The sequence below is a fragment of the Oncorhynchus nerka genome, linkage group LG12 (genome assembly GCF_034236695.1).
Source record: "Oncorhynchus nerka isolate Pitt River linkage group LG12, Oner_Uvic_2.0, whole genome shotgun sequence".
Lineage (NCBI taxonomy): Eukaryota > Metazoa > Chordata > Actinopteri > Salmoniformes > Salmonidae > Oncorhynchus > Oncorhynchus nerka.
Genome location: NC_088407.1, coordinates 13420501 through 13492307, shown reverse-complemented (window position 1 = coordinate 13492307; position 71807 = coordinate 13420501). Strand labels below are relative to the sequence as shown.

The following is a 71807-nucleotide window of genomic DNA, read 5'->3' as shown; positions in this document are numbered from 1 at the left end:
ACTTCTACTGATTGTTAGCTAGTGATGGCTAAAACAAGCCCCATCCACTTCTACTGATTGTTAGCTAGTGGTGGCTAAAATAAGCCCCATCCACTTCTACTGATTGTTAGCTAGTGGTGGCTAAAATAAGCCCCATTCACTTCTGATTGTTAGCTAGTGATGGCTAAAACAAGCCCCATCCACTTCTACTGATTGTTAGCTAGTGGTGGCTAAAATAAGCCCCATCCACTTCTACTGATTGTTAGCTAGTGGTGGCTAAAATAAGCCCCATTCACTTCTACTGATTGTTAGCTAGTGATGGCTAAAACAAGCCCCATCCACTTCTACTGATTGTTAGCTAGTGGTGGCTAAAATAAGCCCCATCCACTTCTACTGATTGTTAGCTAGTGGTCCACTTCTACTGATTGTTAGCTAAAAAATAAGCCCCATTCACTTCTACTGATTGTTAGCTTGTGGTGGCTAAAATAAGCCCCATTCACTTCTACTGATTGTTAGCTTGTGGTGGCTAAAATAAGCCCCATTCACTTCTACTGATTGTTAGCTAGTGGTGGCTAAAATAAGCCCCATCCACTTCTACTGATTGTTAGCTAGTGGTGGCTAAAATAAGCCCCATTCACTTCTACTGATTGTTAGCTAGTGATGGCTAAAACAAGCCCCATCCACTTCTACTCATTGTTAGCTTGTGGTGGCTAAAATAAGCCCCATTCACTTCTACTGATTGTTAGCTAGTGGTGGCTAAAATAAGCCCCATTCACTTCTACTGATTGTTAGCTAGTGGTGGCTAAAATAAGCCCCATCCACTTCTACTGATTGTTAGCTAGTGGTGGCTAAATAAGCCCCGATGGACACAGCAGGTCTGATGAAACATTAGAAATAAGTTAGCATACCTCCTAAACTCACTTCTAAACATTGCCTGGGCCTAAGGCTCACGGATGTTTTATTTTTTTATTGATATCTCAATCAAGAAACAGGATTGTCTAATCACATCTTACATAATCATACACTCTCCAAAAACAAGAAAGAAAAATGTTTAAAAAATGATCAGATAAAATGTATTAACAATTGACCGTTAATACTATACAGCTAAAACCAGATTCACACACACTTATACTCACACACATACACACACTCACGCTCACACTTACACACAGCTATTATACAGTAAGACAAATCTCCCGTAAACAAAATGAATATGTACGACATTAAAACATTGTATTCATAGCAGGCGATTAGTGAGCAGTTTACATTTTATATTGAAAATATCTTCATTCAACAGACATTAGTTTAAACATAAAATATATGGGATGAAAAATTCCTCATTTAAATAGGACGCTTTTAGAAATCAAACCACTATATTCACGGTAGGTCATCAGGTGATCAGTAAATGGGATGAAAAATTCCTCATTTAAATAGGACCCTTTTAGAAATCAAACCACTATATTCACGGTAGGTCATCAGGTGATCAGTAAATGGGATGAAAAATTCCTCATTTAAATAGGACCCTTTTAGAAATCAAACCACTATATTCACGGTAGGTCATCAGGTGATCAGTAAATGGGATGAAAAATTCCTCATTTAAATAGGACCCTTTTAGAAATCAAACCACTATATTCACGGTAGGTCATCAGGTGATCAGTAAATGTATATGGAAATAATATCAAAATACATCAGAAAATACATCAAAATATGCTATGGCCATACTCATTTAATTAAATGTTTAATAGATGCCCCTTTTCACGTTTATCTAAATAATTATGCTCAAGAATTGCAAGGTTGCTACAGTATCTTAAAGAGCAACTGCTCCTTCAAACCAATTTCTCATTTAGAAAAAGCCTATGTGGCATCCGATATGAATCAGAAACATTTTAATTCAATACAAAGTGTAAGTAGGAATATTTTTGGTCATAAAGTCAGTCTTGTCCAAAACCGTGTTTTGTGAGACTTGTGGTGGTGACTGCATCACAACTGTCGAGGTGACTAGTTTCGGGCCACCTCCCAGATGGACCTATTCATTTCACTCCCTCGGGGGCAGTCTTTGCTCGTGGATCTTCTCTCGACCTCACAGGCTGGGTCAACTCCCATCACGTGTTGTAGGCCTGGATTATCCCGTGGTATGAGCCTCTTTGCAGGTGTGGGGGCCTCCCTGTCTTCCTACCCTAAGCTGTTTTTATCAGTGGAGCCCTGAGCTCCAATTTATCAACCAATTTATCCAATCATCACTCCTCTTACTCTATCCCTGCTTGCCACAGAGGTTAGCTCACTCCTTCCTACTGTTGGGTTCTGAGAATATGAAATATACTTGTTCATGTCACTGAGGGAGAGAGGGTAATGTATAACGTTTACATTATGTCAGGATATGTCACTGAGGGAGAGAGGGTAATGTATAACGTTTACATTATGTCAGGATATGTCACTGAGGGAGAGAGGGTAATGTATAACGTTTACATTATGTCAGGATATGTCACTGAGGGAGAGATGGTAATGTATAACGTTTAGTTTATGTCAGGATATGTCACTGAGGGAGAGAGGGTAATGTATTACGTTTACATTATATCAGGATATGTCACTGAGGGAGAGAGGGTAATGTATAATTTACATTATGTCAGGATATGTCACTGAGGAGAGAGGGTAATGTATAATGTTTACATTATGTCAGGATATCTCTGTCTAGCAACAGAGATGCATTGGCTGTTCAGGTGTGTAGGAGGAGACTCAGCATCTTTAAATAGCAGTGTTTGTGTGAACATGTCGTTGTCTAATGCAGCTGTATTGGTCCTCTGGGAAGAAGTACACTTGGTTTAAGCTTTCATAGTGTCTGTAGATTTTGTATACTCTGATGCTACTGATTATGGGTAGTTTGTGTCCTGGTTACTCGCTTAAGGCCTGGGTATAGGATTTCAGCTGAATTCATTCTTAACTGAAAACAGGTTCAGCACTTTGTCTGGGTGGAGGTTGAAAACCTTACAGGCTAAACTCCTAGTGACATTTAGTGTTCTGTTTACAGTTACCCTGTAGCTCCCCTGTGGCTTCCTGCTCAAGCCCACAATAAGGTCTGGCCACGGGGCCAACTAAGGTGAATCCCCTGAGTCTGTAGTTGTTTTATTGTTACTTTACTTCTCAGCACTTTATTCAACAGATGAATGAACTAGTTCATGAAAACCAGTAACACTTCTCTTTTTGTTCCACAGCCTCACAACTGATGTGGATTTTATAGATTTTGAAAAACAAAGCAGTAGCTTCTAACAATAGTAATTAAGTTCTGTTCTTACCTTGCCCCAAAATCTTCAAGCTTCTAATGCATTAATCACTTATCTTTTACATTGCTGTTTATAAATGGTTTCTGCCCAAGCCTCCTTAACTACAGCCACACAACACATTCTCTCCATTACATGTGACATCGTCTCCTTTACATGTGATGTTTACACAATGTTAGGTAACACATTGTTTCCTTTGTACGTGATGACAATCATTGGCTTCATGGCCCACCTGCCATCAGACATGTCTAATGGCTCTAACCCAGGGCTTGAGTGCGATGGGGGTGTCGCCATATAAGGTGAACCTCCGGCAGAGGAATATATACAGTGGGGCAAAAAAGTATTTAGTCAGCCACCAATTGTGCAAGTTCTCCCACTTAAAAAGATGAGAGAGGCCTGTAATTTTCATCATAGGTACACTTCAACTATGACAGACAAAATGAGAAACAAAATCCAGAAAATCCCATTGTAGGATTTTTAATGAATTTATTTGCAAATTATGGTGGAAAATAAGTATTTGGTCACCTCCAAACACGCAAGATTTCTGGCTCTCACAGACCTGTAACTTCTTCTTTAAGAGGCTCCTCTGTCCTCCACTCGTTACCTGTATTAATGGCACCTGTTTGAACTTGTTATCAGTATAAAAGACACCTGTCCACAACCTCAAACAGTCACACTCCAAACTCCACTATGGCCAAGACCAAAGAGCTGTCAAAGGACACCAGAAACAAAATTGTAGACCTGCACCAGGCTGGGAAGGCTGAATCTGCAATAGGTAAGCAGCTTGGTTTGAAGAAATCAACTGTGGGAGCAATTATTACGAAATGGAAGACATACAAGACCACTGATAATCTCCCTCGATCTGGGGCTCCACGCAAGATCTCACCCCGTGGGGTCAAAATTATCTCAAGAACGGTGAGCAAAAATCCCAGAACCACACGGGGGGACCTAGTGAATGACCTGCAGAGAGCTGGGACCAAAGTAACAAAGCCTACCATCAGTAACAACACCATAGTACCCTCCAAGCTCGTCATCAAGCTCGAGACCCTGGGTCTCGACCCCGCCCTGTGCAACTGGGTACTGGACTTCCTGACGGGCCGCCCCCAGGTGGTGAGGGTAGGCAACAACATCTCCTCCCCTGCTGATCCTCAACACTGGGGCCCCACAAGGGTGCGTTCTGAGCCCTCTCCTGTACTCCCTGTTCACCCACGACTGCGTGGCCACGCACGCCTCCAACTCAATCATCAAGTTTGCGGACGACACAACAGTGGTAGGCTTGATTACCAACAACGACGAGACGGCCTACAGGGAGGAGGTGAGGGCCCTCGGAGTGTGGTGTCAGGAAAATAACCTCACACTCAACGTCAACAAAACTAAGGAGATGATTGTGGACTTCAGGAAACAGCAGAGGGAACACCCCCCTATCCACATCGATGGAACAGTAGTGGAGAGGGTAGCAAGTTTTAAGTTCCTCGGCATACACATCACAGACAAACTGAATTGGTCCACTCACACAGACAGCATCGTGAAGAAGGCGCAGCAGCGCCTCTTCAACCTCAGGAGGCTGAAGAAATTCGGCTTGTCACCAAAAGCACTCACAAACTTCTACAGATGCACAATCGAGAGCATCCTGGCGGGCTGTATCACCGCCTGGTACGGCAACTGCTCCGCCCTCAACCGTAAGGCTCTCCAGAGGGTAGTGAGGTCTGCACAACGCATCACCGGGGGCAAACTACCTGCCCTCCAGGACACCTACACCACCCGATGTTACAGGAAGGCCATAAAGATCATCAAGGACATCAACCACCCGAGCCACTGCCTGTTCACCCCGCTATCATCCAGAAGGCGAGGTCAGTACAGGTGCATCAAAGCTGGGACCGAGAGACTGAAAAACAGCTTCTATCTCAAGGCCATCAGACTGTTAAACAGCCACCACTAACATTGAGTGGCTGCTGCCAACACACTGACACTGACTCAACTCTAGCCACTTTAATAATGGGAATTGATGGGAAATGATGTAAATATATCACTAGCCACTTTAAACAATGCTACCTTATATAATGTTACTTACCCTACATTATTCATCTCATATGCATACGTATATACTGTACTCTATTTCATCGACTGCATCCTTATGTAATACATGTATTACTAGCCACTTTAACTATGCCACTTTGTTTACATACTCATCTCATATGTATATACTGTACTCGATACCATCTACTGTATCTTGCCTATGCTGCTCTGTACCATCACTCATTCATATATCTTTGTGTACATATTCTTTATCCCCTTACACTGTGTATAAGACAGTAGTTTTGGAATTGTTAGTTAGATTACTTGTTGGTTATTACTGCATTGTCGGAATTAGAAGCACAAGCATTTCGCTACACTCGCATTAACATCTGCTAACCATGTGTATGTGACAAATACAATTAGATTTGACTTGATTTAACACACTATGCCGCCAGGGACTGAAATCCTGCAGTGCCAGACGTGTCCCCCTGCTTAAGCCAGTACATGTCCAGGCCCGTCTGAAGTTTGCTAGAGAGCATTTGGATGATCCAGAAGAAGATTGGGAGAATGTCATATGGTCAGATGAAACCAAAATATAACTTTTTGGTAAAAACTCAACTCGTCGTGTTTGGAGGACAAAGAATGCTGAGCATCCAAAGAACACCATACCTACTGTGAAGCATGGGGGTGGAAACATCATGCTTTGGGGCTGTTTTTCTGCAAAGGGACCAGGACGACTGATCCGTGTAAAGGAAAGAATGAATGGGGCCATGTATCGTGAGATTGAGTGAAAACCTCCTTCCATCAGCAAGAGCATTGAAGATTAAACGTGGCTGGGTCTTTCAGCATGACAATGATCCCAAACACACCGCCCGGGCAACGAAGGAGTGGCTTCGTAAGAAGCATTTCAAGGTCCTGGAGTCGCCTAGCCAGTCTCCAGATCTCAACCCCATAGAAATTCTTTGGAGGGAGTTGAAAGTCCGTGTTGCCCAGCAACAGCCCCAAAACATCACTGCTCTAGAGGAGATCTGCATGGAGAAATGGGCCAAAATACCAGCAACAGTGTGTGAAAACCTTGTGAAGACTTACAGAAAACGTTTGACCTCTGTCATTGCCAACAAAGAGTATATAACAAAGTATTGAGATAAACTTTTGTTATTGACCAAATACTTATTTTCCACCATAATTTGCAAATAAATACATTTAAAATCCTACAATGTGATTTTCTGGATTTGTTTTTCTCATTTTGTCTGTCATAGTTGAAGTGTACCTATGATGAAAACTACAGGCCTCTCTCATCTTTTTAAGTGGGAGAACTTGCACAATTGGTGGCTGACTAAATACTTTTTTTCCCCACTGTACATTCTACCTGCAACCTTCACTTCCTCCCTTTGGCTGGGTTGTGCTCCTCTCTAGCTGTGGTTGGGGCCTCTTCCTGTCCTCCTTTTGCTTCTTCCATGTTTTCAGTGTTACCAGAGTCCTGTTGGGAGGCTGGAGGAGTCCTCAGGTCATATTGACCAGGCTTATTCACAACACAATGTAAATGAACGTTGGGTTTGTTTCAAATCCTGCCCACAGCTGGTAGCACACAAGTAATCATCAATTCGAAATGGTAAATTTGCGTTGACTTTGGATATCCATATGGGACTAGGTAGGGACCATCGGTAAACAACACAATGTACATATGTTTCAATGACTTAACCTCAAACCAACTATGCATTGTAGAAATTCATATACAAATATTGAAAGCATTTAATGACAAAAACTAAAAGGTGTGCAACATGAATTAAAATATTGTCTCATTTACATTGTGTCATTTATTGACCGTCCCTAACTAGTTGCAGATATAGGCTATCCAATATCAAACCAACTTTGCCACAGTCGCACACCAGCCGGCAGATGCTAATTGGTGAAATCATTTGGCTAACTCTTCCCACCTGAACAAACACACGAGAAACCACACTGCAAAACCAACTCTCATTTGAATTCAGCCATGGCCACTAGCATTTCTTAATAACCAAATCTAGAACGAGACCAGGAAGTGCAGTTGCCCTTTCAACAAGGTCTTTTTTCATGTTTTTACTTGACTCACGATATGATGTAGATGCTGAAAGTAAACAGTATGGTGGGTCTATTTCCACAACAACTAAGAGAGTTGAAGCGAGAGGCTCAACTTTTCTGTTGTTTTGGTTGTTAACAGTGTGAAGCTAACCTATGCACATGTGCAGATACTGTCTGAGCGAAGTCTTTCATCTCTCTCATCATCAGACCACAGCAGTGAATCTCTCCTTCAGATTTAGAATAGACTATAAAATGATTAAATGTCTAAAATATTTATTTTGTCAATGGGACCAACTGCACTGTTAAGGGCTTGTAAAGTAAGCATTTCACGGTAAGGTCTACATCTGTTGTAATTCAGTGGATGTGACAAATGAAATCCGATTTGATTTATTAGGAACTGCTAAATAGAATCTGAAAAATTATTTTTGGGCCTGTGTCATTAATCAGCAGCCGCTATTGATGTGTTGGGATGGAGACTATCGGAAACTGCGAGGTCAGAGTTCACGAGTCATAAATAACCACTAGATCTAACAGCCCTCCTAGTCTGTATTCCAAGTGACTCCAGACCAGGAGGATGATTCCAGAGTTGACCAGTTGTGACATCCCACCCCTGCCTTTCACCATTCCGGTCCAAAGATGGTAAAACAGCCATGTACACAACCGTAATAATGTGAATAATTAAGTAGTTTGACCCATACCTGTCTGTAGTTTGACACATTATCAACGCAAGCTAACTAACGTATTATTACCAACGTTAGCTAGCTTAGCCATCTGGCTAAAATCTAGCTGAACTCTCATTGGTTGAAGAGTTGTTTTGACTTCAAATGCATTAATATCCTATTTATGACTCACTAACTGAGAGCTAACGAGTTATATTATTATATATTATCAATTATTATATTGTTTATTATTATTATTATTATATATTGTTATATTACTGATGAGTTTCTATCCCAACGTTCCCAACGGACCATAAAACTCAGCCTGTTAGATTGACAGGTGTGATGACCAAGGTGGGGGTGTGTGATGACCCCCCCCCCCACCTTGATCTGTCCACAGGACATGCTACCTTGTCGTGCTGCTGCTCCAGATTCAACTGTTCTCTCTGCGGCTGTGGAACCCTGACCTGTTCACCAGACGTACTACCTGCTCGTAAACCTGCTGTTTTCATCTCTCTCTATCTCACACCTGCTGTCTCGACCTCTGAATGCTCGGCTATGAAAAGCCAACTGACATTTACTCCTGAGGTGCTGACCTGTTGCACCCTCTACAAGCACTGTGATTATTATTTGATGCTGCTGGTTATCTATGAATATTTTAACATCTTGAAGAACGATCTGGCTGGTTATCTATGAGCATTTGAGCATCTTGAAGAACAATCTGAACAATCTACTCTTATAATCTCCACCCAGCACAGCCAGAAGAGGACTGGCCACCCCTCAGAGGCTGGTTCCTCTCTACCCGGCACAGCCAGAAGTCTGGTCACCCCTCAGAGGCTGGTTCCTCTCTACCCGGCACAGCCAGAAGACTGGCCACCCCTCAGAGGCTGGTTCCTCTCCACCCAGCACAGCCAGAAGAGGACTGGCCACCCCTCAGAGGCTGGTTCCTCTCTACCCAGCACAGCCAGAAGACTGGCCACCCCTCAGAGGCTGGTTCCTCTCTACCCAGCACAGCCAGAAGACTGGCCACCCCTCAGAAGCTGGTTCCTCTCTAGGTTTCTGCCTTTCTAGGGAGTTTTCCCCTGGCCACTGTGCTTCTACATCTGCATTGACTGGTCTCTGGGGTTTTAGGCTGGGTTTCTATATCACCACTTTGTGACAACTGCTGATTAAAAATGGCTTTATAAATACATTTGATTGATTGATTGATTCAGAGAAAATAATCATGTTCCTTGAGTTTTGTTGGAGTGACAAAAAGTGGCTAATAGCTAACTGATCTCTCATGTCTCTTCATTGAGCAGAACAGCCCAAGCGGAGCCGTTGCTATGGAAACTCACAGACTCAGAACACCATGTGTGCATAGGGAGCGAGAGACAGACAGAGGAGCAGCTAATTTGGCAGAAGTCACAAATACGATGACTTGCAACTCGACTTTGACTTTAACACCAATGACTCGTGACTTAACTTGGACTTGACGCCTTATGACTCGACCTGACTTGATACCCTCCCCCGGCCCGCCACAGGAGTCGCTGGTGCTCGATGAGACAAGGACACCCCTACCGGCCAAGCCCTCCCTAACCCGGACGACGCAAGGCCAATTGTGCGTCGCCCCAGGGACCTCCCGGTAGCGGCCGGTTATGACAGAGCCTGGGCGCGAACCCAGAGTCTCTGGTGGCACAGCTGGAGCTGCAATACAGCGCCCTTAACCACCGGGGGCCTCCCGGGTGGCGCAATGTTTTGGTCACTTTCTGTCAGTGGTTGACAGTAAGTACAGCCCAGTGTGTCGCAGAACATTGACATCAAAAGTAGAGAACCTCTACAGAGAGACGTTCAAACTGAAAACTCAGTTGAGCAGCACGGACCATGTTTCAGTCACAGTGGATATTTGGCCCTACAGAAAGATGAGGGGGTTCCTTGGTGTCACTGTGCACTGTATGGAGAAAGATGAGGGGGTTCCTTGGTGTCACTGTGCACTGTATGGAGAAAGATGGAGAGAGGATACAGCTCAAGTCAGCTCTTGGCGAAGGCTCACACACAGCCGAAAGAATCTGTGAGCAAATTGAGGCCATATGTGATGAGTACAGTATTGAAGATAAATTGGACTATATCATTAGTGACAATGCTGCCAACATGAGAAAAGCATTCACGGTGTGCTTCTCCATTGAACAAGAAGATGAAGTACATGACGAAGATCACCTTGATGACCCAGAGCTCTGGAATGACCTAACCCTGGAAGACCAGCAAACAGTGGATGTTGCTATTGCAAAACAAAACAGCGCTTGCAGTGTTCTGCCCACACTCTCCAGCTGCTGGTGGGAGAAGGCTTGAATAGAAACAAAAGGGATGACTCCTTCTCTTTCAAAGTTATCAAAAATCAGCTCAAGGCTGCATACAAGCACAACATTCAAAGAGGTGTTTGAGGCTGAATTCGGGGAAAGAGGCATCCCTGCTGGTGTCAACACAACATTCAAAGAGGTGTTTGAGGCTGAATTTGGGGAAAGAGGCATCCCTGCTGCTGTCAACACAAGATGGATCTCAGCACTGAGACAAGTGAAGGCAGTTATCCAATGTGGCCATCTAAAGCTCAGTCATGTTCCAGAAAAGGCTGGGCACAAGGAGTTGTTGTTCACAGTACGGGAGTGGAATAAGTTGAAGGAGTTGGAGGACATCCTGAAGCCATTTGGAGAAGCAACAGATATGACACACGGGGAGAAGTTAGTCACTATCAGTTCTGTTGTTCCCTCGGTCCTGTCCCCGAATCACCACCTGCAGCAGGGAAGCCTCACGTCCACTTCCTGAGCGGCCTGGTCAGAAGTCTCCAGGCATCCCTGAACAAAAGATTTATTGGAATATTTATCAATGTGAAAATGGCCAGGAATCAGTGCCCCATTTTCAGATCCAGTCTACCTCAAAGCAGCTGCCTTGGATCCGGCTTTTTCTCTGATGTGGGCGGAGCACCATGTGCTGGTCAAGGAGGAGGTGGCACAGAGAGTGAAAGGTAAATATTATCGAGTTTAATATAACTTTTTCTCATAATTTAATCCAATTGACTGCAACAATAATACTTGTTCAGTTTATCCCACTGCATCACCAAAATACTCTAATACCGGCCATTTTGTTTCTGCTATGCTTTTACATGTTTTGCCAGAACTGATTCTGCAAGATGCTGCAGGGACTGAGCAAGCTGTGCCTCTTGTTGATGAGAAACAGCGAGAGGACCATAGTCCTGGACAAGAAGAAGGGCTGTTTGCAGCATACTGTAAGAGGCAGAAGAAAGCTGTGGGGACCTCTCCAGCACTACAGCTAAGTCACTACCTTGCGAAGGACAGAATGACCTCTTGTTCTGGGCAATGAACAGCAAGGCCCTTCCTTCACTGAGCCGAGTGGCCATCAGGGTCTTGGCAGTGCCTGCCTCCAATGCCCCGGTAAAGCGTGTCTTTAGCCATGGTGGCATCATACCGCGGCCTCATCGTGCACAAATGACTGACAGACTTTTATCGCATTTGGTCTTTTGCAAATGCAATGCATCACGGGGCCCTGAGATAAGAGAAAAAATGAAACCATATTAGAGAGACATATTTCCCTCAGATTACACAGATCCACAAATAATTCAAAAACAAATTCAATTTTGAAATTCCAGTGTGCCATCACAGCAGCAAGATTTGTGACCTGTTGCCACAAGAAAAGGGCAACCAGTGAAGAACAAACACCATTGTAAATACAACCCATATTTATGCTTATTTATTTTCCCTTGTGTACTTTCACCATTTGTACATTGTTACAACACTGTATATATATATATATATATATATATATATATATATATATAATATGACATTTGTAATGTCTTTATTGTTTTGAAACTTCTGTATGTGTAATGTTTACTGTTAATTTTTATTGTTTATTTCACTCTCTCTTTCTCACTCTCCTTCTCTCTCTCTCTCTCTCTCAATTCACTTCAATTCAAGGGGTTTTATTGGCATGTGAAACACATGTTAACGTTGCCAAAGCAAGTGAGGGAGATAATGTACAAAAGTGAAATAAACAATAAAAATGAACAGTAAACATTACACATACAGAACTTCTCTCCCCCAATCCCCAGCCTATAGGGAGGTCAGAGACCTGACCGTGTGGTGCCAGGACAACAACCTCTCCCTTTTTTCCCCTCATCAATCTACGCACAATACCCCACGATGACAAAACAAAAAACGTTTTTTAGAAATGTTAGCAAATGTATAAAAAATAAATAATGAAATATCACATTTATAGTATTCAGACCCTTATCTCAGTATTTAGTTAAAGCACCTTTGGTAGCGATTACAGCTTCAAGTCTTAGGTATGACTCTGGAAGCTTGGCACACCTGTATTAGGTGAGTTTCTCCCATTTCATTTAAACCTGGTTCCTTTAAACCTGGTTCATTTAAACCTGGTTCATTTAAACCTGGTTCATTTAAACCTAGTTCATTTAAACCTGGTTCATTTACACCTGGTTCATTTAAACCTGGTTCCTTTACACCTGGTTATTTTACACCTGGTTCATTTAAACCTGGTTCATTTAAACCTGCAAGGTTCTTTATACCTATAGGGTTAATTTAAACCTCAATGTACAGCCTGTCCTTCTCTTTACAGACAGGCAGTTGCGTTATTTGTGAAGGACCTTATGTATCAACTTTTTTTTTAAATTGTGTTTTTAACATTGGATAAAAGTGAAGATTCAGAGCTATAAAATGGTACACCATACACTAAAGTTGAGGAACAATGGGAAAGTAATTCTGTTTTGGAATTTGATAAACTTGTGACCTCACTTCTGAGAGAATGGAGAGAACAGCTAATTAATCTATTTTATGAAATTACAGTCTTGAAAAGCTCGCATTGTTGAATTCAACCCGGGTTGGATCCCAGGCTGTGTCGCAGCCGGCCACAACCGGGAGACCCATGAGGTGGCTCTCAATTGGCCCAGCGTCATCCGGGTTAAGGGACGGTTTGGCCAGCCAGTATTTCCTTGTCCCATCGCGCTCTAGTGACTCCTTGTGGCAGGGCGGGCGCCTGCAAGCTGACTTCAGGCGCCAGCTGGACGGTGTTTCCTCCGACACATTGGTGCTTCTGGGTTAAGCGAGCAGTGTGTTAAGAAGTAGTGTGGCTTGGCAGGGTCTTATTTCGGAGGACGCATGGCTCTCAACCTTCGCCTCTCCCGAGTCCGTAGGGGAGTTGCAGCGATGGGACAAGACTAACTACCAATTGGATATCACCACGAAACTGTGGAGAAAGAGGTAAAAAGTACAAACAAAAATAATTTGACGTCAATTGCGCTACTTTCATGTATCCCATTTACAGCACACAGTGGAGGGAAAGTGTACAGACACATGCTACTAAAATGTTGCAGTTTGGCTTCGGCTTAAAGCTTGACAATGAATAACCAATAAACAAAACTTGCCTGAGAACACCATGCAAAGGAGAAACATGTAGGTCTGTTAGAGCAGTAGTCTGGGCTGGCTACTCATCTACAAGACACGTAGGTCTGTTAGAGCAGTAGTCTAGGCTGGCTACTCATCTACAAGACATGTAGGTCTGTTAGAGCAGTAGTCTCGGCTGGCTACTCATCTACAAGACATGTAGGTCTGTTAGAGCAGTAGTCTAGGCTGGCTACTCATCTACAAGACATGTAGGTCTGTTAGAGCAGTAGTCTAGGCTGGCTACTCATCTACAAGACACGTAGGTCTGTTAGAGCAGTAGTCTGGGCTGGCTACTCATCTACAAGACACGTAGGTCTGTTAGAGCAGTAGTCTAGGCTGGCTACTCATCTACAAGACACGTAGGTCTGTTAGAGCAGTAGTCTGGGCTGGCTACTCATCTACAAGACACGTAGGTCTGTTAGAGCAGTAGTCTAGGCTGGCTACTCATCTACAAGACATGTAGGTCTGTTAGAGCAGTAGTCTAGGCTGACTACTCATCTACAAGACATGTAGGTCTGTTAGAGCAGTAGTCTCAGCTGGCTACTCATCTACAAGACATGTAGGTCTGTTAGAGCAGTAGTCTAGGCTGGCTACTCATCTACAAGACATGTAGGTCTGTTAGAGCAGTAGTCTCAGCTGGCTACTCATCTACAAGACATGTAGGTCTGTTAGAGCAGTAGTCTCGGCTGGCTACTCATCTACAAGACATTTTGAGTGCAACATACAACAATGCTACATTCAACCGTACAGGATTCAACCGTACAGGATTCAACCGTACAGGATTCAACCATACCGGATTGTTGGTGTGATGGTTTGGGGATGCTTTGATGTCTCAGGACCTGGACGACTTGTCTTAATAAAAGGAACCATGGATTCTGCTCTGTATCAGAGAATTCTACAGGAGAATGTCAGGAAATCAATCTGTGAACTGAAGTGCAGCTGGGTCAGGCAGCAAGGTAATGATTCTGTGGATCACTAAATGTGTCCCAAATGACACCCTATTCCCTATTTTAGTGCACTACTTTTGACCACAAGCCCATCGTTCTTTGGCCTTTCTAGGGAGTTTTTCCACCGTGCTTTTCCACCTGCATTGCTTGCTGTTTGCGGTTTTAGGCTGGGTTTCTGTACAGCACTTTGAGATATCAGCTGATGTACGAAGGGCTATATAAATACATTTGATTTGAATTGGGAATAGGGTGCCATTGGAGAATGATCCAAAACACAAGTCTACATGAAAATGGCTAAAAAAAGTAACACATTTGAAGTTTTGAAATGGCCTAGTCAAAGCCCAGACCTAATCCAGACCTAATCCCAATTGAGATGTTGTGGCAGGACTTGAAACGAGCAGTTCATGCTTGGAACACCCCAGAAATGTCGCTGAGTTAAAGCCCTTCTCCATGGAAGGCCAAAATTCCTCCACAGCGATGTGAGACATCAACAAATACAGGAAGTGTTGGAGTCATAGCAGCTTAAAAGGTGGCACAACCAGTTATTGAGAGACAATTACTTTTTCCACACGGGAGCATTGGGTGTTGCATAACTTTGTTTATGAAATATGTAATTGTTGTGTTACTTGTAACAGTCAGTATGCAAAAGTAGAAAAAGGGGGCAGATACTTTATGTAAATAAGATACTTATGTAAATAAATGTTCATGCACTACTCAAAGCAAATCTACTTTTATTATTCATCAAATACAGTCAAATGCGAAACATATTGTGATATGATACTACTCTTCTACGTAGGTTTTTCTATTTTTCTTTTCTATCGTGTTACTGACTAACTCTTTGTCGCACTGCTTTGCTTTATCTTGGCCAGGTCGCAGTTGTAAATAAGAACTTGTTGTCAACTGGCCTACCTGGTTGAATAAAGGTGTTGTCAACTGGCCTACCTGGTTAAATAAAGGTGTTCTCAACTGGCCTACCTGGTTAAATAAAGGTGTTCTCAACTGGCCTACCTGGTTGAATAAAGGTGTTGTCAACTGGCCTACCTGGTTAAATAAAGGTGTTCTCAACTAGCCTACCTGGTTAAATAAAGGTGTTCTCAACTGGCCTACCTGGTTAAATAAAGGTGTTCTCAACTGGCCTACCTGGTTAAATAAAGGTGTTCTCAACTAGCCTACCTGGTTAAATAAAGGTGTTCTCAACTGGCCTACCTGGTTAAATAAAGGTGTTCTCAACTGGCCTACCTGGTTAAATAAAGGTGTTCTCAACTAGCCTACCTGGTTAAATAAAGGTGTTCTCAACTGGCCTACCTGGTTAAATAAAGGTGTTCTCAACTGGCCTACCTGGTTAAATAAAGGTGTTCTGAACTGGCCTACCTGGTTAAATAAAGGTGTTCTGAACTGGCCTACCTGGTTAAATAAAGGTGTTCTGAACTGGCCTACCTGGTTAAATAAAGGTGTTCTGAACTGGCCTACCTGGTTAAATAAAGGTGTTCTCAACTAGCCTACCTGGTTAAATAAAGGTGTTCTGAACTGGCCTACCTGGTTAAATAAAGGTGTTCTCAACTAGCCTACCTGGTTAAATAAAGGTGTTCTCAACTAGCCTACCTGGTTAAATAAAGGTGTTCTCAACTAGCCCAGCTGGTTAAATAAAGGTGTTCTCAACTAGCCCACCTGGTTAAATAAAGGTGGTCTCAACTGGCCTACCTGGTTAAATAAAGGTGTTCTCAACTGGCCCACCTGGTTAAATAAAGGTGTTCTCAACTGGCCTACCTGGTTAAATAAAGGTGTTCTCAACTGGCCTACCTGGTTAAATAAAGGTGTTCTGAACTGGCCTACCTGGTTAAATAAAGGTGTTCTCAACTAGCCTACCTGGTTAAATAAAGGTGTTCTCAACTGGCCTACCTGGTTAAATAAAGGTGTTCTCAACTGGCCTACCTGGTTAAATAAAGGTGTTCTGAACTGGCCTACCTGGTTAAATAAAGGTGTTCTCAACTGGCCTACCTGGTTAAATAAAGGTGTTCTCAACTGGCCTACCTGGTTAAATAAAGGTGTTCTCAACTGGCCTACCTGGTTAAATAAAGGTGTTCTCAACTAGCCTACCTGGTTAAATAAAGGTGTTCTCAACTAGCCTACCTGGTTAAATAAAGGTGTTCTCAACTAGCCTACCTGGTTAAATAAAGGTGTTCTCAACTAGCCTACCTGGTTAAATAAAGGTGTTCTCAACTGGCCTAGCCTACCTGGTTAAATAAAGGTGTTCTCAACTGGCCTACCTGGTTAAATAAAGGTGTTCTCAACTGGCCTACCTGGTTAAATAAAGGTGTTCTCAACTGGCCTACCTGGTTAAATAAAGGTGTTCTCAACTGGCCTACCTGGTTAAATAAAGGTGTTCTGAACTGGCCTACCTGGTTAAATAAAGGTGTTCTCAACTGTTCTACCTGGTTAAATAAAGGTGTTCTGAACTGGCCTACCTGGTTAAATAAAGGTGTTCTAGCCTACCTGGTTAAATAAAGGTGTTCTCAACCTGCCTAAAATAAAGGTGTTCTCAACTGGCCTACCTGGTTAAATAAAGGTGTTCTCAACTAGCCTACCTGGTTAAATAAAGGTGTTCTCAACTGGCCTACCTGGTTAAATAAAGGTGTTCTCAACTAGCCTACCTGGTTAAATAAAGGTGTTCTCAACTAGCCTACCTGGTTAAATAAAGGTGTTCTCAACTGGCCTACCTGGTTAAATAAAGGTGTTCTCAACTAGCCTACCTGGTTAAATAAAAAATATATAAAATGATATCTTGGTCATATCGTCCAGCCCTACATTACATCATGAGGTTCTCTTGGAGATTTTTGTATTTATTTATTACAAACATTACTCAGATTTCTAGATCACATATACACTGAATCAGAATTTCATTCAGTGTCATTTGAAAAACAACACTTTTTAATTCACAAGACCTGTCACATAGAACATGAGGTAAAACATCAGTAAACTGTGGAGCAACACACACGGTATAAAACACAGGTATACAAAAGCCATGCTTAGACAGGCAGTCTGATGTGACTCAGATCTGATTTTTTTTTTGCATATCTGATACACATCTGATCTCTGCAAAACTGACTAAACAATTTCATAGCTTGATTCATAGTAATTGAACCTCAACTCACACATGCCCATGCACGCACACTCACACGCACACTCACACTAAAAATCTAAAAAAAACAATCCACAGTGAAAGATCCCTGAGGTTATTCATGACGCTGCTCAGTGCATTAAATGATACTGTCTGTTAATCCCGTCGGACCAAACATCTAAGATCTCACTCCAGGTTTCCCTGGGTCAGGGGTTAAACATGATAATGAACCTACATTTATAGTCTCTTCAGTCTGTCCAGCAGCTTGCTGGACCTGACGTTCTAGCTCAGGGGTGGGCAACTCCAGTCCTCAAGGGCCTGATTGGCGTTCACACTTTTTCTCCATCCTTAGCAAACGCTAATGAATCAAATTGCATTCTAAACTGATGAGCATGATTAGGGCGGCAGGTAGCCTAGTGGTTAGAGCGTTGGACTAGCAACCGGAAGGTTCCAAGATCAAATCCCCGAGCTGACAAGGTAAAAATCTGTCGTTCTGTCCATGAACAAGGCAGTTAACCCACTGTTCCTAGGCCATCATTGTAAATAAGAATTTGTTCTTAACCGACTTGCCAGGTTAAATAAAAATACATTTGGTGATTATTGGAGTCAAGTGTGTTAGCTGGGGCAAAACTGACACCCATCAGGCCCTGGAGGGCGAGGTGCCCACCCCTGAGCTAGAACGTCAGGTAACATTGAACATTCCAAAAACAGACGACCTATTTTGGGCAAATTCTCAATGCAAACCTCAGTGAAGACCAACTGTGTCCCACAGAACAAAATAATTTGATACCCCCCCTGCCCTAGGTACAGATCTAGGATCAGCTTTCCCTCCAATCCTAACCAGGGGAGTTCGCTCTGGCCAAGGTGAGCCCATCCTGGGCAGAGTCCCTACAGGAGTGCACCTGGGTCTGGAGGAAGCTCCAGAGATGAAGCAGGTCTGTGGGTAGCAATTTGTGGAGGACCATGACACTGTGGTAGTGACAAGATAATGGTCTTAGACACGTAAGGGTTTCAAAATTTCAAAAAAATACTGGTTGTAGGATTCTTGGAATTTATTCTTCTTCTCTCATAATGCCAGGAATCTTCTAACCAGGATTCCTTATAAAATACAGGGAATTATGGAACTCTAAAAGTAGTGCTGTATGCAAAATAGACAATGTACATTACACACTGGACAGAATACATAGATTGCACGTGACCTATGTCATACACAGTACCAGTTAAAGGTTTGGTTACGACATGATTCCATATGTTATTCCATAGTTTGTCTTCACTATTATTCTACAATGCATAAAATAGTACAAAATAAAGAAAAACCCTTGAATGAGAAGGTGTCCAAACTTTTGACTGGTACTGTATATTGTACACATCTCGTACAGCCAAGAACGTAACACACTGGTCCTTACACATCCTGGCGCACCTGACAGAGCTCGGCTACTTGTTGCCGTTTAGGTGTTTGTTAGACATGGAAACAAAAGAGTACCATTACCTGTTGAGGTAGTGACAGGGGTGGTGGGAGGGAGAGTACTCCACAGGCATGAAGCCAGGATGGTTTCTGGCTGATAGGTTAGCTGCCTGGAGAGAGACGGAGCAGATAGAGGGGGAAGAGAAATGAGGGAGAGAGAAAAGTAAACCCAGGCCCTGCATGTCCCCAGGCACCCTCATTTGTTGACTTCTGTGATCGAAAAAGCCTTGGTTTCATGCATGTCAACATCAGAAGCCTCCTCTCTAAGTTTGTTTTACTCACTGCTTTAGCACACTCTGCTAACCCTGATGTCCTTGCTGTGTCTGAATCCTGGCTCAGGAAGGCCACCAAAAATTCAGAGATTTCCATACCCAACTATAACATCTTCCGTCAAGATAGAATTGCCAAAGGGGGAGGAGTTGCAGTCTACTGCAGAGATAGCCTGCAAAGTAATGTCATACTTTCCAGGTCCATACCCAAACAGTTCGAACTACTAATTTTGAAAATTACTCTCTCCAGAAATAAGTCTCTCACTGTTGCCGCCTGCTACCGACCCCCCTCAGCTCCCAGCTGTGCCCTGGACACCATTTGTGAATTGATCGCTCCCCATCTAGCTTCAGAGTTTGTTCTGTTAGGTGACCTGAACTGGGATATGCTGAACACCCCGGCAGTCCTACAATCTAAGCTAGATGCCCTCAATCTCACACAAATCATCAACGAACCCATCAGGTACGACCCTAACTCTGTAAACAAGGGCACCCTCATAGACGTCATCCTGACCAACTGGCCCTCCAAATACACCTCCGCTGTCTTCAACCAGGATCTCAGCGATCACTGCCTCATTGCCTGTATCCGCTACGGAGCCGCAGTCAAACGACCACCCCTCATCACTGTCAAACGCTCCCTAAAACACTTCTGTGAGCAGGCCTTCCTAATCGACCTGGCCCGGGTATCCTGGAAGGACATTGACCTCATCCCGTCAGTTGAGGATGCCTGGTCATTCTTTCAACCTCTCTTTCATATCGTCCGAGATCCCCAAGGATTGGAAAGCTGCCGCAGTCATCCCCCTCTTCAAAGGGGGAGACACCCTGGACCCAAACTGTTACAGACCTATATCCATCCTGCCCTGCCTATCTAAGGTCTTCGAAAGCCAAGACAACAAACAGGTCACTGACCATCTCGAATCCCACCGTACCTTCTCCGCTGTGCAATCTGGTTTCCGAGCCGGTCACGGGTGCACCTCAGCCACACTCAAGGTACTAAACGATATCATAACCGCCATCGATAAAAGACAGTACTGTGCAGCCGTCTTCATCGACCTTGCCAAGGCATTTGACTCTGTCAATCACCATATTCTTATCGGCAGACTCAGTAGCCTCGGTTTTTCGGATGACTGCCTTTCCTGGTTCACCAATTACTTTGCAGACAGAGTTCAGTGTGTCAAATCGGAGGGCATGCTGTCCGGTCCTCTGGCAGTCTCTATGGGGGTGCCACAGGGTTCAATTCTCGGGCCGACTCTTTTCTCTGTATATATCAATGATGTTGCTCTTGCTGCGGGTGATTCCCTGATCCACCTCTACGCAGACGACACCATTCTATATACTTTCGGCCCGTCATTGGACACTGTGCTATCTAACCTCCAAACGAGCTTCAATGCCATACAACACTCCTTCCGTGGCCTCCATCTGCTCTTAAACGCTAGTAAAACCAAATGCATGCTTTTCAACCGATCGCTGCCTGCACCCGCATGCCCGACTAGCATCACCACCCTGGATGGTTCCGACCTTGAATATGTGGACATCTATAAGTACCTAGGTGTCTGGCTAGACTGTAAACTCTCCTTCCAGACTCATATCAAACGTCAAATCAGGAGTTGGCTTTCTATTCCGCAACAAAGCCTCCTTCACTCACGCCGCCAAGCTTACCCTAGTAAAACTGACTATCCTACCGATCCTCGACTTCGGCGATGTCATCTACAAAATGGCTTCCAACACTCTACTCAGCAAACTGGATGCAGTCTATCACAGTGCCATCCGTTTTGTCACTAAAGCACCTTATACCACCCACCACTGCGACTTGTATGCTCTAGTCGGCTGGCCCTCGCTACATATTCGTCGCCAGACCCACTGGCTCCAGGTCATCTACAAGTCCATGCTAGGTAAAGCTCCGCCTTATCTCAGTTCACTGGTCACGATGGCAACACCCATCCGTAGCACGCACTCCAGCAGGTGTATCTCATTGATCATCCCTAAAGCCAACACCTCATTCGGCCGCCTTTCGTTCCAGTACTCTGCTGCCTGTGACTGGAACGAATTGCAAAAATCGCTGAAGTTGGAGACTTTTATCTCCCTCACCAACTTCAAACATCAGCTATCTGAGCAGCTAACCGATCGCTGCAGCTGTACATAGTCTATTGGTAAATAGCCCACCCATTTTCACCTACCTCATCCCCATACTGTTTTTATTTATTTACTTTTCTGCTCTTTTGCACACCAATATCTCTACCTGTACATGACCATCTGATCATTTATCACTCCAGTGTTAATCTGCAAAATTGTAATTATTCGCCTACCTCATGCCTTTTGCACACATTGTATATAGACTCCCCCCCTTTTTTTCTACTGTGTTATTGACTTGTTAATTGTTTATTCCATGTGTAACTCTGTGTTGTCTGTTCACACTGCTATGCTTTATCTTGGCCAGGTCGCAGTTGCAAATGAGAACTTGTTCTCAACTAGCCTACCTGGTTAAATAAAGGTGAAATAAAAAAATAAAAATAAAAAAAGAAGGGGGGGGTATCATTTTGTTACATTTGCTTATGTGAGTTTGTCCATTGTGGAGAGTATCCCAAATGACACCGTATTCCCTAGATAGTGCACTACTTAATACCAGGGCCCATAGGGTAGTGCACTACTTAATACCAGGGCCTATAGGGTAGTGCACTACTTAATACCAGGGCCCATAGGGTAGTGCACTACTTAATACCAGGGCCCATAGGGTAGTGCACTACTTAATACCAGGGCCCATAGGGTAGTGCACTACTTAATACCAGGGCCCATAGGGTAGTGCACTACTTAATACCAGGGCCCATAGGGTAGTGCACTACTTAATACCAGGGTCCATAGGCTAGTGCACTACTTTGACCAGGGCCCATAGGCTAGTGCACTACTTTGACGAGGGCCCATAGGGTAGTGCACTACTTTAGACCAGGGCCCATAGGGTAGTGCACCACTTTAGACCAGGACTCTACGGAGGTGTAGGGTCCTGGGGCGGCAGGTAGCCTAGTGGTTTAGAGCACTGGATTTTATTCTTATTCGGTTACTGGTTTGGACTAGTAACCGAAAGGTTGCAAGATCAAATCCCAGAGCTGACAAGGTAAAAATCTGTTGTTCTGCCCCTGAACAAGGCAGTTAACCCACTGTTCCTAGGCCACCATTGTGAAATAAGAATTTGTTCTTAACCGACTTGCCAGGTTAAAGAAAAGGTCCAAATAAAATGTTGTGGCTCAAGGAATGACTGCGTCTACCTGTATATTTCTAAATGACCAAATATTATTGAAATTACATTTTTTGCACGTGATGGTGATAATCAGTATAAAACTCATCCAATCAACCAAAGAACTCACCTGTGCGACCATGCCGACGTAGGCATCGTCGATGGGGAAGAGAGGCACCCTGGTGGAGGCGTGGAGGAGAAGAGAGAGGGCATCTCTGGAGAGGAGGTAGCCCCCGCCCCCAGCATAGGGAGGGTAGGGGCCAAGGTACAAGGAGTAGGGGACGTAGTACTTATTCCACCATATACGCACAGGATAGGTTTCCACAAAGACACGTCCCATGTAGAGAGGCTGGGGAGACCCTGTTCCTCCCTCTGTTCCTCGCTCTCTCCCTGCCCCTCCCTCTGTTCCTCGCTCTCTCCCTGCCCCTCCCCCTCTCCCTGCCCCTCCCCCTGCCCCTCCCCCCCCTGTCCCTCGCTCTCTCCCTGCCCCTCGCTCTCTCCCTGCCCCTCCCCCTCCCTCCGTTCCTCGCTCTCTCCCTGCCCCTCCCTCTGTTCCTCGCCCTCTCGTTGCCCCTGGTCCTATCACTCTCTTCATCTCAGTCTCCCTCCTCATCCCTCTCTCTCCCCCTATCTCCGTCTCTCCCTTTTGTCCTCTCCTCATCCCTCTCCCTCCCCTTATCAATGTCTCTCCCCCCCTCTCTGTCTCTCCCTCTTCTTCTCTCCTCATCCCTGTCTCCCTGTTCTGTAGGAACCCCACCACTCTCTCCACATCCACGTAAACGTCATCGTCCCCCTTTAGAATATAGAGAACTGTTGTAGAACACTCCCGGTGAAACCAGCTCCAGAACAGAACCTCTTTCAGAGTCACATTGAAAAATGATTCTCGGAACTCCCACTGGAGAATGTCCCCGTATCTCTCACTCTCCTCCCCCACATCTGGGTCTCCCCCCTCCTCCCCCCTGTCTCTTCCCAGGCCCAGTAGAAACACCCTCCTCACGCCCTGGCCTCTCCACTCCCTCTCCCTGCCCCAGGTGGCTCGTATGGCAGCCCGGCGGTCAGAGTTGGCAGGGTGGGACTTGATTGCTAGGAGCAGAAGGATGGGGCTGGCTTCAATGTCGTGGTTGGAGTCAGGGTAGAGGGACCAGGGGTTGGGTCTGGGGTGACTGGGTCCAGGGTTAAATTTGGAGTTGGGGGGAGGGAGGAGGCAGCAGCGAGGCCGTCTGAGGAGGGGGTAGGAGCGGACATGTCTGAAATGTAGGAAGACCTGGTGCAGCGCAGAGGGGCTCTGAGGACCATTCAAAGAGCTGAAGAAGAAGCAGAAGAAGTAGAAATGATCATGAAGTCATGATTTATTTTATTATCTGTCTGTCGTATCACCCACCTGTAGAGTAGCAGCAGAGCCAGGGAGGAGGAAAGAGACAGGACAACCAGCCTGGAGACACCAGGCCTGGGGAGCAGTATCCTAATACAGCCTAGAGGGAGGGAGGGAGGGAGGGTAAGGGGAATGGATTGTGGGAGAGAGGGATGGATTGAGGAGGTACTAATATATACATATATACACACACAAAAGTATGTGGACACCCCTTTCAAATGAATGGATTTGGCTATTTCGGCCACACACGTTGCTGACAAGTGTATAAAATTGAGCACACAACCATGCAATCTCCACAGACAAACATTGGCAGTAGAATGGTCTTACTGAACTGCTCAGTGACTTTCCAAGTGGCAGCGTCATAGGACGCCACCTTTCCAACAAGTCAGTTCCTCAAATTTCTGCCCTGCTGCCCCGGTCAACTGTAAGTGCTGTTACTGTGAAGTGGAAACGTCTTGGAGCAACAATGACTCAGCCGCATAGTGGTAGACCTTACAAGCTCACAGAACAGGACCACTGAGTGTTGAAACATGTAAAAATCGTCTGTCCTCGGTTGCAACACTCACTACCGAGTTCCAAACTGCCTCTGGAAGCAACGCCACGAGCTTCATGAAATGGAATGTCAGTTTAGTTCCTGACATGGATTTGACCCCAAACCCTAGGCGAGTCCAGTGAGATATCATACATTTTTGACCAGTTTCTGGAAACTAGGTGTATGTCGCAAGTCATGACTTCACAGGAGTGCCATTTGAATGTAATTAATTTTTTATCAATGCTTTTTTTAGGCTGAAATGCCTTCTGGAACATGTGAACTTTCATGTGCCTTAATAACAAACTTGTTTGCCATCTGTAAATACAAATACAATTGTTAAATTACGAGCCTATAGTTGGTTTAGCCACAGAAAAAGTCAGGAACCTTCCCACTAGCCATGATTGGATGAGATAATCAGTGGGCTGGACATGCCCGAGAGATGAGTTTCAGATTGGTTTGCGGTGTTTCGAAAGATAAAACGTTAGCCATGGAGGACTGCAAATATGTTGCTACTGCTCTCAACAACATCGCTGCCTTTCATTTATCAGGCGCTATCGACAAAAGTCAGTGGGAAAAATTGCGATGACTACTTTCTGGAGGACGATCGTGCCATGCCGACTCTCTCGGAATATGTAAATGAATCAGACGATGAGGAAATACCTGATTTAGGTTCAAAATAAAAATAAATCTTTAAAGAAGACACTAGTCCTGACAGTGACGGTAGAAGCCGAGTACGATAAGGAGATGAATAGAATTCTGACGTTTGATTGCAAAATGCATAGGGAGTCAAAGAGAACACAGAAGGCTGTTGTATAAAACACCTGGCTCCGGATTACATCTTCAAACTAAGGGCAACCACGGCATCTGTGACAGAGGGGGAGAAAGATCGTATTATTATTATGCCATTGCACATGGTCATTGTGAACCAGAGTGACTGGACACAACGGGCCACGCAAGCTGTACAAACAAAGTGGAAAATACCCAGGACGTCTTATTTAATGAAAGGGGTTTCAGTCTGCTTCGAAGCGTTCATCCACGTATACAGGTAAGAGTCTAGCTACAGTTTCAGATATTATACGTTTCTAAATTTGTCAGGAAGTTGTTTTCATTGCAAGTTAAAGCTTACTGTTAGCTAGCTAGCTGACGGTAGATGGCTGGCTTGCTACATAACATTAGGTGTATTTTCTGTGTGTATTGATATCTCAGAATGCCATTTTGCATTGCTAGTCATAGCTTAATGCTAGCTAGCTAACTAGTAAACCAAATAGGTTCAATGTTAACTTTAGCTAGCTATGACAATCGGTATGTATTTGCTAGTACTCTATGAATTGGGATTATGGTTCATTGTTTAGCTAGCTAGCTGACCCATCAAGTTAGCCAGGTGTCTGGCGCTGATTACGGCCATCCAGGTCCCATCTACTATCCTTCTGACCCTATGTAGCCAGGTCCCATCTACTATCCTCCTGACCCTATGTAGCCAGGTCCCATCTACTATCCTCCTGACCCTATGTAGCCAGGTCCCATCTACTATCCTCCTGACCCAGGTCCCATCTACTATCCTCCTGACCCTATGTAGCCAGGTCCCATCTACTATCCTCCTGACCCTATGTAGCCAGGTCCCATCTACTATCCATCTGACCCTATGTAGCCAGGTCCCATCTACTATCCATCTGACCCTATGTAGCCAGGTCCCATCTACTATCCATCTGACCCTATGTAGCCAGGTCTCATCTACTTTTTAACTACTCGCAAGCCTGTCTTGTTTGGTGTCCACTGTGAAGGAATACCACAACAAGTCAACTACTTGGTTGATGAAGGCATGTCATCCAGCAAAGGCAGCAGCGCAGTCATCAACTAGGGAGTTGGGAAACACGTGTGGACCTGAATAGTGATAACTGCAGTGGCCAAAACAAGAACAAGTTTGTGCTCTGGTATTGCGCTTGGCGGACCATACACAAGCTCCACCACAGTCTGGACCTTCACTTCCTGATCACAGGCCACACCAAGTTTCCCCCCCTTTGGCCTCATCAAGCAGTGCTTCAGAAAGACCAGAGTGAACACTGTCTGAAACTGACAGCACTGACAGGGGTCAACGTCCCACAGCTGGTTGGACTGGAGGATGATACGGTGCTGGTGGAAAGCGGTGGCTGGCAACAACACCGGACTCTGTACTTCAGGCCGCTGCCACAGATCAAGCAGTACCCGCACTTCAGGTGAAAATAATCTTCATTGCATTGTATGAGGTTATTATTCTTATCTAAACTTAGGGGGTGAATTGATGTTGTGCGAGGTTGTAATGTCTTCTATTTTTTGTTTGGTTATTTCCTGTTTTACAGCTTCGATGCTTTGGAGCCTGGTCGCTTTGGAGCCTGGTCGCTTTGGAGCCTGGTCGCTTTGGAGCCTGGTCGCTTTGGAGCCTGGTCGCTTTGGAGCCTGGTCGCTTTGGAGCCTTGTCGCTTTGGAGCCTTGTCGCTTTGGAGCCTTGTCGCTTTGGAGCCTTGTCACCAAGGAGCGTTCAGACTCAGTCGGGACCAGGTTTTAGCCGCTGCGCAACGCTGACATCCTTCCTCCGGTAGATGGCCTGCTATGTACAAGCTCCACCTGGACTGGACACAGCTCAACAAAACATATGTTTTTCAGAAGATCAGAGTTTTGCGACGAAGAGGCTATGGACATCACATGCCCCGCACCAAAGTCCAGGGCAGGATGGAAACCGGCTCTCTGAATATAGATTATTGTTCATTAATGTTTTGGACGGACCAGTCATCAGCACTACCTGCAGTGCTTTTATTCAAATGACTCTCCTAACACACACACCATATGTTGCTGCTACAATTGTTTTTTAAATCCTGCTGCTTAGGCATTTTACCCCTGGTTGTATAACTACCTAATCTATCATCAATATTGTTCTTGCACATAATGTATATTATTTTATTTATACGAAAAAATATCCAGGTAAATATAAAGTATTGTAGGCTATGACTTTTAGTCTTAATCTTTACTACACTACTCACTGTTTAGCACATTACCTCACATGTGAATACTTAAAGAGATAAGTAGGACTGGTTTAAGAGGGTGTGAACAATGCTGAATGGGTGTAGACAAAGGAGAGCCTTCCAGTAGGTACCAGAACATTCCAAGGCCATTTACTCAAAAGTTGCCTTACAAGTTTATCCATTTTCGAAGCAGAATTACTTTCCCATCGTTCCTAAAAACAAATGCAGTGTATGATATACCATTTTGTAGCTCTGTGTCTCTGCTTTTATCCAATGTAAAAATGTACAATTAAAATAATTAAATGCACATGTTGCTACATAATACCGAATCAAGGTGTTCGGTCACATTTAGCCTACATGATGATGTAAAGTGGTTGTTTGGAAACAACAGTAGTTGCAACATAATGATGGCATCGAAAACGCTATTAGCGCGCGACTTTTCGTTTTCTTTTAGTGGAAACGATATAGCTCAACAACGCAGCATTTGGCGACTTCAAACGGAATGAAGAGAGAAGAGTCCTTACTTTCGCGGAAGTGCAACGCTTCTTCAGCAATCGGTCGTCACAGCATACTAGTTATAAACCGCACTTATTTCTACATGTCTCTTGTTTAAAATGTGATTTTTAAACCCAACCTTAACCACACTGCTTACCTCATGCCTAACGTTAAACTAAAAGCAAAAACAAAGTTCATTCATTTGTAGGATATAGCATACTTTGACTGTGCTATCTAGTGGAAGCATCATTCATACATTCTCTTATAGCAACATTAAAAGCAGGATGAAACAAGTAATGTAATATGGTTGTATCATGATGCTAAACAGAAATGTTGAAATAAGCTAATTGAATCGCACTTACCATTGGTTATCATCGTACGTCTATTTGGCTTGTCAAATGTCAACACTATTCCACAGCGACGTCGTTTTAACTCTACCAAAGAAGTTAATGATTGGCCAACTTCCTCTAAAATCACTTACCGCATAAGCTTTACACCGCGGTTTATACTGGCCTTATTTGTGGAAACGAAAGTCGGGGAGGTGCATCTCTGACAGCCAAAGCCGGAGACTGGTGTGGTTTTCCAACAGCAAGGCTCAGTGCAACATGGCAGTGGTGCCATTGTTTATAAAACTCTTTGTAATGTCGAAATAAACAGACCTCTGTCTCCCATATCACACACTCACAAACTCAGCAAAAAAAAAGAAAGGTCCCTTTTTCAGGACCCTGTCTTTCAAAGATAATTCGTAAAAATCCAAATAACTTCACAGATCTTCATTGTAAAAGGGTTTAAACACTGTTTCCCTGCTTGTTCAATGAACCATAAACAATTAATGAACATGAACCTGTGGAACGGTCGTTAAGACACTAACAGCTTACAGAAGGTAGGCAATTAAGGTCACAGTTATGAAAACTTAGGACACTAAAAGAGGCCTTTCTACTGACTCTAAAAACACCAAAAGAAAGATGCCCAGGGTCCATGCTCATATGCGTGAACGTGCCTTAGGCATGCTGCAAGGAGGCATGAGGACTGCAGATGTGGCCAGGGCAAGAAATTGCAATGTCCATACTGTGAGACGCCTACGACAGCACTACAGGGCGGACAGCTGATTGTCCTCGCGTGGCAGACCACGTGTAACAACACCTGCACAGGATCGGTACATCCGAACATCACACCTGCGGGACAGGTACAGGATGGCAACAACAACTGCCCGAGTTACACCAGGAACGCACAATCCCTCCATCAGTGCTGAGTCTGTCCGCAATAGGTTGAGAGAGGCTGGACTTAGGGCTTGTAGGCCTGTTGTAAGGCAGGTCCTCACCAGACATCACCAGCAACAATATCGCCTCTGGGCACAAACCCACCGTCGCTGGACCAGACAGGACTGGTAAAAGGTTATCTTCTCTGACTAGTTGCGGTTTTGTCTCACCAGGGGTGATGGTCGGATTCTCGTTTATCGTTGAAGGAATGAGCCTTACACCGAGGCCTGTACTCTGGAGCGGGAGCGATTTGGTGTGTGGTGTCAGGAAAATAACCTCACACTCAACGTCAACAAAATTAAGGAGATGATTGTGGACTTCAGGAAACAGCAGAGGGAACACCCCCCTATCCCCACGATGGAACAGTAGTGGAGAGGGTAGTAAGTTTTAAGTTCCTCGGCGTACACATCACAGACAAACTGAATTGGTCCACCCACACAGACAGCATCGTGAAGAAGGCAAGCAGCAGCACCTCTTCAACCTCAGGAGGCTGAAGAAATTTGGCTTGTCACCAAAAGCACTCACAAACTTCTACAGATGCACAATCGAGAGCATCCTGTCGGGCTGTATCACCGCCTGGTACGGCAACTGCTCCGCCCTCAACCGTAAGGCTCTCCAGAGGGTAGTGAGGTCTGCACAACGCATCACCGGGGGCAGACTACCTGCCCTCCAGGACACGTACAACACCCGATGTCACAGGAAGGCCATAAAGATCATCAAGGACAGCAACCACCCGAGCCACTGCCTGTTCACCCCGCTATCATCCAGAAGGCGAGGTCAGTACAGGTGCATCAAAGCTGGGACCGAGAGACTGAAAAACAGCTTCTATCTCAAGGCCATCAGACTGTTAAACAGCCACCACTAACATTGAGTGGCTGCTGCCAACACACTGACTCAACTCCAGCCACTTTAATAATGGGAATTGATGGGAAATTATGTCAAATATATCACTAGCCACTTTAAACAATGCTACCTAATATAATGTTTACATACCCTACATTATTCATCTCATATGTATACGTATATACTGTACTCTATATCATCTACTGCATCCTTATGTAATACATGTATCACTAGCCACTTTAACTATGCCACTTTGTTTACATACTCATCTCATATGTATATACTGCACTCAATACCATCTACTGTATCTTGCCTATGCCACTCTGTACCATCACTCTTTCATATATCTTTATGTACATATTCTTTATCCCCTTACACTTGTGTCTATAAGGTAGTAGTTTTGGAATTGTTAGCTAGATTACTTGTTGGTTATTACTGCATTGTCAGAACTAGAAGCACAAGCATTTCACTACACTTGCACTAACATCTGCTAACCATGTGTATGTGACAAATAAAATGTGATTTGATTTGATTTGGAGGTGGAGGGTCCGTCATAAAGGTGAAAATAGTCTGGGGCGGTGTGTCACAGCATCATCGGACTGAGCTTGTTGTCATTGCAGGCAATCTCAATGCTGTGCGTTACAGGGAAGACATCCTCCTCCCTCATGTGGTACCCTTCCTGCAGACTCATCCTGACATGACCCTCCAGCATGACAATGCCACCAGCCATACTGCTTGTTCTGTGCGTGATTCCTGCAAGACAGGGATGTCAGTGTTCTGCCATGGCTAGCGAAGAGCCCGGATCTCAATCCAGTTGAGCACGTCTGGGACCTGTTGGATCGGAGGGTGGGGGCTAGGGCCAATCCCCCCAGAAATGTCCGGGAACTTGCAGGTGCCTTGGTGGAAGAGTGGGGGTAACATCTCGCAGCAAGAACTGGCAAATCTGGTGCAATCCATTATGAGGAGATGCACTGCAGTACTTAATGCAGCTGGTGGCCACACCAGATACTGACTGTTACTTTTGACCCCCCCCCCCCCCTTTGTTCAGGGACACATTATTCCATTTCTGTTACTCACATGTCTGTGGAACTTGTTCAGTTTATGTCTCAGTTGTTGAATCTTATGTTCATACAACTATTTACACATGTTAAGTTTGCTAAAAATAAATGCAGTTGAAAGTGAGATATGTGTACACTGCAAGGGCGAAATTGTGGTGGGGGGGAGACAAACAGTAGATGGGCGTATTCCCCCCTGTTTTTTTAAAACATTATTATTTTTTTATATTTTTTTTTACAGTTTGACCAGATTTATTATGGTATATGGAGGGATATTTTGAGAATACAGTATACGTGGAAGGCCCCCCAACCCCCCTAAAACAAAAAAACAGTTTTATAATTCTATTTGACTCATTTTGTCTGAGAGAACATTTTGCAGTTTTAAAGCTTATTTCCTGAAATTTAAAAAAAATGTCCATGGAGCATAGCGGTAAAAATAGCTTGTTTAATAGCTCACCTCATGTTGTTCCTCACATTTTGCCATGAGAATGATAGAACATGGTGCAGTTTTAAAGTTGAACTGTCTCCTAGAACCAACTTATACACTTATAAAGGGCCTATGTGGCATTGATATGAGTCAGAAACATTGATTCTAGTATCAAAATGAACCACGAAGTGTAAATAGGATCATTTTGGTCATTGTTGATGAATCGATACAGGAGACAAGTTGAAACACTGGACAAGGTGGATCAGATATAGTAAAGACAGTTTATTTTATAGTGTAGAGATATCTGGCATAGCGTGCACGGACTCTCGTTCGTCCAGTCCTTAGGGAACCTTCAGACAAGAGCCCCGAATACATTGTGTGCAGTCATTTTATTCATGGGTATGACGTAGGTAGATTCTGGTAGATCTGGCCTCTGGTAGGTTGCTGGTAGTTGATTGGCAGTTCCCTCCAGACTGGTGTCGACGTCCCATTGGCAGTTTGGAAGAGTTCTTTGTCTTTGGAGTCCATCCCCAGGAGAGGGAATGAGTGTGTGTATGTGTCTTGGCAAATTTGTGTGTCCTCGCAATGCGTGTGTGTATGTGTGTGCGTTCTTGTCTCGGCAAGTCAAGGCTGTGTCTCCTCGCAATGTGTGGGTGTATGTCTTATCTGTGTGTCCTCGGCAGTGTGTGTATGTGTGTGTGCTGTGTGTGTGGGTGTGGGAGCTATCCTGTATGGGACCTAACATGTTTTACTGTGAAAATACGTTGTCTCAGTTATAGCAATGTAATAGCAGTAAGCTGGTCATTTGCATAAGAAATAGCACTTCCTTACATCATAAAGCCAGTATCTTCCAAAACAACATTTGGAAGTGACTGCATCGTAACAGGTAGGGATGGGATAGTTATGAATGACTTACAAGCCCACTTTTACCAATGATGTCCAAATTGCCCAGAGACAACAAGGTGGTGTCCGCCCCCAGCTGCCTCCTGTTGTGGGCTGTGAGGTCTGCAATGCATGCACACTTTCTCGGCATAGGAGTGAAAATCGACGTCCATATAGTTGGTGCAGATTTCTAATGCATTCAACAATATTGTGCTGGAAGATGGCAAGGAAGGGATTATTTACAACAAACACACAACGTGATGGCTGTGACTGGTGTGTGGCTATGATAACCTAGCCAAATACATAGCCTCTCCCTAATGTGGAACGTCACAGAGAGGAAGAGTTGCATGCCTAACGTTACACCTGGCGACCCGTTTTGACAGGACCCAACGTCAGCCAGCTTGTCGTCGATATTGTAAGCATTGCATTCACATCGTGTGAAGGTGAAGGAGAGTCGTTTGGGGACCCATTATGAAATAAAAAGTTTAGCTAGTTAGCCAAGTAATTTAAATTCGGACAAAGATAATGATAACCAACCCAGATTTGCAATTTAGGTAGCTAGCTACTTTTATGAAAACAGGTATATTGTTTGGGTTAGCAGTCGGTAAGTCAGGACCTGTCGGTAGTCTGCCTTTAATGGAAGTGGGAGTCATGATCAAGGGTTAGGTTAAAACTAGCTAACATTCAGGGTCTTCGTCTCCGACTAGTGCTACAAACAACATGCCCGTTCTCAAAAAAGTATATTGTGTATTTTCTAGGGCATAAATGAATGAAGGATGGTACATGTCTAGCCATGAGTACCAGTCTTACATAATACAAGCATTCAGTAACGTTACACGGCTGGTTGTACAGTAATACCACCTTCAGCATCACTGGTCTGACTCTATTCTGTACTTACAGTCCCTCTATTAGTATCATCACTAAACATATATATATATATAATATAATATCCGCTATATGTTTATTGAGTGATTATATTTGATTTAATTCACAGGCTACTTACATGACCTGGTGGATCTGTTGTTAGTGTGGTGGGAACCCCCTCCCATATCAGGAGCAGAAGGCTGAGGCAGAATGTGGCCAGGCACCAGTCCCACTTCAGGTTGGTCAGGTTTGATCTGGTCAAGGGTCAAAATACTGTCTGTCCTGGAATTCCCCTATCAGCCATTGATGTAATCAGCGCTGTGCTGTCAACTCTACTTTGTTTTTCTACAGCTGGAGGAGTCCTCTGACCAAAAGACCGGGGGGAGATGTGTATTCTTCAAACCTGTCAGAGAACCGTTTTATATGGGACGACTCACATGTACCACCAGACAAAACGCCGATAGGTACAGTATCTGTATCGGCTGTGAATGATGACTCACATGTACCACCAGACAAAACGCCGATAGGTACAGTATCTGTATCGGCTGTGAATGATGACTCACATGTACCACCAGACAAAACGCCGATAGGTACAGTATCTGTATCGGCTGTGAATGATGACTCACATGTACCACCAGACAAAACGCCGATAGGTACAGTATCCGTATCGGCTGTGAATGATGACTCACATGTACCACCAGACAAAACGCCGATAGGGACAGTATCTGTATCGGCTGTGAATGACGACTCACATGTACCACCAGACAAAACGCCGATAGGTAAGGTATCTGTATCGGCTGTGAATGACGACTCACATGTACCACCAGACAAAACGCCGATAGGTACAGTATCTGTATCGGCTGTGAATGACGACTGTTGGAAATCAGCACCACGTTCAGCAGGACACAATGTTGGCCAACGTTCAGATAGAAATGCATGATGTATTCAATTCGAATTGACTACATCCCATATTTATTTTTATATATATATAAAAAATAAAAAAAGTAAACTTTGGAAATAAATAGCTACTCTGCTTTGTTTTGATGTCATTGAAATTAAATATATATATATTTTCAATTATAGAATTGGAATTTCATTTTACTTCCTGGACCGATGGTAGCCTAGAGGTTACAGTTTTCTACCATCTCTTACACACTAAAAGTGGTACTTGAGGAACTCTCAGTGAAACCATTAACTCATGTGCCTCATCTTCACACCAAGTCTGCAAAACTACAAGCACATTTATCTGCTTTGCACTCAGTTTGCAAATTGTAAAACACACTTCTTCCTAAACACTGTTCTCTACATTAGATGCATCATTCAAAAGTAACAGATCTTGTGTTTCGTTTTGGGGAAAAAACTGCCATTCAAAATGTACCTATGACCTACACACAGTGCTGACAGTGTGAAAACACTTATAGCTGATTTCTTCGCTTAGAAATCAGAGCTTTGGCACTATAAATAGGCTTCAGGTTGGCTTTCTTGGTTTGGACAACAATGGAGGCCAATTAAAGGAGAGAGAGTTAGAGGAAGAGGAGTGAGAGTCAGAGGGGGACGAAGATGAGGAGGAGGCCTGTGGTGACATAGGCAAGGGGACGTGCCAGGGCTGAATACGCCACTCCAGACGCCCCCTGTTTAGCCAGAGAGAACATCGCCTGTGATGTTGTTGAGGCGCTGTGGCCAGATCCAAATAGGAGACAGGATGCACCTTTTTTCTTCATAGTAACAAGCCTATTTGTCTTCTACTGGATGTGTTATGTCTGCTACTATTTATTCTGAAATCTGGATAAAAATACAATGTTTTGAGAATATTTTTTCCCCTCCTTCTATTTCTGTGTAGATATATACTGAATATGTGTACATACTGTATATGTGTACATACTGAATATGTGTACATACTGTATATGTGTACATACTGTATATGTGTACATAGTGAATATGTGTACATAGTGAATATGTGTACATACTGAATATGTGTACATACTGTATATGTGTACATACTGAATATGTGTACATACTGAATATGTGTACATACTGAATATGTGTACATACTGTATATGTGTACATTCTGAATATGTGTACATACTGTATATGTGTTCATACTGTATATGTGTACATACTGAATATGTTTGTGCGCATATATGTGCGTGTGAGTGCTATGACAAGCTGCCGTGGACTCCACTGCACACTGAACATGCAAAAGACACAAGATAGGAGGAGTGTTTTACGTGTCACGTCCGTGTGGAGTTGGCGTGTATAAGAGCTAAACATTTGATGGTTCGTGTGTAGAGTTTTAATGCAAAAAAAAACAAACACAATTTTGAGAAGAGTTCAAATAGTTTTGAATTAAGTGTTTGGTTTTGCAAGAGATGTGTGACGTTTGGCGTGTTGTGTGTTTTGGCGTGTTGTGTGTTTTGGGGGTGTAGAGTCTCGAGAAAAGGAGCCCTAGTCTCAGAAATCATGTGGACGCAACTGTCAAAACCTGTAAGAGTAACCGAAAGGTTGTTGGTTAGAATCCCTGAGCTGACAAAGGTGGAAAAATGTGCTTCTTCTGCCCTTGAGAAAGGCAGTTAACCCCTAATAACAACTACTCCTCGACCACCGATGTAGTCGATTACACTTGAAACCAGGCCCTGACCTTTGCCCTCACCTGGAGAAGTGTTTTCCTCAGGTATGCGCGCCAGGCGTCCGTGTTTCAAGGTTCACATTTTTTGGGGGGACGAAAAACAAGCAGTGAAAGTGGAAAAATGGTTTATTTGACAAGCTTAGTAGTAGGCCTTCACAGGCTACAATGACAGACGGAGACACAGAAAGTGATTTTTAATCAGCATGTAGCCTATTGTAGCCTACAACACTGAGTCAAAGACATTGACTTCAATCGGTCCCTTTATAGGCCCAGTGAAGCCAGAAAGGCTATGTACATCTCCTCCTTTCTGTATGTGCTTGTCCCTGTGGTTCAGTGTAGGGTGAAGTTGCTCCTAGATGCTGATCCTAGGTCAGTTTTGCATATGGTTTCATTCTAAGGGTTAAGGTTAGGATCAGGGGAGGGGAAACTGATCTGAAGGCTACCGAGCGGAAACTCACTTACACCTGCCAGACTCAGAGCGCCCTCATGTGGACAATATCGATATGGACATTTTATGGGTTCAGGCAGTTGTGTGTATGTGTCTATACGTCAGTGCTGTCTGTGGTCTCTCTGGCAGCCCATTGGCTATGACAGCGGATGTTCTGTTCCGGAGCCATGACTCGACCAGTAGGGATGCGGTATGCAGACAGGCTCCGCCCTGTCAGCAGCAGCATCAGAGTGGCGGTCAGAGTTGCCGCCCAACTGCATGCTGGGAGGCCCACCTGGAGGGGGAGGGGGGAGTAGGAGATAGAGGAAAAGGTGGGGTGGGGAAGTGGAGAGAGAGATGGATGGTGTAGGGAGAGGGGGGAAGGAAAGAAAGAGAGAGGAGGAGGGGGTGAGAGAGAAAGAGGGAGAGAGAGGAAGAAGGGGTGAGGAAAGAGGGAGAGAGAGGAAGAAGGGGTGAGGAAAGAGGGTGAGAGAGGAAGAAGGGGTGAGGAAAGAGGGTGAGAGAGGAAGAAGGGGAAAGAGATAGAGAGAGAGAGACAGAGTGTGAAGAAAACTTGAGGAAGTAGGAATCATATACTCTTAAGAGGAAAACAGTGCTGTAGGAGTTAGTGTGAATGTCTGAGGCCTCACCGTTCCCAGTAGATTACTCAGGGCGATATCAGCATACGCAGAAAGAAATGCTGTAGGGCAGAGAAGATAGTTCATCTACCATCCTACACACACACACACACACACACTCTGACATGATGGCTACGTTCCAAATGCAACCTTATTCACTACATAGTGTTGAATACCTTATTCACTACATAGTGTTGTATACCTTATTCACTACATAGTGTTGTATACCTTATTCACTACATAGTGTTGAATACCTTATTCACTACATAGTGTTGTATACCTTATTCACTACATAGTGTTGTATACCTTATTCACTACATAGTGTTGAATACCTTATTCACTACATAGTGTTGTAGACCTTATTCACTACATAGTGTTGTATACCTTATTCACTACATAGTGTTGTAGACCTTATTCACTACATAGTGTTGTATACCTTATTCACTACATAGTGTTGTAGACCTTATTCACTACATAGTGTTGTAGACCTTATTCACTACATAGTGTTGTAGACCTTATTCACTACATAGTGTCGTAGACCTTATTCACTACATAGTGTTGAATACCTTATTCACTACATAGTGTTGTATACCTTATTCACTACATAGTGTTGTAGACCTTATTCACTACATAGTGTTGTAGACCTTATTCACTACATAGTGTTGTAGACCTTATTCACTACATAGTGTTGTATACCTTATTCACTACATAGTGTTGTAGACCTTATTCACTACATAGTGTTGTAGACCTTATTCACTACATAGTGTTGTAGACCTTATTCACTACATAGTGTTGTAGACCTTATTCACTACATAGTGTTGTAGACCTTATTCACTACATAGTGTTGTAGACCTTATTCACTACATAGTGTTGTATACCTTATTCACTACATAGTGTTGAATACCTTATTCACTACATAGTGTTGTAGACCTTATTCACTACATAGTATTGAATACCTTATTCACTACATAGTGTTGTATACCTTATTCACTACATAGTGCTCTGTTCAAGGAATAGTGTGCCATTGAGGACCCAGCTTCTGGATGAGGCTGTGAGTAGATTATCTCTTTACTAATGAGCCACAACCCCTATCAGGAACAATCTTCTCACCGCCACATTCTGTGTGTGTGTGTGTGTGTGTGTGTGTGTGTGTGGACCTCTGCAAAAACTATGAAATTCAATCAAGGTACACAATGACTTCCTGATTACCCATTTATAGGATCAGATGTATTCACTGGAGAGGGATGGAGAGAGGGGGATGGAGAGGAGAGAGGGGGTGGAGAGAGGAGAGGGGGATGGAGAGAGGAGAGGAGAGAGGGGGTGGAGAGAGGAGAGGAGAGGAGAGAGGGGGTGGAGAGGAGAGAGGGGGATGGAGAGAGGAGAGAGGGGGATGGAGAGGAGAGGAGAAAGGGAAGGAGAGGATAGGGATGGATGAGGAGAGGCGAGGGGGATGAGGAAATGAGGGACGGAGAGAAGAGAGGGATGAGGAAAGGAGAGGGGGATGGAGAGGAGAGAGGGGGATGGAGAGGAAAGAGGGATGGAGAGGAGAGAGGGGGATGGAGAGGAGAGAGGGATGGTGTGGGGGAAAGAAGAGGAGAAGAATGTCTCACCGCTGGCGATAGAGAAGAGGTGTGTCCTCCAGTTGAAGGTAAAGAACAGTCCTCCCACGGCCATACAACCCAGAGCTCCATTAAATCCTGACAGCCCGGAGTAGAGGGCCCCGTGACGCACTGACACCGACAGACCTGTAGACACACACAGTGTTATTCTGTCAGATATGAGTCACACAGGCACTGAGAGATAGTTAAAATGTGTGAATGTGCAGTACCAGATGTGTCCAGGAGGGGGAGATAGATACTCATGTTTGCTGGAAGATTATCTCTCCCTCTCTTTCTTCCTCTCACTCCCTTTCCCCCTCCCCCCTTTCCCAGCTAACTCTCCCTCTCTCCTTTGTTCCCCCTCCCTCCCTCTCTTTCTTCCCTCCATTTTCTTGTCTTCCCTTTGTACTGTCTCTCGCTCACTCCCTATCCCCCTCCCCCGGTTTCATATCTATCTGTCTCTCCCTCTCTCTTTCATTCCCCCTCCCTCCCTCCATCGTTCTTTCTCCATGTTAGCTATTTCCTTAGTAACAGTATATTTGAATGGATGTCAATAACGAACCCACCACACTGTAATTGGTCAAAGAGTTACATGTTTGTAACTCAGGTGCCTTTTTGTCAAGTCCAGGCGTGCAGTCATGTCTTTTCTCAGGAGAGGCTTCCATCTGGCCACTCTCCCATAAAGCCCAGATTGGTGAAGTCCTGTAGAGACTGTTGTCCTTCTGGCAAGTTTTCCCATCTCAGTAAATCAAATTAAATCATATTGAATGGTATTTGTCACATGCGCCGAATAGGGGGTAGACCTTACAGTGAAATGCTTACTTTACAAGCCCTTAACCAACAATGCAGTTGTTGTCCTGTTGCTACATTGCCAGGTCTCTGACCTCCTCCCGATAGGTTGTCTCATTGTTGTCGGTGATCAGGCCTACCACTGTTGTGTCGTCAGCAAACTTAATGATGGTGCTGGAGTGGGTGAGGAGGGGACTGAGCACGTACCCCTGAGGGGCCCCTGTGTTGAGGATCAGCGTGGCAGATGTGTTGTTACCTACCCTTACCACCTGGGGGTGGCCCATCAGGAAGTCCAGGATCCAGTTACAGAGGGAGGTGTTCAGTCCCAGAGTCCTTAGCTTAGTGATGAGCTTTGTGGGCACTATGGTGTTGAACGCCGAGCTGTAGTCAATAAACCGTATTCTCGCATAGCTGTTCCTTTTGTCTAGGTGGAAAAGGGCAGTGTGGAGTGCGATTGAGATTGCGTCATCTGTGGATCTGTTGGGGCGGTATGTGAATTGGAGTGGGTCTAAGGTTTCTGGGATGATGGTGTTGATGTGAGCCATGACCAGCCTTTCAAAGCACTTCATAGCTACCTTTTAGGCAGGTAACCTTCACTTTCTTGGGCACATAGACTATGGTGATCTGCTTGAAACATGTAGGTATTACAGACTCTTGTCCTGAACCCACTCTTGTGTTGTCTTAGCTGTGTGCTTATGGTCGTTGTCTGATTGGAAGGTGAACCTTCGCCCAGTCTGAGATCCTGAGGACTCTGAAGCAGGTTTTCATCAAGGATTTCTTTGTAATTTGCTCCATTCATCGTTGCCTTGATCCTGACGAGTCTCCCAGTCCCTGCCGCTGAAAAACATCTCCACAGCATGATGCTTCCACCACCATGCTTCACGGTAGAGATGGTGCCAGGTTTCTTCCAGACGTGACGCTTGGCATTCAGGCCAAAGAGTTCAATCTTGGTTTCATCAGACCAGAGAATCTTGTTTCTCATGGTCTGAGAGTCTTTACGTGCCTTTTGGCAAACTCCAAGCGGGCTGTCATGTGCCTGTTACTGAGGAGTGGCTTCCATCTGGCCACTCTACCATAAAGGCCTGATTGGTGGAGTGCTGCAGAGATGGTTGTCCTTCTGGAAGGTTCTCTAATCTCCACAGAGGAACTCTAGAGTTCTGTCAGAGTGACCATTGGGTTGATGGTCACCTCCTTGACCAAGGCCCTTCTCCCCCCGATTGCTCAGTTTGGCCGGGTGTTCAGCTCTAGGAAGAGTCTTGGTGGTCCCACACTTCTTCCATATAAGAATGATGGAGGCCACTATGTTCTTGTGAACCTTCAATGCTGCAGACATGTTTTGGTACCCTTCCCCACATCTGTGCCTCGACACAATCCTGTCTCTGAGCTTTACAGACAATTCATTCGAACTCATGGCTTGGTTTTTGCTCTGACATGCACTGTCAACTTTGGGACCTCATATAGACAGGTGTGTGCCTTTCCAAATCATGTCCAATCAATTTAATTTACCACAGGTGGACTCCAGTCAAGTTGTAGAAACATCTCAAGGATGATCAATAGAAACAGGATTCACCTGAGCTCAATTTAGAATCTCAGAGCAAAGGGGGTGAATACTTATGTAAATAAGGTATTTTTGTTATTTCTTTATAATAATCTTTAAGAAAATCTTAAAACCTCTTGTCATTATGGGGTATTGTGATGTCGCTATGTGGTATTGTGATGTCATTATGGGATATTGTGTGTAGATTGATGAGGAAAAAAATTATTGAATCCATTTTAGAACAAGGCTGTAACGTAACAAAATGTGGAAAAGTGAAGGGGTCTGAATACTTTCTGAATGCGTTGTAGAGAGAGAGGGGTCTGAATACTTTCTGAATGCGTTGTAGAGAGAGAGGGGTCTGAATACTTTCTGAATGCGTTGTAGAGAGAGAGGGGTCTGAGTACTACCTGAATGCGTTGTAGAGAGAGAGGGGTCTGAATACTTTCTGAATGCGTTGTAGAGAGAGAGGGGTCTGAATACTTTCTGAATGCGTTGTAGAGAGAGAGGGGTCTGAATACTTTCTGAATGCGTTGTAGAGAGAGAGGGGTCTGAATACTACCTGAATGCGTTGTAGAGAGAGAGGGGTCTGAATACTTTCTGAATGCGTTGTAGAGAGAGAGGGGTCTGAATACTTTCTGAATGCGTTGTAGAGAGAGAGGGGTCTGAGTACTACCTGAATGCGTTGTAGAGAGAGAGGGCGTGAAATGGAGAGAACTTATCACTGAAAGATACAATAGACTACACACGCACACACAAATGTATAAGTATGAGCACACACACAGATACGCAGACAGACACACACACATGTATATTCAGGGTCGTAACCATGGAAACCTCAGAGATTGAGTGTAGGAAAAAGAATCGATGTAGGTTACGGATATCCAATGACGCAATGGCGTTTCCCGACACACACACATACACACACACACACACACAGACTAACCGAGCTCCCAGACAAATCAATACTATCATCCAGACTTATTTATATCTAACAAAGTAACCAGACATACATACGGACGGACGGACTATTCTATTGGTTATCTATTCACTATTCTATTGGTTATCTATTCACTATCCTATTGGTTATCTAGTCGCTATCCTATTGGTTATCTAGTCACTATCCTATTGGTTATCTAGTCACTATCCTATTCTATTGGTTGTCTATTCACTATCCTATTGGTTATCTATTCACTATCCTATTGGTTATCTAGTCACTATCCTATTCTATTGGCTATCTATTCAATATCGTATTGGTTATCTAGTCACTATTCTATTGGTTATCTATTCACTATTCTATTGGTTATCTATTCACTATTCTATTGGTTATCTAGTCACTATTCTATTGGTTATCTATTCACTATTCTATTGGTTATCTATTCACTATCCTATTGGTTATCTAGTCGCTATCCTATTGGTTATCTATTCACTATCCTATTGGTTATCTATTCACTATCCTATTGGTTATCTATGCATTGGAGTCTATGTATTGTAGCTGTGTGCGAAGAGAGGGCCGCCCACCAAAACTCAGGGACCAGGCAAGGAGGGCATTAATCAGAGAGGCAACAAAGAGAACAAAAATATAACCCTGAAGGAGCTGCAAAGCTCCACAGCGGTGATTGGAGTATCTGTCCATAGGACCACTTTAAGACGTACACTCCACAGATCTGGGCTTTACGGAGAAGTGGCCGGAAAAAAAGCCATTGCCTACAGAAAAAAATGTGCAAACATGTTTGGTGTTCGCCAGAAGGCATGTGGGAGACTCCCCAAACATATGGAAGAAGGTACTCTGGTCAGATGAGACTAAAATTGAGATTTTTGGCTCAAAAGGAGAACGCTATGTCTGGCGCAAACCCAACACCTCTCATCACCCAGAGATTACCATCCCCACAGTAAATCATGGTGGTGACAGCATTATGCAGTGGGGAGGTTTTTCATCGCCAGGGACTGGGAGACTGGTCAGAATAGAAGGAATGATGGATGGAGCTTAATACAGGAAATTCTGGAGGGAAACCTGTTTCAGTCTTCCAGAGATTTGAGACTGGGACGGAGGATCACCATCCAGCAGGACAATGACCCTAAGCATACTGCTAAAGAAACACTTGAGTGGTTTAAGGGGAAACATCTAAATGTCTTGGAATGGCCTAGTCAAAGCCCAGACCTCAATCCAATTGAGAATCTGTGGTATGACTTAAAGATTGCTATACACCAGCGGAACCCATCCAACTTGGAGGAGCTGGAGCAGTTTTGCCTTGAATAATGGGCAAAAATCCCAGTGGCTAGATGTGCCAAGATTATAGGGACATGCCCCAAGAGACTTGTAGCTGTAATTGCTGCAAAAGGTGGCTCTACAAAGTATTGACTTTGGGGGGGTTGAATAGTTATACACGCTCAAGTTTTCTGTATTTTTGTCTTATATCTGGTTGGTTTTACAATAAAAAATATTTTGCATCTTCAAAGAGGTAGGCATGTTGTGTAGATCAAATGATACAAACCCCCCCCCAAAAATAATATTTTTAATTCCATGTTGTAAGGCAACAAAATAGGAAAAATGCCAAGGGGGGTGAATACTTTCACAAGCCACTGTAGGTGGCAGATGAAGAGACTTGATTCAGTGACCAGACGCAGGTTGATGTTAATTGTCATAAGTCTGGAGGCAGAACTGAGCGGTTTCTGCTAGATGGGCCGGATCAATGTCTTGGTGGCTACAATGCCTTCAGAAGCTATGCCCATCCCTTGACTTATATCACATTTGGTTATGTTGCATTAAGAATGGATTAAATATATACTTTTTCTCACCCCACGATGACAAATTGAAAACATGTTTTAATTTATTTTTGCTAATTAATTGAAAATGAAATACAGAAATATCTCATTTATATACGTATTCACACCACTTTGTGATGACATTCCTATTTCCTCCCCTCCTTCTCCCCCTTGTTATGACATTCCTATTTCCTCCTCTCCTTCTCCCCCTTGCTATGACATTCCTATTTCCTCCCCTCCTTCTCCCCCCTTGTTATGACATTCCTATTTCCTCCCCTCCTTCTTCCCCCTTGTTATGACATTCCTATTTCCTCCCCTCCTTCTCCCCCCTTGTTATGACATTCCTATTTCCTCCCCTACCTCTCCCCTTTGCTATGACATTCCTATTTCCTCCCCTCCTTCTCCCCCCTTGTTATGACATTCCTATTTCCTCCCTCCTTCTCCCCTTTGCTATGCCATTCCTATTTCCTCCCCTCCTTCTCCCCCTTGTTATGACATTCCTATTTCCTCCCCTCCTTCTCCTCTTTGCTATGCCATTCCTATTTCCTCCCCTCCTTCTCCCCCTTGTTATGACATTCCTATTTCCTCCCCTCCTTCTCCCCTTTGCTATGCCATTCCTATTTCCTCCCCTCCTTCTCCCCCTTGTTATGACATTCATATTACCTCCCCTCCTTCTCCCCCTTTGCTATGACATTCCTACTTCCTCCGCTCCTTCTCCCCCTTGTTATGACATTCCTATTTCCTCCCCTCCTTCTCCTCTTTGCTATGACATTCCTATTTCCTCCCCTCCTTCTCCCCTTTGCTATGACATTCCTATGTCCTCCCTCCTTCTCCCCTTTGCTATGACATTCCTATTTCCTCCCCTCCTTCTCCCCCCTTGTTATGGCATTCCTATTTCCTCCCCTCCTTCTCCCCCTTGTTATGACATTCCTATTTCCTCCCCTCCTTCTCCTCTTTGCTATGACATTCCTATTTCCGCCCCTCCTTCTCCCCCTTGTTATGACATTCCTATTTCCTCCCCTCCTTCTCCCCTTTGCTATGCCATTCCTATTTCCTCCCCTCCTTCTCCCCCTTGCTATGCCATTCCTATTTCCTCCCCTCCTTCTCCCCCTTGTTATGACATTCCTATTTCCTCCCCTCCTTCTCCCCCTTGTTATGACATTCCTATTTCATCCCCTCCTTCTCCCCCTTGTTATGACATTCCTATTTCCTCCCCTCCTTCTCCCCCTTGTTATGACATTCCTATTTCCCCCTCTCCTTCTCCCCCTTGTTATGACATTCCTATTTCCTCCCCTCCTTCTCGCCTTTGTTATGACATTCCTATTTCCTCCCCTCCTTCTCCCCTTTGCTATGACATTCCTATTTCCTCCCCTCCCTCTCCCCCTTGTTATGACATTCCTATTTCCTCCCCTCCTTCTCCCCCTTGTTATGACATTCCTATTTCCTCCCTCCTTCTCCCCCTTGTTATGACATTCCTATTTCCTCCCCTCCTTCTCCCCCTTGTTATGACATTCCTATTTCCTCCCCTCATTCTCCCCCTTGTTATGACATTCCTATTTCCTCCTCTCCTTCTCCCCCTTGCTATGACATTCCTATTTCCTCCCCTCCTTCTCCCCCTTGTTATGACATTCCTATTTCCTCCCCTCCTTCTCCCCCTTGTTATGACATTCCTATTTCCTCCCCTCCTTCTCCCCCTTGTTATGACATTCCTATTTCCTCCCTACCTCTCCCCTTTGCTATGACATTCCTATTTCCTCCCCTCCTTCTCCCCCTTGTTATGACATTCCTATTTCCTCCCCTCCTTCTCCCCTTTGCTATGCCATTCCTATTTCCTCCCCTCCTTCTCCCCCTTGTTATGACATTCCTATTTCCTCCCCTCCTTCTCCTCTTTGCTATGCCATTCCTATTTCCTCCCCTCCTTCTCCCCCTTGTTATGACATTCATATTACCTCCCCTCCTTCTCCCCCTTTGCTATGACATTCCTACTTCCTCCGCTCCTTCTCCCCCTTGTTATGACATTCCTATTTCCTCCCCTCCTTCTCCTCTTTGCTATGACATTCCTATTTCCTCCCCTCCTTCTCCCCCTTTGCTATGACATTCCTATGTCCTCCCCTCCTTCTCCCCTTTGCTATGACATTCCTATTTCCTCCCCTCCTTCTCCCCCTTGTTATGACATTCCTATTTCCTCCCCTCCTTCTCCCCCTTGTTATGACATTCCTATTTCCTCCCCTCCTCCTCTTTGCTATGACATTCCTATTTCCGCCCTCCTTCTCCCCCTTGTTATGACATTCCTATTTCCTCCCCTCCTTCTCCTCTTTGCTATGACATTCCTATTTCCTCCCCTCCTCTCCCCCTTGTTATGACATTCCTATTTCCTCCCCTCCTTCTCCTCTTTGCTATGACATTCCTATTTCCGCCCCTCCTTCTCCCCCCTTGTTATGACATTCCTATTTCCTCCCCTCCTTCTCCTCTTTGCTATGACATTCCTATTTCCTCCACCCCTTCTCCCCCTTGTTATGACATTCCTATTTCCTCCCCTCCTTCTCCCCTTTGCTATGCCATTCCTATTTCCTCCCCTCCTTCTCCCCCTTGTTATGACATTCCTATTTCCTCCCCTCCTTCTCCCCTTTGCTATGACATTCCTATTTCCTCCCCTCCTTCTCCCCCCTTGCTATGACATTCCTATTTCTTCCCTTCCTTCTCCCCTTGTTATGACATTCCTATTTCCTCCCCTCCTCCCCCCCCTTGTTATGACATTCCTATTTCTTCCCCTCCTTCTCCCCCTTGCTATGCCATTCCTATTTCCTCCCCTCCTTTCCCCCCTTGTTATGACATTCCTATTTCCTCCCCTCCTTCTCCCCCTTGTTATGACATTCCTATTTCATCCCCTCCTTCTCCCCCTTGTTATGACATTCCTAATTCCTCCCTCCTTCTCCCCCTTGTTATGACATTCCTATTTCCTCCCCTCCTTCTCCCCTTTGCTATGACATTCCTATTTCCTCCCCTCCCTCTCCCCCTTGTTATGACATTCCTATTCCCTCCCCTCCTTCTCCCCCTTGTTATGACATTCCTATTTCCTCCCCTCCTTCTCCCCCCTTGTTATGACATTCCTATTTCCTCCCCTCCTTCTTCCCCCTTGTTATGACATTCATATTTCCTCCCCTCCTTCTCCTCTTTGCTTTGACATTCATATTTCCTCCCCTCCTTCTCCCCCTTGCTATGACATTCCTATTTCCTCCCCTCCTTCTCCCCCCTTGTTATGACATTCCTATTTCCTCCCCTCCTTCTCCCCTTTTCTATGACATTCCTATTTCCTCCCTCCTTCTCCCCCCTTGTTATGACATTCCTATTTCCTCCCCTCCTTCTCCCCCTTGTTATGACATTCCTATTTCCTCCTCTCCTTCTCCCCCCTTGTTATGACATTCCTATTTCCTCCTCTCCTTCTCCCCTTTTCTATGACATTCCTATTTCCTCCCCTCCTTCTCCCCCCTTGTTATGACATTCCTATTTCCTCCCCTCCTTCTCCTCTTTGCTATGACATTCCTATTTCCTCCCCTCCTTCTCCACTCTGCTATGACATTCCTATTTCCTCCCCTCCTTCTCCTCTCTGCTATGACATTCCTATTTCCTTTGATCATCCCCTAGAATGTCACTACAACTTGATTGGAGTCCATCGGTGGCCAATTCAATTGTTTGAACATGATTCAGACAGAATCACAACTGCCTGCATAAAGGTCCCATAGTTGACAGTTCATGTCAGAGCAATAACTTTACCGTGTCCAAGGACCTGTCTGTAGATCTGAGATATTGTGATGAGACATGAAGTGCCTTCGGAATGTATTCAGCCCCATTTACTTTTTCCAGATGTTGTTATGTTATATATGGGGGATTGGAAATGATACAGACAATTACATTGATGGAAGCTACAATCTGTCTGCAATATTAAAGCTGAACTACCCCCTCCCCCAGCTGAACTCCCCCTCCCCCAGCGGAACTACCCCCTACCCCAGCTGAACTACCCCCTCCCCCAGCTGAACTACCCCCCTCTCCCCAGCTGAACTACCCCCTCCCCCAGCTGAACTACCCCCTCCCCCAGCTGAACTACCCCCTACCCCAGCTAAACTACCCCACTACCCCCCAGCTGAACTACCCCCTCCCCCAGCTGAACTCCCCTCCCCCAGCTGAACTCCCCCCCCAGCTGAACTACCCCCTCCCCCAGCTGAACTACCCCCTCCCCCAACTGAACTCCCCCTTCCCCCAGCTGAACCACCCCCTCCTCCCAGCTGAACTACCCCCTCCCCCAGCTGAACTACCCCCTCCCCCAGCTGAACTACCCCCAACAGAAATAAATAAATAATAATACATTACGTACAACAGACCACGTATTCACCCTGCACACCCTAACTGACAAAAAAAGAAAGAAAGAAAACAAAGACAACGTCTTGTCATCCTTTGTTGAGTACAAATAAGTTTTTGACTCAATTTGGGTCTGCTATACAAATGGATGGAAAGTGGTGTTGGGGGAAAAACATACAGCTTTATAAAATCCTTGTACACAAACAACAAGTGTGGGGTTAAAATTGGCAAAATACGCACACGTTTTTTTCCACGGGGCCGTGGGGTGAGACAGGGATGCAGCTTAAGCCCCACCCTCTTCAACATACCTATCAACGAATTGGCGAGGGCACTAGAACAGTCTGCAGCACCCGGCCTCACCCTACTAGAATCTTAAATCAAATTTCTACTGTTTTTTGATGATCTGGTGCTTCCGTCCCTAACCAAGGAGGGCCTACAGCAGCACCTAGATCTTCTGCACAGACCTGGGCCCTGGGCCTTGACAGTAAATCTCAGTAAGACAAAAATAATGGTGTTCCAAAAAAGGTCCAGTTGCCTCTCTCTCTTTCTCTCTACCTCACCCTCCTTCTGAGGAGCTTATTAATCATAAGAGAGAGAAAGAGAGCGATAGAGAGAGTCTACTCCACAGTGTGCCAGCATGACAGTTGGTTTTAACTGTTTCTTTTATCTTTATCAAACCTCCTGTCTCTGAATGAACAGCATGGAGACAGACAGCACAGCTACGTTATCCTACTCACCTGCGAGTGTGCCGGCCCCAGAGCCCAGTAGGGCGTGTGAGCCCAGTAGAGGTGAGTAGAGCAGCGTCGCTCCCAGGATCAACACAGACGGGCCCAGGTCCTCACAGGCATAGATTTGACCCACACCCAACGGCACCCCCTGCAGGAGCTACAGGGAATTACACACACGAACGCACACACGCGCACACGCGCAAACACACACACACACACTCTTAAAAACAGATGCACACACATATAATGTGTCCGTATCCCAAAAAGGCACCCTATTCCCTATGAAGTGCACTGCTTTTGACCAGGGTCCATACTGTAAGTAGTGCACTATATAGGGAATACGGTTCCATTTGGAATGCAGTCTCTGTGTTCTAGTGCTGGTGCCAAGGACATGCCAGTGAATTTCCACACCCATCACCACCACCCATACAAACACCCTAATAGTGAGATGTGAGTGGTTTCCATGGCGACGGGATAAATGCACCTGCCTGTTGCTGGGATGTATCTTTACTTACAAGATCATAATGATATCACTGCTGGCACAGTTCTCTCTCTGTCTCTCTCTACCTCTCTCTCATCTCTCATCTCTCACCCCTTTCTCTCTCTCTCTCTCTCTCTCTCTCTCTCTCTCATCTCTCATCCCTCTCTCTCATCTCTCATCCCTCTCTCTCTCTCATCTCTCATCCCTCATCCCTCTCTCTCTCTCATCTCTCATCCATCCCTCTCTCTCTGTCTCTCTCTACCTCTCTCTCATCTCTCTCATATCTCATCTCTCACCCCTTTCTCTCTCTCTCTCTCTCTCTCTCTCTCTCTCTCTCTCTCATCACTCATCCCTCTCTCTCTCTCATCTCTCATCCATCCCGCTCTCTCTCTCTTTCTGTCTGTATTTGTCTCTGTTTCTCTCTGTCTGTATTTGTCTCTGTTTCTCTCTCTCTCTGTCTATCTCTATCTCTGTCCCAATGTAAATCAATGACAGAGCAGCATAGGTTCCCAGGTGCCTGTGGTTCTCTCTCTCTCTCTCTCTCTCTCTCTCTCTCTCTCTCTCTCTCTCTCTCTCTCTCTTCATGTGTGAGAGTGTGTGTGTGTCTATAATAAGAATAAGCACAGGGAGAGAGAGAGAGAGAGAGAGCTGAGGAGATGTAGCCTAGTCGGTGACGGAGAGGAAGAGAGAGGACTGGAATTTGAATAAAAGCGAGATGAGATCAAAGGAGGGGAAGTTGGCAAGAGAAGAAAAGAGGGGGCGAGAGAAAGAAAGAGGGGGCAAGAGAAAGACAGAGGGGGCAAGAGAAGAAAAGAGGGGGCGAGAGAGAGGCAGGCAGGCAGGCTGTGTAAGCCATATTGATGCTTATTTATTTTGAACCATTTGCACTATTTGCACATCGTTACAACACTGTATGTATATAGACACATGACATTTGAAATGTTTATATTCTTTTGGAACTTCCGTGAGTGTAATGTTTATTGTTTATTTCACTTTTGTATATTATCTACTTCACTTGCTTTGGCAATGTAAACATATGTTTCCCATGCCAATAAAGCCCCTTGAATTGAAATTGAATTGAATTGAGAGCGAGAGAGAGAGAGAGAGAGAGAGCGAGAGAGAGAGAGAGAGAGAGAGAGAGAGACAGAGAGAGAACAGAAAAAGATGAGGGGCATTTGAGATGTAGTGAAACTACTCTTACATGAACATCATGATGTAAATAAATCATCTCTATTTAAGCCTAGGTTTTGGATTTGTTCAGAGTACACTTATACGGAAAGAACTTATCCTTAGGCCAGTTTATATGTGATCTAATGCAAGCACTGGCAACATAGGAACTCTCCAACAAGCTTTCTATGTTGTGGCTCGTCTCATAGAGTTGGATAGAGGACCCAAAGCCTGTTTAAGCACATGTTAACCCTCATTGGTGCTGCCAATGCTGTCACATTATATATGGAATTAGCTGTCTAGTTCATCTCTATAACCTTTTCTAAACGGATTTGAAAGACCTCGCTGTCTGAAAGTCCTTGTTCCATAATGCTTTCACCTAGCCTGTCTTTACAGATCAACGCAGATGAAGGAGATGAGATGAGGATAGAAAGAAAGAGAGGAGACTAGGAAATAAAGAAGGAGAGGAGACGAGGACAGAAAGGAGAGTAGACAATGGAAAGAAAGAAGGAGAGGAGACGAGGAAAGAAAGAAAGAAGGAGAGGAGACGAGGAAAGAAAGAAAGAAAGAAAGAAAGAAGGAGAGGAGACATGGAAAAGAAAGAAGGAGAGGAGACAAGGAAAGAAAGAAGGAGAGGAGACAACGAAAAGAAAGAAGGAGAGGAGACGAGGAAATAAATAAGGAGAGGAGACAACGGAAATAAAGAAGGAGAGGAGACGAGGAAAGAAAGAAGGAGAGGAGACAACGGAAATAAAGAAGGAGAGGAGACGAGGAAAGAAAGAAGGAGAGGAGACAACGGAAATAAAGAAGGAGAGGAGACGAGGAAAGAAAGAAGGAGAGGAGACAACGGAAATAAAGAAGGAGAGGAGACGAGGAAAGAAAGAAGGAGAGGAGACGAGGAAAGAAAGAAGGAGAGGAGACAACGGAAATAAAGAAGGAGAGGAGACGAGGAAAGAAAGAAGGAGAGGAGACGAGGAAAGAAAGAAGGAGAGGAGACAACGGAAATAAAGAAGGAGAGGAGACGAGGAAAGAAAGAAGGAGAGGAGACAGAGGAAAGAAAGAAGGAGAGGAGACGAGGAAAGAAAGAAAGAAAGAAAGAAAGAAGGAGAGGACACGAGGAAAGAAAGAAGGAGAGGACACGAGGAAAGAAAGAAGGAGAGGACACGAGGAAAGAAAGAAGGAGAGGAGACAGAGGAAAGAAAGAAGGAGAGGAGACGAGGAAAGTAAAACACTTTAGACCACATATGTCAGAGTCAAGGCCCGCGGGCCACATCCGGCCCGCAAGAAGGTTTTTTACGGCCCCTGGGATGATCTTGATTTATTATTAGAACCGGCCCGCAGCAAGCCGGCAGCCCGCAGATCTTTTACACGCACCAATACTACATTTCCCACAATGCAAAGGTGACGCACCGAGCAGTAGGCTGCTTCATTTCAATATTTATTGGCACAGCAGTCGTCAGCATCACAGTAAAATTAACTTTCAGATACCCATCAAAAATGGCAAAACGGAAGGTGGATACTGAGAACCGGGGGTTTCAAACAAGGTGGGAGTCGGAGTATATGTTCACGAAGGTAGCTGGAAAACCTGTGTGTCTTCTGTGTGGAGAAAGTGTGGCGGTACTGAAAGAGTATAATCTGAGACGACATTATGAAACGAAACACGCGGACAAAAACAAGAATATGGACATGGAACAAAGGCTACAAAAGGCAGAGGAATTAAAACGAGGCCTCAAATCTCGACAGGCTCTGTTCAAAAAAGCCAAATCACAAGGCCAGGCTGCTGTCAAGGCCAGTTTTATTTTGGCAGAAGAGATCGCTAAATCAGCCCGGCCATTTACGGAGGGGATTTCATCAAAAACTGCATGATTAAAGTTTGTGACGAAGTTTGCCCAGAAAAAGGCAACTCTTTTTAAATGTGAGTCTGAGCAGAAACACCATTGCCGAGAGTAGACCAGTTGTCCATCAATCTAAAAGAGCAGCTTGTGAAAAAGGGAAAAGATTTTATTGCATATTCCTTGGCTGTGGATGAGAGCACCGACATTTCTGACATTGCCCAGTTGTCAATTTTCATCCGCGGAGTGGACTCCAACCTAAGCGTGACAGAGGAGTTTTTGGCTTTACGTCCTATGCATGGCACAACTACGGGGCATGATTTGTATGAAGAGGTGTCAAGATGTGTAAATGAGATGGAGCTGCCTTGGGAAAAACTCGTGGGTTTGACAACCGACGGAGCACCTGCGATGTGTGGACACAGGAGCGGACTGGTGGCGAAGATACGGGAAAAGATGCAAGAGGAAAACGCGACAGGTGAGCTGACAGCTTATCATTGTATCATACACCAGGAAGCGTTGTGCGGTAAAGCCTTGAAAATGGAGCATGTAATGAGCATCATCACGCGCACAGTTAACTTTATCAGAGCCAAAGGTTTGAATCACCGCCAGTTCAAGGCATTTCTGACGGAGTTAGAAACGGAGCATGGTGATTTGCCTTATCACACAGAGGTGCGATGGCTAAGCCAGGGAAAGGTGCTTCAAAGATGTTTCGAGCTTCGTGAGGAGATTTGTCTGTTCTTGGACAGCAAAGGGAAAGACACAACACAACTCCGAGACGAAATGTTTCTGTGTGAAATGGCTTTTCTGTGTGACATTACGAGTCATCTGAATGCAATAAACTTGCAGCTGCAGGGTCGGGATCGTGTCATCTCTGATATGTACAGTACAGTGAAGGCATTTAAAACCAAACTGACTCTGTGGGAGACGCAGATGCGGAAAGAAAATTTGAGCCACTTTCCCAGCTGCCAGACCATGAAAGAGAAGCTCTCTACCAGTGCGTTCCGAGCACACAGTTGGCTGATAAAATAGGTATGCTTGCCGCTGACTTTCGACGCCGATTTGCTGACTTTGAAGCACAAAAAAGCAGGTTGGAACTGCTCGGTAACCCATTTGCTGTTGACGTGGAAAGCTCACCACCAAACCTCCAAATGGAGTTGATTGACCTCCAATGCAATGATGCACTGAGGGCAAAATATGCGGCAGTGGGTGCTGCGGAGTTCGCCCGTTTCCTCCCGGCACAATGCCCCAGCTGCGCATCCAGGCTGCTCAAACGTTGTCTATGTTTGGCAGCACATACCTGTGTGAACAACTGTTTTCTTTGATGAACCTGAACAAAACATCACACAGAAGTCGACTTACTGCTGAACACCTCCACTCAATTCTGAGGATTTCTTCAGCTCAGAGCCTTACCCCGAACATTGATGAACTTGTGGAAAAGATGGGACACCACCAAGTATCACCCTCAACCTCAAACAAGTGAACATTACTGTGCAATCACATATTTAGAGTTTTTACTCAGTTCAAGTTTAAAAGTTAAAATTTAATATTTGTTTTCACTGCATGTTACTTCTCCTTAAACAAAGTGTTGTTTTTGATTAATAGATTTTTGCACTTTATTTTTTTGTATTTCAATCCAATTATATTTTAAAAATATTTCAGTTGAGTGGATGATAGAAAATTGCTATTATTGTTTTTTCTTTGAAGTAAATTTAGCCCACTTTTGCTAAAATAGAAAATATAGTCTACTGATGGTGCCTTGAATACCGGTTTCTTTCATTTAATGTTCATGTTATGGGGATATTTATATAAAGGAAATTTGTCTTTTGTGTCTGTTGAAAATTAAAGATTACTGACAGAGCCATAAGAAAATATTGCTTTATTTATCTGATCATATTGTAATATATTTGTTAGGTTTTCAGTAGGTTCAATTAGGTTCACTAGACTATATGCGTCATTTAAAAAAATTTCAATGAACATTCGAACAGTCCGGCCCTCGTCTTGTAGCTGATTTTTTTATTTGGCCCTCCGTCCATTTGACTTTGACACCCCTGCTTTAGACTATTGACAGGGGATACGTCCCCAGAAGGCACCTGTTGACTGAGCCACAAACAGAACCCTATTTCCTATAGTACACTACATTTGACCAGATCGCTATGTCAGAAGTATTGCACTATATAGTGAATAGGAATTGTTGACTCTACCCTTGCCAAGTTGTTATTTCTCCTTCCTTAAAGTCATCATCCCATCTCTCCTCAGGTAGTAGCAGCCAACCAGCTTGCCAGACCATCTAATGCTATCTCTGTGCTCCCCATACTGTACTGTACTGTCTGTAGTCATCCTATTTAGCTACAGTAGACTAGCTGCAGAGCTGTCTGACAAAATCATTTGACTAGTTCTTCAAAGTAGATAAGGTATACTTTCACAAACTATCTCTGTCCCTCTCGTCTTGTGTTGTGTACATTCCTCTCTCATGCGATCTGTGTGTATCTAATTTAATGAAGCAGGCGTAAGTGGCACAATGGATTATGGTCATTGTAGCGAATTACCACGTTTCTGCGATGAACTAGATTGAATATTTTCTTCATTAAAACTACAACTCCCTTCAGCCCAGCTTCCCACATAGATCTTGACTTGATTTCCCTCTAGAGAAACAGTGCGTAGGGCTCACAAAAATAACTAAACTAAATGAAATTCAAGTAATTGAACCGGCATCGGTCAATTAGTTGTTTATCATAAACTGGGCATTTCGAGCCTGAATGCTGATTGGCTGACAGTCGTGATATATCAGACCGTATACCACGGGTATGACAAATCATTTATTTTACTGCTCTAATTACGTTGGTAACCAGTTTATAATAGCAAAAAGGCACTTCAGAGGTTTGTGATATTTGGCCAATATACTAGGGCTAAGGGCTGTATCCAGGCACTCCGCGTTGAATCGTGCCTAAGAACAGCCCTTAGCCGTGATATATTGCCCATGTTGGTTAATCTCTCAGCACCACGTGTTGCCCACCCCTCTTCCTTCCTCTCTTCCTCTCTCCTACCTGAGTGAGGCTGAGCTGGGTAGCATTGCTCTCTAGCTCCCCTAGTGGTGTGGCAGGGTGGTGAGGGTAGTAGGGGTTAGAGGAGCCAGTACAGGCCAGGTAGAGCAGGATCACCATGTTGAAGGGGAACACAGCCACAGGTAGGTCCCACTTATCTAGCAGGGGAGCCAGGCCACTGTAGAGGAATGTACTGGGGGGAGAAACATACTATCAGGCCACTGTAGAGGAGTGTACTGCAGGGAGAAACATACTATCAGGCCACTGTAGAGGAGCGTACTATCAGGCCACTGTAGAGGAGTGTACTGCAGGGAGAAACATACTATCAGGCCACTGTAGAGGAGCGTACTATCAGGCCACTGTAGAGGAGTCTACTGCAGGGAGAAACATACTATCAGGCCACTGTAGAGGAGCGTACTGCGGGGAGAAACATACTATCAGGCCACAGGTAGGTCCCACTTATCTAGCAGGGGAGCCAGGCCACTGTAGAGGAGCGTACTGCGGGGAGAAACATACTATCAGGCCACAGGTAGGTCCCACTTATCTAGCAGGGGAGCCAGGCCACTGTAGAGGAATGTACTGCGGGAAGAAACATACTATCAGGCCACTGTAGAGGAATGTACTGGGGGGAGAAACATACTATCAGGCCACTGTAGAGGAATGTACTGGTGGGACAAACATACTATCAGGCCACTGTAGAGGAACGTACTGCGGGGAGAAACATACTATCAGGCCACTGTAGAGGAACGTACTGCGGGGAGAAACATACTATCAGGCCACTGTAGAGGAGCGTACTATCAGGCCACTGTAGAGGAACGTACTGGGGGGGTTACTATCAACATACTGTAGAGGAACGTACTGGGGGGGCGTACTATCAGGCCACTGTAGAGGAACATACTGCAGGGAGAAACATACTATCAGCATACTGTAGAGGAACGTACTGGGGGGTTACTAACAACGTACTGTAGAGGAACGTGCTGGGGGGGGCATACTATCAACATACTGTAGAGGAACGTACTGGGGGTGTACTGGGGGAACGTGCTGGGGGTGTACTATCAACATACTGTAGAGGAACGTACTGGGGGGGCGTACTATCAACATACTATAGAGGAACGTACTGGGGGCGTACTATCAACATACTGTAGAGGAACGTACTGGGGGCATACTATCAACATACTGTAGAGGAACGTACTGGGGGAACGTACTGAGGGGGGTGTACTATCAACATACTGTAGAGGAACGTACTGGGGGGAACGTACTGGGGGTGTACTATCAACATACTGTAGAGGAACGTACTGGGGTGGGGGGGTGTACTATCAACATACTGTAGAGGAACGTACTGGGGGTGTACTGGGGAGAACGTACTGGGGGGTGTACTATCAACATACTGTAGAGGAACGTACTGGGGGAACGTACTGGGGGTGTGTGTACTATCAACATACTGTAGAGGAACGTACTGGGGGAATGTACTGGGGGGTACTATCAACATACTGTAGAGGAACGTACTGGGGGGGTACTATCAACATACTGTAGAGGAACGTACTGGGGGCGTACTATCAACATACTGTAGAGGAACGTACTGGGGGCGTACTATCAACATACTGTAGAGGAACGTACTGGGGGAGAAACATACTATCAGGCCACTGTAGAGGAACGTACTGTGGGGAGAAACATACTATCAGGCCACTGTAGAGGAGCGTACTATCAGGCCACTGTAGAGGGACGTACTGGGGGTTACTATCAACATACTGTAGAGGAACATACTGGGGGGGGGGGGTACTATCAACATACTGTAGAGGAACGTACTGGCGGGCGTACTATCAGCATACTGTAGAGGAACATACTGGGGGCGTACTATCAACATACTGTAGAGGAACGTACTGGGGGGGTGTACTGGGGGAACGTACTGGGGGTGTACTATCAACATACTGTAGAGGAACGTACTGGGGGGCGTACTATCAACATACTATAGAGGAACGTACTGGGGGCGTACTATCAACATACTGTAGAGGAACGTACTGGGGGGCATACTATCAACATACTGTAGAGGAACGTACTGGGGGTGTACTGGGGGTGTACTATCAACATACTGTAGAGGAACGTACTGGGGGTGTACTATCAACATACTGTAGAGGAACGTGCTGGGGGGGAGCGTACTATCAACATACTGTAGAGGAACGTACTGGGGGGTGTACTGGGGAGAACGTACTGGGGGTGTACTATCAACATACTGTAGAGGAACGTACTGGGGGGCGTACTATCAACATACTATAGAGGAACGTGCTGGGGGCGTACTATCAACATACTGTAGAGGAACGTACTGGGGGGGGCATACTATCAACATACTGTAGAGGAACGTACTGGGGGTGTACTGGGGGGAACGTGCTGGGGGGTGTACTATCAACATACTGTAGAGGAACGTACTGGGGGTGTACTATCAACATACTGTAGAGGAACGTGCTGGGGGGGCGTACTATCAACATACTGTAGAGGAACGTGCTGGGGGGTGTACTGGGGAGAACGTACTGGGGGGTGTACTATCAACATACTGTAGAGGAACGTACTGGGGGAACGTACTGGGGGTGTGTGTACTATCAATATACTGTAGAGGAACGTACTGGGGGAATGTACTGGGGGGTACTATCAACATACTGTAGAGGAACGTACTGGGGGGGGTACTATCAACATACTGTAGAGGAACGTGCTGGGGGGCGTACTATCAACATACTGTAGAGGAACGTACTGGGGGCGTACTATCAACATACTGTAGAGGAACGTACTGGGGGAGAAACATACTATCAGGCCACTGTAGAGGAACGTACTGTGGGGAGAAACATACTATCAGGCCACTGTAGAGGAGCGTACTATCAGGCCACTGTAGAGGGACGTACTGGGGGGTTACTATCAACATACTGTAGAGGAACATACTGGGGGGGGTACTATCAACATACTGTAGAGGAACGTACTGGCGGGGCGTACTATCAGCATACTGTAGAGGAACATACTGGGGGGAGTACTATCAACATACTGTAGAAGAACGTACTGGGGGGGGCGTACTATGAGCATACTGTAGACTAGGAACGTACTGGGGGGGACGTACTGGGGTGGGCACATACTATCACAAAATATCGTGAAATATACACAAAATACAGACGCAAATAGTTGTGTGGTGGACACACAAAAAAATATGAATATGTAATTAGTGTCTATTTCACAATAATCTGTGATAGTGTGCTGCAAGGACATAATTGAATATGTTTATACATGAGAATGGAAAAAAAGACAAGCACACGCACATGCACACGATCTTACCCTCTCCTCTGTGTGTGTGTGTGTGTCTGTGTGTGTGTGTGTGTGTGTGTCTCACCTGGTAGCCCCCCCCAGAAAGACAGGCAGTAGCAGCCACCAGTACCAGTCTCCTGCAGAGCTGCACACCCCCATCAACAGAGACACCAGCATACCATTGAACCCATGGAGACCTCCGGATACCTCCTCACTATGAATACACACACACACAGAGAGAGAAGAAAAGGCAAAACATCTTACACACGCATTGTAAATAAGAATTTGTTCGTAACTGACTTGTCTAGTTAAATCCTCTACAGGTCCCCTGAGGGAATGTTGAGCTAACGTAGGCTAATGTGATTAACATGAGGTTGTAAGTAACAATTAAATGTCTAGTTAAATCCTCTACAGGTCCCCTGAGGGAATGTTGAGCTAACGTAGGCTAATGTGATTAACATGAGGTTGTAAGTAACAATTAAATGTCTAGTTAAATCCTCTACAGGTCCCCTGAGGGAATGTTGAGCTAACGTAGGCTAATGTGATTAACATGAGGTTGTAAGTAACAATTAAATGTCTAGTTAAATCCTCTACAGGTCCCCTGAGGGAATGTTGAGCTAACGTAGGCTAATGTGATTAACATGAGGTTGTAAGTAACAATTAAATGTCTAGTTAAATTAAGGACACATTAAAATAAATAAATATACAGGCAGATATTTGACAAGGATATGCCTGTTATTTCTCTGTGTGTGTGTTTGTGTCTCTGTGGTGTGTGTGTGTGTGTGTGTGCGTGTGTGTGTGTGTGCGTGTTTGTGTCTCTGTGGTGTTTCTCTGTGTGTGTGCGTGTGTGTGTGTTTGTGTCTCTGTGGTGTTTCTCTCTGTGTGTGTGTGTGTGTGTGTGTGTGGAATTCCACTTTTTTGGCCTATTTCCATACAGGATTTACCCCAGTGTTTTACCTAAAAGGCTCAGACTTATTTACATAACAATGGCTCCTGTAAACTTTCACAGTTTCTCACAAAGCAACTGTTTTGATGATGCAGAGGTTGCTGATTCTGTTCTTCACAAGTCCTCACAGTCATGCCTAGCCATGGAAACACAACTTCCCTACTATAAGGTAAGAGTGTATAGACCAATGTATACACTGATGTTAAGGTTGAGAAGTCAGCCAGGTCAGCCGTGATACAAGTCAGTGTTCGACGTCCGTCTGAGGACGTCGGGAGATGATGTGGAAACCGGCCACTAGGGGCAACAGTGAGCTCTGTTACCTTCAAGTAGGTTTTGGTTTTGAAAACCGGCCACTAGGGGCAACAGTGAGCGCTGTTACCTTCTAGTAGGTTCTGGTTTTGGAAACTGGCCACTAGGGGCAACAGTGAGCGCTGTTACCTTCAAGTAGGTTTTGGTTTTGCCAAGGTGTTGTGGCGGATGGGTGTAAGTATCTGCCTCTGATTCCAAAGGTTACAAGTTCAAATCCAGCAATAGAAAGTTGTTTTTTGTTTTAAGTCTATCCCAAGCCTTACCTTAACCATTCAGAGTTAACGCCTAACCTTAATCATTTGGAGTTAATACCTGAACTTAACCTTAAATTTGAAATTTGACAGTTGGAACAACTTTGAAATGTTATGCTTGAGAAACATGGATTAACATCTAACATTCTGAACACACCGCTCCCGTCGCGTGCACTCGCGTTGCAAAATAAATGTACACATACATGTTATTAAATAGGCCTGACGGGCTGGCTGAGGCGTGGAAGTCCGACGAGCTGGCTGAGGCGTGGGAGCCTGACGATCCCCGCTGAGGCGTGGGAGCCTGACGATCCCGCTGAGGTGTTTGAGTGACGAGCTGGCTGAGGCGTGGGAGCCTGACGATCCCGCTGAGGTGTTTGAGTGACGAGCTGGCTGAGGCGTGGGAGCCTGACGATCCCGCTGAGGTGTTTGAGTGACGAGCTGGCTGAGGTACGAGACCCTGACAAAATGGCTGAGGCATGATGTGGGAGGTAAGCCTGATGAGCCGGCTGTGGCGTGGGAGCCTGACGATCCGGCTGAGGGTGGGAGCCTGACGATCCCGCTGAGGTGTTTGAGTGACGAGCCGTCTGAGGCACGAGATCCTGACAAAACGGCTGAGGCATGATGTGGGAGGTAAGCCTGATGAGCCGGCTGTGGCGTGGGAGCCTGACGAGCTGGCTGAAGCATGATGTGGGGTGGGAGCCTGCCGAGGCAAGGACACCTCACGAGCCAGCTAAGGCATGGAAGTCCCAGACTCAGTCCAGGTGAGTCCAATGAGTGCTGATGCGCGTAACGATGGTGACAGGTGTGCGTAATGATGGGCAGCCCGGCCCCAGAGAGGGGGAGCGGGAACAGGCGTGACAGGTTCAGAGTTCGTTTTAATATTTCAACCTGCGTGTTCTGATAGAGTCTGGTGTGGGAGGACAAAATCCACATGTGCTCGAGCGGTTTGGTCAGCATGTAATTCTTTAATTATTTTCCCCTTTTTCTCCCCAATTTCATGGTATCCAATTGTAGCTACTATCTTGTCTCATCGCTACAACTCCCGTACGGCTCGGGAGTCCTCAGATACACAACCCAACCAAGCCGCACTGCTTCTTAACACAGCGTGCATCCAACCCGGAAGCCAGCCGCACCAATGTGTCAGAGGAAACACTGTGCACCTGGTTAGCGCGCAATGCGCCCGGCCCGACACAGGAGTCGCTGGTGCGCGATGAGACAAGGATATCCCTACGACGCTAGGCCAATTGTGCGTCGCCCCACAGAGCTCCCGGTCGCGTACGGTTACGACAGAGCCTGGGCGCGAACCCAGAGTCTCTGGTGGCACAGCTGGCGCTGCAGTACAGCGCCCCTGACCACTGCACCACCTGGGAGGCATGTCAGCATGTAATTCTGATGTGAGACTGTGAGAGCTCGTAGGAAAAGCAGCATGTGTGTGTGGCATTTCTGTGTGTGTGGCATTTCTGTGTGTGTGTGTGTGTGTGTGTGTGTGTGTGTGTGTGTGTGTGTGTGTGTGTGTGTGTGGTGTGTTTGCACCTGTCCTGTCCTATGATAACAGCAGTGAGTGTAGAGGTCAGTAGACCCAGGGTCCCCAGTAGAGCCTGCCAGGGGGAGGCCCAGACCAGTGCTCCCAGGATCAGAACACCACTCAGGGGGTTGTTGGCCAGGATGACCCTGGCTACACCCCGCATGCTCCACTCAAACAGCTGGAAAATGAAGGCCTTGTCTGGAGAGAGGGAGGAGGGGAGGGAGAGGAGTGAGGTGGGGGAGAGGGAGAGGGGTGAGGAGGAGAAGTGGGGGAGAGGGAGGAGGAATGAGGAGGGAAAGTGGGAGAGAGGGAGGAGGAATGAGGAGGGGAAGTGGGAGAGAGGGAGGAGGAGAGGGAGAGGGGTGAGGAGGAGAAGTGGGGGAGAGGGAGGAGGAATGAGGAGGGGAGTGGGAGAGAGGGAGGAGGAATGAGGAGGGGAAGTGGGAGAGAGGGAGGAGGAATGAGGAGGGGAAGTGGGGGAGAGGGAGGAGGAATGAGGAGGAGAAGTGGGGGAGAGGGAGGAGGAATGAGGAGGGGAAGTGGGAGAGAGGGAGGAGGAGAGGGAGAGGGGTGAGGAGGAGAAGTGGGGGAGAGGGAGAGGGAGGAGTGGGGGAGAGGGAGAGGGGTGAGGAGGAGAAGTGGGAGAGAGGGAGAAGATAGGAGGAAGAGGGGAGAGGGAGAGGAGGAGTGGGGGAGAGGGAGAGGGGTGAGGAGGAGAAGTGGGGGAGAGGGAGAAGATAGGAGGAAGAGGGGGAGAGGGAGAGGAGGAGTGGGGGAGAGGGAGGAGGAGAGGGAGAGGGGTGAGGAGGAGAAGTGGGAGAGAGGGAGGAGGAGAGGGAGAGGGGTGAGGAGGAGAAGTGGGAGAGAGGGGGAGGAGAGGGAGAGGGGTGAGGAGGAGAAGTGGGGGAGAGGGAGGAGGAGAGGGAGAGGGGTGAGGGAGGAGAAGTGGGGGAGAGGGAGGAGGAATGAGGAGGGGAAGTGGGAGAGAGGGAGGAGGAATGAGGAGGGGAAGTGGGAGAGAGGGAGGAGGAGAGGGAGAGGTGTCAGGAGGAGAAGTGGGGGAGAGGGAGGAGGAATGAGGAGGGGAAGTGGGAGAGAGGGAGGAGGAATGAGGAGGGAAGTGGGAGAGAGGGAGGAGGAGAGGGAGAGGGGTGAGGAGGAGAAGTGGGGGAGAGGGAGGAGGAATGAGGAGGGAAGTGGGAGAGAGGAGGAGGAATGAGGAGGGAAGTGGGAGAGAGGGAGAGGTGTCAGGAGGAGAAGTGGGGGAGAGGGAGGAGGAATGAGGAGGGGAAGTGGGAGAGAGGGAGGAGGAATGAGGAGGGGAATTGGGAGAGAGGGAGGAGGAGAGGGAGAGGTGTCAGGAGGAGAAGTGGGGGAGAGGGAGGAGGAATGAGGAGGGGAAGTGGGAGAGAGGGAGGAGGAGAGGGAGAGGGGTGAGGAGGAGAAGTGGGGGAATGGGGGAGAGGGGTGAGGAGGAGAAGTGGGGGAGAGGGAGAAGATAGGAGGAAGAGGGGTAGAGGGAGAGGAGGAGTGGGGGAGAGGGAGAGAATAGGAGGAAGGGGAGGAGAGGGAGAGGATAGGTGGATGAAGTTGCAACACATTTGTTTTACTTCAAGTCATAGATTCTATTGGAAGTCATGTGACAATTTGGTTAACTATTTTTTCATCAGCTACTATAAGCCACATTTTAAATTGTTTTCTACAATCAATAACTAAGATTCTCCTTTTATTTCAATTGGATTCCTTTCAACAGGTGTTCTCATAGGGACATTGATCTGTCTCGGACTGTCAGAAACGACCTTTTCATTAACCTTTTGCCAGTTTTGATTTGAATGAACGATATCAAGTATTTTTTGCCAATTTCAGTATTTCAGTTGTATTGTATTTCATCCATTATGTTCATGGCATAAAAGGTAAGCAACACCATTTGACTATAAAGAGAAGAAGAAGAAAGACATAACTGTACCCTCCATGTACTGGCTGAAGTGCATCATGTCTCCAGTGCAGTAAACAAGACCGTTAACAAAATGCTGGCGCATGCCGACTGTCCTCCGGTTCGACTCCGGTTTGGCCTTTTCCTCGACCCACATCCTGACGCAGCGTTAACAGCAGATGGTGACAGCAGCCGGCAACCCCCTGTGTGTCCACGCTTCCCTTCCGGAGACCGGAGGCTTCCGCTCTCTCTCTCTCTCTCTCTCTCTCTCTCTCTCTGTCTCTCTCTCTCTCTCTCTCTCTTTCTCTCTCTCTCTTTCTCTCTCTCTCTCTCTGTATCTCTCTCTCTCTCTCTCTCTCTCTCTCTCTGTCTCTCTCTCTCTCTCTCTCTCTCTCTCTCTCTCTCTTTCTCTCTCTCTCTCTCTCTGTCTCTCTCTCTCTCTCTGTCTCTCTCTCTCTCTCTCTCTCTCTCTCTCTCTCTCTCTCTCTCTCTTCTCTCTCTTCCTCTAAGGCGAGGGTTAACGAGATGACTTATAAACCGGACAGCCAGATAAAGCATTACTGACTGGACGCGCGCACACACACACACACACACACACACACACACACACACACACACACACACACACACACACACACAAACACCCACACAAACACCCCCCACACACACACACACCGAACACCAAAGTCCACAACATTACGCAAAGAACTTTAATATGGAACCTTTCTCTCTCTATTTCAATATTTATTTCTCTCTCTTTTTCACCTCTATTTGTTCAGTAACTCGTTCAGTCTGCTGTGTTGTGTTTGCAGTGTGAATGTGAGATAGAGGTGTTTGTTATCTTTGTATGATGTGTTTTCACTAGTTATCAGCTTTATGGTCAACTAGCTGTGATAGGAGTCTCTACTAGTTATCAGCTTTATGGTCAACTAGCTGTGATAGGAGTCTTTACTAGTTATCAGCTTTATGGTCAACTAGCTGTGATAGGAGTCTCTACTAGTTATCAGCTTTATGGTCAACTAGCTGTGATAGGAGTCTCTACTAGTTATCAGCTTTATGGTCAACTAGCTGTGATAGGAGTCTCTACTAGTTATCAGCTTTATGGTCAACTAGCTGTGATAGGAGTCTTTACTAGTTATCAGCTTTATGGTCAACTAGCTGTGATAGGAGTCTCTACTAGTTATCAGCTTTATGGTCAACTAGCTGTGATAGGAGTCTCTACTAGTTATCAGCTTTATGGTCAACTAGCTGTGATAGGAGTCTCTACTAGTTATCAGCTTTATGGTCAACTAGCTGTGATAGGAGTCTCTACTAGTTATCAGCTTTATGGTCAACTAGCTGTGATAGGAGTCTCTACTAGTTATCAGCTTTATGGTCAACTAGCTGTGATAGGAGTCTCTACTAGTTATCAGCTTTATGGTCAACTAGCTGTGATAGGAGTCTCTACTAGTTATCAGCTTTATGGTCAACTAGCTGTGATAGGAGTCTCTACTAGTTATCAGCTTTATGGTCAACTAGCTGTGATAGGAGTCTCTACTAGTTATCAGCTTTATGGTCAACTAGCTGTGATAGGAGTCTCTACTAGTTATCAGCTTTATGGTCAACTAGCTGTGATAGGAGTCTCTACTAGTTATCAGCTTTATGGTCAACTAGCTGTGATAGGAGTCTTTACTAGTTATCAGCTTTATGGTCAACTAGCTGTGATAGGAGTCTCTACTAGTTATCAGCTTTATGGTCAACTAGCTGTGATAGGAGTCTTTACTAGTTATCAGCTTTATGGTCAACTAGCTGTGATAGGAGTCTCTACTAGTTATCAGCTTTATGGTCAACTAGCTGTGATAGGAGTCTCTACTAGTTATCAGCTTTATGGTCAACTAGCTGTGATAGAGGTCTCTACTAGTTATCAGCTTTATGGTCAACTAGCTGTGATAGGAGTCTCTACTATGGTCAACTTGCATCTGCAATAGACAACCTCTGCTGGTGTGCAGATATCACCCCAATAGTATTGCTGACAAAAGTGAATGCATGTTTGTGTTATCTTTGTGATTGTAGCCTGTTTATGTAGGCAAATTCACGTTTGCCTATAGGTCCTGGTCCAATGTAGTGCCCTATAGGCCCTGGTCCAATGTAGTGCCCTATAGGTCCTGGTCCAATGTAGTGCCCTGTGGGCCCTGGTCCAATGTAGTGCCCTATAGGCCCTGGTCCAAAGTAGTGCCCTATAGGTCCTGGTCCAATGTAGTGCCCTAAAGGCCCTGATCCAATGTAGTGCCCTATAGGTCCTGGTCCAATGTAGTGCCCTATAGGTCCTGGTCCAATGTAGTGCCCAATAGGTCCTGGTCCAATGTAGTGCCCTATAGGTCCTGGTCCAATGTAGTGCCCTATGGGCCCTTGTTCAATGTAGTGCCCTATAGGTCCTGGTCCAATGTAGTGCCCTATAGGTCCTGGTCCAATGTAGTGCCCTAAAGGCCCTGATCCAATGTAGTGCCCTATAGGTCCTGGTCCAATGTAGTGCCCTATAGGTCCTGGTCCAATGTAGTGCCCAATAGGTCCTGGTCCAATGTAGTGCCCAATAGGTCCTGGTCCAATGTAGTGCCCTATGGGCCCTTGTTCAATGTAGTGCCCTATAGATCCTGGTCCAATGTAGTGCCCTATAGGTCATGGTTCAATGTAGTGCCCTATAGGTCCTGGTCCAATGTAGTGCCCTATGGGTCCTTGTCCAATGTAGTGCCCTAAAGGCCCTGGTCCAATGTAGTGCCCTATAGGTCCTGGTCCAATGTAGTGCCCTATAGGTCCTGGTCCAATGTAGTGCCCTATAGGTCCTGGTTCAATGTAGTGCCCTATAGGTCCTGGTCCAATGTAGTGTCCTATACGTCCTGGTCCAATGTAGTGCCCTATGGGTCCTGGTCCAATGTAGTGCCCTATAGGTCCTGGTCCAATGTAGTGCCCTATAGGTCCTGGTCCAATGTAGTGCCCTGTGGGCCCTGGTCCAATCTAGTGCCCTATAGGTCCTGGTCCAATGTAGTGCCCTATGGGCCCTGGTCCAATGTAGTGCCCTATATGTCCTGGTCCAATGTAGTGCCCTGTGGGCCCTGGTTCAATGTAGTGCCCTATGGGCCCTGGTTCAATGTAGTGCCCTATATGTCCTGGTCCAATGTAGTGCCCTGTGGGCCCTGGTTCAATGTAGTGCCCTATGGGCCCTGGTTCAATGTAGTGCCCTATGGGCCCTGGTTCAATGTAGTGCCCTATAGGTCGTGGTCCAATGTAGTGCCCTGTGGGCCCTGGTTCGATGTAGTGCCCTATGGGCCCTGGTTCAATGTAGTGCCCTATAGGTCCTGGTTCAATGTAGTGCCCTATAGGTCCTGGTCCAATGTAGTGCCCTATAGGTCCTGGTCCAATGTAGTGCACTACAAAAGCGCCATTTGGAAAGTAGCCAACAACTCATCTGTAGTCTGAGAGTCACCACTGCAAGGTGCAGGAAATTACTGTTTGCCCTCCCTCTCCCCCTCCACCTACCTCTCCTCTCCCTCTCCCCCTCCACCTACCTCTCCTCTCCCTCTCCCCCTCCACCTACCTCTCCTCTCCCTCTCCCCCTCCACCTACCTCTCCCTCTCCCCCTCCACCTACCTCTCCTCTCCCTCTCCCCCTCCACCTACCTCTCCTCTCCCTCTCCCCCTCCACCTACCTCTCCTCTCCCTCTCCCCTCCACCTACCTCTCCCTCTCCCCTCCACCTACCTCTCCCTCTCCCTCCCACCTACCTCTCCTCTCCCTCTCCCCCTCCACCTACCTCTCCTCTCCCTCTCCCCCTCCACCTACCTCTCCTCTCCCTCTCCCCCTCCATCTACCTCTCCTCTCCCCCTCCACCTACCTCTCCTCTCCCCTCTCCCCCTCCACCTACCTCTCCTCTCCCTCTCCCCCTCCACCTACCTCTCCTCTCCCTCCTCCCTCCACCTACCTCTCCTCTCCCTCTCCCCCTCCACCTACCTCTCCTCTCCCTCCCCCTCCACCTACCTCTCTCTCTCCTCTCCCCCTCCACCTACCTCTCCTCTCCCTCTCCCCTCCACCTACCTCTCCTCTCCCTCTCCCCCTCCACCTCTCCTCTCCCTCTCCCCTCCACCTACCTCTCCTCTCCCTCTCCCCTACCTCCACCTACCTCTCCTCTCCCTCTCCCCTCCACCTACCTCTCCTCTCCCTCTCCCCTCCACCTACCTCTCCTCTCCCTCTCCCCTCCACCTACCTCTCCTCTCCCTCTCCCCCACCACCTACCTCTCCTCTCCCTCTCCCCCTCCACCTACCTCTCCTCTCCCTCTCCCCTCCACCTACCTCTCCTCTCCCTCTCCCTCCACCTACCTCTCCTCTCCCTCTCCCCTCCACCTACCTCTCCCCCTCTCCCCTCCACCTACCTCTCCTCTCCCTCTCCCCTCCACCTACCTCCTCCTACCTCTCCCTCCCCCTCCCCCTCCACCTACCTCTCCTCTCCCCTCCCCTCCACCTACCTCTCCTCTCCCCTCCCCTCCACCTACCTCTCCCCCCCCCCCTCCACCTACCTCTCCTCTCTCCCTCTCCCCCTCCACCTACCTCTCCTCTCCCTCTCCCCTCCACCTACCTCTCTCTCCTCTCCCCTCCACCTACCTCTCCTCTCCCTCCACTCCACCTCCTCCCCTCTCCCCTCCACCTACCTCTCCCTCTCCCCCTCCACCTACCTCTCCTCTCCCTCTCCCCCTCCACCTACCTCTCCTCTCCCTCTCCCCCTCCACCTACCTCTCTCTCCCTCTCCCCTCCACCTACCTCTCCTCTCCCTCTCCCCCTCCACCTACCTCTCCTCTCCCTCTCCCTCCACCTACCTCTCTCTCCCTCTCCCCCTCCACCTACCTCTCCTCTCCCTCTCCCCTCCACCTACCTCTCCTCTCCCTCTCCCCTCCTACCTCCTCTCCTCTCCTCTCCCTCCACCTACCTCTCCTCTCCCTCTCCCCCTCCACCTACCTCTCCTCTCCCTCTCCCCTCCACCTACCTCTCCTCTCCTCTCCCCTCCACCTACCTCTCCTCTCCCTCTCCCCCTCCACCTACCTCTCCTCTCCCTCTCCCCTCCACCTACCTCTCCTCTCCCTCTCCCCTCCACCTACCTCTCCTCTCCCTCTCCCCTCCACCTACCTCTCCTCTCCCTCTCCCCCTCCACCTACCTCTCCTCTCCCTCTCCCCTCCACCTACCTCTCCTCTCCCTCTCCCCCTCCACCTACCTCTCCTCTCCCCCCCCCTCCACCTACCTCACCTCTCCCTCTCCCCCTCCACCTACCTCTCCTCTCCCTCTCCCTCCACCTACCTCTCCTCTCCTCTCCCCTCCACCTACCTCTCCTCCCTCCCCTCCACCTACCTCTCCTCTCCCTCTCCCCCTCCACCTACCTCTCCTCTCTCCCCTCCACCTACCTCTCCCTCTCCTCTCCTCCACCTACCTCTCCTCCCTCTCCCCCTCCACCTACCTCTCCTCTCTCTCCCCCTCCACCTACCTCTCCTCTCCCTCTCCTCCACCTACCTCTCCCTCTCCCCCTCCACCTACCTCTCCTCTCCCTCTCCCCTCCACCTACCTCTCCTCTCCCTCTCCCCTCCACCTACCTCTCCTCTCCCTCTCCCCCTCCACCTACCTCTCCCTCTCCCCCTCCACCTACCTCTCTCCCCTCTCCCCCTCCACCTACCTCTCCTCTCCCTCTCCCCCTCCACCTACCTCTCCTCCCCCTCTCCCCTCCACCTACCTCTCCTCTCCCCTCCCCCTCCATCTCTCTCCCCTCTCCCCTCCACCTACCTCTCCTCTCCCTCTCCCCTCCACCTACCTCCTCTCCCTCTCCCCCTCCACCTACCTCTCCTCTCCTCTCCCCTCCACCTACCTCTCCCTCTCCCTCTCCCCCTCCACCTACCTCTCCTCTCCCTCTCCCCACCACCTACCTCTCCCTCTCCCCCTCCACCTACCTCTCCTCTCCCTCTCCCCCTCCACCTACCTCTCCTCTCCACCTCCTCTCTCCCTCCCCCTCCACCTACCTCTCCTCTCCCTCTCCCCCTCCACCTACCTCTCCTCTCCCTCTCCCCCTCCACCTACCTCTCCCTCTCCCCCTCCACCTACCTCTCCTCTCCCTCTCCCCCTCCACCTACCTCTCCTCTCCCTCTCCCCTCCACCTACCTCTCCTCTCCCTCTCCCCTCCACCTACCTCTCTCTCCCTCTCCCCTCCACCTACCTCTCCTCTCCCTCTCCCCTCCACCTACCTCTCCTCTCCCTCTCCCCCTCCACCTACCTCTCCTCTCCCTCTCCCCTCCACCTACCTCTCCTCTCCCTCTCCCCCTCCACCTACCTCTCCTCTCCCTCTCCCCTCCACCTACCTCTCCTCTCCCTCTCCCCTCCACCTACCTCTCCTCTCCCTCTCCCCTCCACCTACCTCTCCTCTCCTCTCCCCTCCACCTACCTCTCCTCTCCCTCTCCCCTCCACCTACCTCTCCTCTCCCTCTCCCCTCCACCTACCTCTCCTCTCCCTCTCCCCCTCCACCTACCTCTCCTCTCCCTCTCCCTCCACCTACCTCTCCTCTCCCTCTCCCCCTCCACCTACCTCTCCTCTCCCTCTCCCCCACCTACCTCCTCTCCTCTCCCCCCCCACCTACCCTCCTCTCCCTCCCTCTCCCTCCACCTACCTCTCCTCTCCCTCTCCTCCACCTACCTCTCTCTCCCTCTCCCCTCCACCTACCTCTCCTCTCTCCCCTCCACCTCCTCTCCTCTCCCTCTCCCCTCCACCTACCTCTCCTCTCCCTCTCCCCCTCCACCTACCTCTCCTCTCCCTCTCCCCTCCACCCTACCTCTCCTCCCCCCCTCCACCTACCTCTCCTCTCCCTCTCCTCCACCTACCTCTCCTCTCCCCCTCCACCTACCTCTCCTCTCCCTCTCCCCTCCACCTACCTCTCCTCTCCCCCTCCCCCTACCTCTCCTCTCCCTCTCCCCCTCCACCTACCTCTCCTCCCCTCTCCCCCTCCACCTACCTCTCCTCTCCCTCTCCCTCCACCTACCTCTCCTCTCCCTCTCCCCCTCCACCTACCTCTCCTCTCCCTCCCCCTCCACCTACCTCTCCTCTCCTCTCCCCTCCACCTACCTCTCCTCTCGCTCCCCCCTCCACCTACCCTCCTCTCCCTCTCCCTCCACCTACCTCTCCTCTCCCTCTCCCCCTCCACCTACCTCTCCTCTCCCTCTCCCCCTCCACCTACCTCTCCTCTCCCTCTCCCCTCCACCTACCTCTCCTCTCCCTCTCCCCTCCACCTACCTCTCCTCTCCCTCTCCCCTCCACCTACATCTCCTCTCCCTCTCCCCTCCACCTACCTCTCCTCTCCCTCTCCCCTCCACCTACCTCTCCTCTCCCTCTCCCCTCCACCTACCTCTCTCTCCCTCTCCCCCCTCCACCTACCTCTCCTCTCCCCTCCCCCTCCACCTACCTCTCCTCTCCCTCTCCCCCTCCACCTACCTCTCCTCTCCCTCCCCACCCACCTCTCTCTCCCTCTCCCCTCCACCTACCTCTCCCTCTCCCCTCCACCTACCTCTCCTCTCCCTCTCCCCCTCCACCTACCTCTCCTCTCCTCTCCCCTCCCCTACCTCTCCTCTCCCTCTCCCCCTCCACCTACCTCTCCTCTCCCCCTCCACCTACCTCTCCTCTCCCTCTCCCCCTCCACCTACCTCTCCTCTCCTCTCCCCCTCCACCTACCTCTCCTCTCCCTCTCCCTCCACCTACCTCTCCTCTCCCTCTCCCCCTCCACCTACCTCTCCTCTCCCTCTCCCTCCACCTACCTCTCCTCTCCCTCTCCCCTCCACCTACCTCTCCTCTCCCTCTCCCCCTCCACCTACCTCTCCTCTCCCCCTCCACCTACCTCTCCTCTCCCTCTCCCCCTCCACCTACCTCTCCTCTCCCTCTCCCCTCCACCTACCTCTCCCTCCCTCTCCCTCCACCTACCTCTCTCTCCCTCTCCCCCTCCACCTACCTCTCCTCTCCCCTCCACCTACCTCTCTCTCCCCTCCCCTCCACCTACCTCTCCTCTCCCTCTCCCCTCCACCTACCTCTCCTCTCCTCTCCCCTCCACCTACCTCTCCTCTCCCTCTCCCCTCCACCTACCTCTCCTCTCCCTCTCCCCCTCCACCTACCTCTCCTCTCCCCCACCCTCCACCTACCTCTCCTCTCCCTCTCCCCCTCCACCTACCTCTCCTCTCCCTCTCCCCCTCCACCTACCTCTCCTCTCCCCCTCCCCTCCACCTACCTCTCCTCTCCCCTCCACCTACCTCTCCTCTCCCTCTCCCCTCCACCTACCTCTCCTCTCCCCTCCACCTACCTCTCCTCTCCTCTCCCCCTCCACCTACCTCTCCTCTCCCC

The 71807-nt window shown here is 46.8% G+C and overlaps 2 protein-coding genes across 3 annotated transcripts; both read right to left on the bottom strand.

Moving 5' to 3' along the window:
* Positions 1-17219: 17219 nt before the first annotated feature.
* On the bottom strand, positions 17220-28525 carry LOC135574419 (N-acetyllactosaminide beta-1,3-N-acetylglucosaminyltransferase 3-like). Its single transcript, XM_065026016.1, has 6 exons — positions 28226-28525; positions 23850-23940; positions 22933-23772; positions 22599-22896; positions 18998-19083; positions 17220-18477 (listed from the first exon to the last, which is right to left on the bottom strand). Exons 1-6 carry the CDS (start codon positions 28236-28238, stop codon positions 18345-18347), a joined length of 1461 nt encoding a protein of 486 aa, XP_064882088.1. The 5' UTR covers positions 28239-28525; the 3' UTR covers positions 17220-18344.
* A 7402-nt stretch (positions 28526-35927) lies between these two features.
* Positions 35928-63699, bottom strand: si:dkey-183c6.7 (urea transporter 1). 2 transcript variants are annotated; one of them, XM_065025250.1, is made up of 8 exons: positions 63456-63699; positions 61498-61687; positions 58544-58672; positions 55180-55369; positions 48665-48803; positions 38495-38629; positions 36897-36946; positions 35928-36541 (listed from the first exon to the last, which is right to left on the bottom strand). In XM_065025250.1, the coding sequence occupies exons 1-8, from the start codon at positions 63577-63579 to the stop codon at positions 36362-36364; spliced, it is 1137 nt and encodes a 378-aa protein (XP_064881322.1). In that variant the 5' UTR covers positions 63580-63699; the 3' UTR covers positions 35928-36361. The 2 variants fall into 2 exon arrangements, with proteins under 2 accessions (XP_064881322.1, XP_064881321.1); XM_065025249.1 differs by having other exon boundaries at positions 48665-48812; positions 63456-63697.
* Between the last annotated feature and the right edge of the window lie 8108 nt (positions 63700-71807).

Excerpts from the sequence above, each read along its gene's own strand:
- LOC135574419 (XM_065026016.1), bottom strand. Across the intron at positions 23,773-23,849 it reads GCTCTGCTGCTACTCTACAG|CTCTTTGAATGGTCCTCAGA; the intron begins GTGGGTGATACG and ends CTTCTTCTTCAG. Across the intron at positions 18,478-18,997 it reads CCCTGTCACTACCTCAACAG|TGTCATGGTCCTCCACAAAT; the intron begins GTAATGGTACTC and ends TCACTACCACAG.
- si:dkey-183c6.7 (XM_065025249.1), bottom strand. The coding sequence starts at position 63,579 with ATGTGGGTCGAGGAAAAGGCCAAACCGGAGTCGAACCGGAGGACAGTC. Across the intron at positions 55,370-58,543 it reads TTTCTGGGGGGGGCTACCAG|TACATTCCTCTACAGTGGCC; the intron begins GTGAGACACACA and ends TTCTCCCCCCAG. Across the intron at positions 36,542-36,896 it reads TGAGTAATCTACTGGGAACG|GTGGGCCTCCCAGCATGCAG; the intron begins GTGAGGCCTCAG and ends CTCCCCCTCCAG.